The 72089-nt window shown below is 37.8% G+C and overlaps 1 protein-coding gene across 2 annotated transcripts; it reads right to left on the bottom strand.

Moving 5' to 3' along the window:
- Positions 1–49959: 49959 nt before the first annotated feature.
- Positions 49960–67206, bottom strand: lhx3 (LIM homeobox 3). 2 transcript variants are annotated; one of them, XM_061733638.1, is made up of 6 exons: positions 66831–67206; positions 59586–59757; positions 58443–58645; positions 54772–54923; positions 52254–52425; positions 49960–50609 (listed from the first exon to the last, which is right to left on the bottom strand). In XM_061733638.1, exons 1-6 carry the CDS (start codon positions 66898–66900, stop codon positions 50173–50175), a joined length of 1206 nt encoding a protein of 401 aa, XP_061589622.1. In that variant the 5' UTR covers positions 66901–67206; the 3' UTR covers positions 49960–50172. The 2 variants fall into 2 exon arrangements, with proteins under 2 accessions (XP_061589622.1, XP_061589623.1); XM_061733639.1 differs by having other exon boundaries at positions 58443–58642.
- Between the last annotated feature and the right edge of the window lie 4883 nt (positions 67207–72089).

The following is a 72089-nucleotide window of genomic DNA, read 5'->3' as shown; positions in this document are numbered from 1 at the left end:
ATGTTCCTGGCAGAGTTCTCCGCTCTCAGAGTGCAGGTTTACTCATAGTTCCTAGAGTATCTAAATGTAGATTTGGAGGGCGGGCGTTCTGCTATCAGGCGCCACTACTATGGAACCAACTTCCAATCTGGGTTAAGGAGGCTGACACCACCTCCACCTTTAAAACTAAACTTAAAACCTTTCTGTTTAGTAAAGCCTATAGTTAGTGTTTAGTAAACCTCTAGCTGGTGTTGGTAAATCTCTAGGTAGTGTAAACTCTAGTGTGTTAGAGTCAGTAGTCATAGTTGCAGCTATAGAACAAGACTATAATAGTTAGTCTCAAATATAGCTTTGCGGTAGATATGCTGCTATAGGCCTATGCTGCAGGGGGCACCGACATGATCCGCTGGGCGGTGCCTCTCACCCTTCTTCTCCTCTCCTTTTCCCTGCCTCTCTTCTCCATTACCATTTTTATTTATTATAAATATCTGATAGCTATAATTTTTGTCCATCGTTCCTGTAGTTTCTTGTGCCGGCCCTCCTTTTTTCTCTTTTGTGCATGTTTGCAGGCCAGAGCCTCGGGAGCTGCGTTCTGGCCTGTGTTCCCGGTCCCCCCCTCCATCCCCGGCAATCCCATTGCTGCTTCCACCTGCCTACGTGGATGTCTGCTGTGCTGCTGACGTTCCCCCCCCTGTTGCTGCTTCCACCTGCCTGCGTCCCCCCCTCTGGTCATCCCGTTGCTGCTTCCACCTGCCTGCTGTTTGCTGCTGACGTCCCCGACTCCCCCAGTCTGGCCTTTGGCAGGAGGGTCCCCCCTTATGAGCCTGGTCCTGCTCAAGGTTTCTTCCCTCCTAAAGGGAATAATTGCTCGGGGGTTTATGTTTATGTTCATGTTTATGTTTATGTTCATGTTCTGGATCTCTGGAAAGCGTCTAGAGACAACATCTGTTGTATTAGACGCTATACAAATAAAATTGAATTGAATTGAATTGAATTGAGCGCGCTCTTTTCCACACTGAGCGCAACTTTCATGATCAAATGTTTGCATATTTCACACTTCTTTCCGGATGTGATATGTTAAAGGGTTGCAAACCAATAATGTTCAGTTGTGTCTCTATAATGGTCATGATATAGTTTGATTGGTGGATTAAACACTTATCCCTCCCATGTGTCTGCCTTATCGATTTTTCCCGTCCCTCTCTTTCCCCCCCTGCTCTCCTCAGCCCCCCCTTCCTTAAAGGTGAGGTGGACGCATGGCCTGATAAATGGCAGAGGATTGATTCGTATTTAATTAACAATTTGCTGGAGACTCTCTCTCCCTCCCTCCCTGCTCTGCACCCCATCTTACCCCTCTCTTCTTCTCTCTATAAGGTCTCAGACGGCTTGTGAGACATGCAATGAGGAGAGGAGAGGTGATGCATGGATAATTTATAGTCTGATCGATAAGTCCTGGCCTAACATCAACACCGCTTGAATATTAGGGCTGGAAGGAGTGTCAGGGTCCACAAACGGGGGAAAAGGTGAACGCTTAAAATGAGTGACAAATATGGGAAGACTGATAGAGGCAGCGGGACAAGCAGAGCAAGTACAGAGCAGTAGGGACACTACGAAACTATAAAAGAGAGGAAGTATAGAAGATGTATGAGATGGCTGCACCAAATATGAACACAGGTGGATGGAGAAGATTAAAAACAAGACAGCGTTGCCCCATAAAGGTTTGTCTAATTAGAATGTCTCACTGTCTTCCCTATTCTTATTAGACTACTGATCTAATTAGGAAAAAAAAACAAACAAAACCAAAATTAATTAGTCAGCCTGAAAGATCTGCACATACATCAGGAAATTCTTCAATAAATCTTTGGACCTCTCAACACTTGATTTAAAACGACTGAAATGATCAAAGTGCCAGAGGGAAAAAGATTTAAAAAGTCAAGTAGAACAACAACTTTATTTTCAATCGGAGGTGGTGTCTAAAGGAAACAGCTTAAACTCGTATCATCCAACAATTGATTATAATTCAAATAAATGTGTCACAGTTTGGCTTAATTATTTGCTGAATTCATGTATTTTGCTTTAATGTTTGCTCAATTGGATAAAAATTGGAAATTAAAAGGCTGTACACTTACAAACTAACGTCAACAAAGAAACAAAAGCGCCCAATGCTTAAAAAAATGCAATAAAAGAAGAATTAAAGACCAGACACATAAAGATGTATGCATGTGTACAGATATAGTGACAAAAATTTGCAGTTAATAGAAAGTAGCATTGTGACCTGCTGGTTTATATGTACTGATATGACACTGATTGTTTTGGTCATTTTACGTTCCTATAATCAGTTTCAGTGACGCTTGTTTCTCACTCTTATTATTATTATTATTATTATGGTGACTGTGTTTCCTTCTGGTGGATTACTGCAAAAACAGCCCAGCTAGAAATAAAACTAATATTCCTAAATCTAGTCAGATTTGTCTTATTATGAGCAAAAATATCTCAGCCAATGGAGTAAGAAAGATTTTTTGACTAGAACTCTTAAAACCAGCAAAATAGTCTGAAATCAGTCTTATTTTTCTTGAAACAAGGCTTTTAACTTTCCAAGAAATTGGTTTGTGCAGTATGTCTTGATCATGTCATTTCTCACATTGCATTTTCTCAGCTGGGGATTTTATATCTTGCCGTTTTGTCCGTATTTGTTGTTATTTGTATGTAAATGGTCTTTTTTGTTTCCATTTAAATTGACTTACCTTTTTTGATGTTGTGATTTGATTTTCAAAATACATTTTCATAATCTTTCATGAGCATATATCATGCATTATTTCTGGGATAAGACGGCGGCCCCCCGACCTGCCCCTGGGTCAGGCTCTTGTAATCTATTCATTGTGCTTTAGACCAATCAAGTAATTACTTCTTAAAACAGAGACAAAAAAAAAAACAAAAAAACAAATGCAGATACAATCTTGGTTCGCCTCATCATTTGTGAAATTTCAAGATTCAAGATTCAAGATTCTTTATTGTCATTGTTCATATTTTATAATAACGAAATTACAGGTGCTTTATCGAAGGTGCTGGTTCTTATATAAAGTGCAAGATAAGTAAAGAAAATAAAAAAATATAAAGTGCAAAGATAAAAAAAGAATAATAAATAAATATAAAGTGCAAGATAAGTAAAGAAGAAAAAATAAATGAATATAAAGTGCAAGATAAGTAAAGAAAAAGAAAAAAGTATGTAATGCCCAGAAGATTTCCATGTGATGGTGGTCAAAACTGTTGAATCTATTTGATTATGTGATAAGAAAGTTGATACCTATATATTTTGGAGCGTAAACCTGATATAATCAATAAAAAAATCCACTTTAAGAAGGTAAATTGTGTTAAGTGGTTATTTTTCAGTATTTCTTCACCTAATTGTTGTAATCTCTTCCAGCTAAAGCTTTGAGTACTTTGACCCGAGAGCTGTTGTTGTTACTACAAATCCATCAGGGGGCAGTACTGAATTCAATTTTCTTTTTCAACGTTTCACTGCCAGGCCTTCAGGCACAGCAATGAAGAGAAAAACATGTGCAGGCCTGCTTGAAAAACCTGTCATAATAATAAACCCATCAATATGATCAAATGCCTGGGGGAGAAAACAAACAGACTCATAAAAGGTAATGATGCTCGGCTCCTCTTCAGGAGCAGGAATAATCCACGTACGCTCCCAGCGTCGTCGGTGTGGCTCCAGAGAAAGGAGGACATGATTTACCAAGGATCATCCGGTACCAAGGTGAGAACAAAGACGAGCGGTAGGAGCCGCTGCCCCCCTAACTCTGGACCCGGGAACACCAACCCCTCCCCAGTCGCAGACACAAACATGCATGGAGGCGAAATGGGCCACTGAGTGGGCACCATGTGCGATGAGACCACGACGTTAACAGTCATCCCCATAAAAGTGTTTTATCACATATCTTGTAATGCAGCACATTAAGGGTTGCTGTTGTTATTCCCCCGCAAGGTCATTTTCCTCTTTTCCGTGTCTCTGCAACCCTGCAGATTCCTGCACTTCTGCATCTCTGCAGCTTGTCATGTTAGTACGGTGGCCGAGACCCGCCATTGCTGAAAATAAAAGTAACGCTGCAAAGAGAATAAAACGCTGCTGCAAATAAAATAAACGCTGCAAACAAAAAGAAATGCCGCTGCAAATAAAATATAAATAAACGACGCAAATGAAAAAGGCACAACGGAAGTGAATTACCGGGGACTATTTTTGCTGATGCACCGGTGTTGCACATTAAAAATTACATGTAGCGACGTTGAACACTAACCTTTTCACTTATTTTCTCGTTCGTTGTTCTTCTTATTCCTTTTCACTTACGTCCTCTTCATCTTTTTCTTCTTCTCCTCTCATGTAAAAAACACCGGTGCATCGGCAAAAATAGTCCCCGGTAATTCACTTCCATTGTGGCTTTTTTATTTGCGTAGTTTTTTTTTTATTTGCAGCGGCGTTTCTTTATATTTGCAGCGTTTCTTTTATTTGCAGCAGCGTTTGTTTTTATTTTCAGCGTTTATTTTATTTGCAAAGCGTTTCTTTTATTTGCAGCGGCGTTTCTTTTTATTTGCAGCGTTTCTTTTATTTGCAGCAGCGTTTGTTTTTATTTTCAGCGTTTATTTTATTTGCAAAGTGTTTCTTTTATTTGCAGCAGCGTTTGTTTTTATTTTCAGCGTTTATTTTATTTGCAAAGCGTTTATTTTATTTGCAGCGGCGTTTCTTTTTATTTGCAGCGTTTCTTTAATTTTCCGCAATGGCGGGTCTCGGCCACCGTATGTTAGCCGTTGGTATTGCAAGTTGCTGTTGTCGTAAAAGCACGAGCCGTGGAGAAACATGCAAAACACGGCAAGACCCCCCCCCCCCACATTAACAGCCATGAGTGTGTTTTTTATTTGTATTTTAATGACTTTTTTCCTCTTTACTCCAGTGCACCAGTGCTTCTTTGTTGGAAGCCTTACAAGTTCTGTGCCCTGCGTATAATCAATTGTATTTGCTTTACCCTCTTCTGTGTCATCGTTGAACTGCTTTTGAGCTTATCTTGGGATTAATATCGTGTCAGACCTACTTTTTTTTCTCCTTTTTATCAGTATTTTCTACCCATCTTTAATTCAGGATTCTCATTCAGTCATCAACTTAATGAACACATCTATTTTTTCTTTTTTCTTTTTATTATTATTGTTATTATTATTCCTCCCTTCATATTTAAGTCCCAAGGCTTTTCTGATAATCCCATCAGTTCAGCCTTACCCCCCTAACCCCACAACTCGCTGTCAGCTCCAGCAGTAATAAAAGAAAAGCATAATCCAGTGTTTAGAAATATGCGATTTACTTGTTGGAATCTGGTGAGCTGTGCTGGATTAAGACTGGCCTGGCCCAGAAGCAGCGTCTCCGTGCCCCCTCTGCTGATCGCCGCTCCAGATGAGGCCATTGTGAAATGCACAGGTTCGGACACTGTAACAATTTCACAATCTTTTTTTAATTTTTTTTTTAATTTTACTTGTGATTAAATCGCGTTGGTTCAAAAATCCTTCCGTTCCTCAAAGAAACATGAGGAAATGACTAAACAGCTCAGTGATAGGTCTCGTTTCTTTTTGTTTGCAAGTGGATGTGTCGTCGTGTCTGTGTGTGGGTGGGCATGAGGACAAAAAAGTGGGTGTGTTTTCATGTTATTTATGGCTGCCAGGATTTGAGGTGATAGAACAGGAAATTGGGCCGCTTTTTCATTTTTCTCCCCTTCTTATTTTACTGCTTTTACCTCGCTCATTTATTTAATACCCTCGGAAATGTAAATCCGTATGCACACATGCATCCCGGACAATGCGATGTGAATTTTATGTAAAACGTGCCCATAACTCTAGTCTACGATATAACATATGACTCTGTGTAATTTCATTACTTAAAAGGATTTTTTGTTTGTTGGGAAGTGTGTGTGTGTGTGTGTGTGTGTGTGTGTGTGTGTGTGTGTGTGTGCATGCGATGCATATGCATCTTTCTGTGCGTTTTAATGCATATGTATCTGCATGGGCATGTGTTTGGAGGTTAAGATAGTTAAGGTTAGCCTTATGCTTGTTTGTGTGCAGCGTGCAGGTTGGCTGGGTGTCGACATCAAGAAAATACAAAGTGGAAAGAGGCATCAAATAAAGGGGAGGGATTTTTCACCGGCATGAGAAAAATCCAAGCAATATTTTGTTTGCAGACTTTACCTGCTGCCGGATCCATTTACATACAAGACGGCTCTGAAAGGTCAGATCCCAGTGATTTTTAATATTCTAAGTAAAATGAAATGTGCCATATGACCTCATATTCAATAAACCTAATGAACGTGAGTAAAGAGTACAAATGGGTTTTGTTTGTTGAGTATTTCTTTTGTTGCGGGATTTTCAAATAGCCCTCACAAATATCATGAATCCAATTATACATGCTATAACAGTGACCATTTTATTTTTAAGAGAAGAGCCTAATGTCTTTGTGGCTTTTTTTTTTCCAAAAAAATACTTGCAAATTGTAAAACAATTTAAAAAAATAGATAATTGTCCTAATTGGGCTCCGAAAAATGTCTCTTTCAAAATGGTAAAATGCAAAGATTTTGCAAAAAAAACTCTCTAATTGCACAAAAATACTTAAAATCCTACACAAGAGGAATATATATATATATATATATATATATATATATATATAGTTAGCAGGGTTGTGAATCGATTTCATCTTCTAATTGCGATGTAAATATTTTCTTAGATTCACAATTAATTGCAATTAATCACAACATATTTTTCTTAAATGCTCTGTTAACGTTAAAAATACATTTCTCTATATTGCAATAAAACCAGAGCAAACATGTATTCTTGTTTTAAGCAAATGGATGTTTTTGTATCATTCTATGTCAAAAACATAACCTGCCCAGGGGAAACTTTGGCCATCAACAGATGCAGATCCTTGTAATTCTAACGTGAAATAATGTCCAATTACAATGTCCACACAACAGGTGAACACATGTATGTATAATATTATAGCCTTTTTATTGACAGTCAGCACAGCCAATGGATGCCCATCATCACTTCCTCATCAGTCATCATCATGCGAGGCAAGGCAAGGTAATCCTAGTGCTTTACAGCTATATAAAATATATATATAAATAAAACTGAAACGCAGCTTCTCCTTGTCTGGTCTTGACGGTAATTTCTGATTTTGTCACCGAAACGACAAGTGAAGTGGGATTAAAGTCCGCCAGCAGCTCTGCAGCTCCCTACATGTCAAGCTACAGCAAACTTTGATTGACAGGAGGTTGGCATGTTCCCGTTGGCTTCCAGATCAATATCGCAAAGAATAAACAAAGAATAAACTATTTATTCTCTCCTTCTCAGGAAAACCTCTGTCTAATGTCACCGATGCTTTGTGCTTTGTATTTTACAGTCTGTGGTTACGGCTGCATCCCTTCTTGTTTTCTCCAAACTACAGGACGGGTCAAAGGTCATATTTACCGAAACCTGCATGCATGCATTAATCCAGGGTTAAAAGAATAGTGGCATCAAACAGAATTTGCATCAAAATGTTTTAAACTTTTTAACATCGATGGTTTAATGGTTAGGCTTAAAAAAAATAGATACATAAATACATAACAACAAAAAATGACAAATGAATAAAAATACATGATTTTATTGCACCAAAGCAAAATAACCCAAAAAAATGTTTAAAAAGAATCTCAACATCATTGCTGAAACGTGATTTTTGTTTAATTATAAAGTTCCATCTGTAAAGATCACTTACTCCGAACTTTATGACAAGGATTATTTCCAGCAGCTAGACCGGGGGTCAGCAACTCGCGGCTCTAGAGCCGCATCCGGCTCTTTAGCGCCGCCCTAGTGGCTCCTGGAGCTTTTAAAAAAATGTTGGACCTTTTTTTTCCTTTTTTTCTCTTTTTTTCTTTTTTCCTTCTTTTCTTTTTTCCTTGTTTTCTTTTTTCTTTTTTCCTTTCTCTTTTTTTATTTTTTCCTGTCCTTTTTAATCTTGACATTTCGACTTTTTTCTCGACATTTTGACTTTTTTCTCAACTTTTTTCTCAAGATTGTACTTCAACATTAATCTTGACATTTTGACTTTTTTCTCGAAATTTCGACTTTTTTCTCGACATTTCGACTTTTTTCTCAAGATTGTACTTCAACATTAATCTCGACATTTCGACTTTTTTCTCGACATTTCGACTTTTTTCTCGACATTTAAAGGAGCATGAGGCTCCTTTTAAGAAATGAGACTCTCTAGCGCCACCCTTCGCCACGACGGCCGTCGGGGGTACTGCAGCCAACAGTGAAGCCGGCACGGGAGAACGGGGATGTGTCATGTGACGTCACATCCGCAGGACAGCGCGGGAAATTCGGCCTCCGAATTGCAGCACATTTTGCAGCACACAGCCTGTTCAAAGCAAAGGAGAGATACACTAGAGGAAACATTCTTTTTGGTTTGGAACGCTTCATCGGACATTATTACTAGAAAACTTAAAACGTATACAAATTTTTTTCATAAATCCTGCCTCAATCCTGCCTCAAGCTCCTTTAAACTTTTTTCTTAAGATTGTACTTCAACATTAATCTCGACATTTCTACTTTTTTCTCGAAATTTCGACTTTTTTCTCAACATTTCGACTTTTTTCTCGAAGTGCATAATGAAAAATATTACCGACCTGCCGAGCTGCTGGAAATAATCCTTGTCATAAAGTTCGGAGTAAGTGATCTTTACAGATGGAACTTTATAATTGAACAAAAATCACGTTTCAGCAATGACGTTGAGATTCTTTTTAAACATAATAATATTATAACTAATATATAAACATCCAGCATGTGTTGCCTTCATTCTAAGGCTTATACAAGACTTTTCATTTTTTGCGGCTCCAGACATATTTGTTTTTTGTATTTTTGGTCCAATATGGCTCTTTCAACATTTTGGGTTGCCGACCCCTGCTCTAGACGTTGCACCGTCGTCATATCCTGAGCACATCGTTTCTGTTTATGAAGAACCTGCCAATCAATCACTAATCCTAATGATGAGATCAATCAGATCAATCAGGTGAGCGACGGCAGCGAGACCACATACCTGAATACTTGTGTGGCGCCTGTATTTCCATGCTTCCACATGCGTGTGTGTGTGTGTGTGTGTGCAGTCTGTGCTGGACACTTCAGTCTATTGGATTTAGATTCATTTGCTATTTACGGGTCAGGGTTCGGGCCACGTGTGCGTGGCATGCTTCACTGATCAATACCACCGCCACACATCCTGTCTGACCCTTGCATTTAGTCACCGTAAATCCCCCAAGCGCTTTTTTTCCTCCTGTTCGCCACCCCCCTCCTCTTCATCCTTCGTCTTCTTCTTTTCTTTTTTTCCCCCTCCTACTTCTTAAGTCATTTAAAGAAGCGACGGAGTCAAGGGGGAGCACTTTGTTGGACCTAAATACGTTTAATGCAGCCGAAGACGGTGGTTTGATGGCTCAGAGATTCAAGCGATGCTCTTGTCTCAGGAGAGACGTGGTCAGGTGAGCAGAGGACGAGATTCTCTGTCCTTCATCTGGTGGGGGTCCAGTTTGTTTGAATGGGGCTTTAACATTGGAATCAGAGGCATTTTTTAAAAACGTCTTTGCACAAAAAGAGCCTTTTCTGAATAATTTCAGAAAAAGTCTGCTTCCTGTAGACCTGAGGTCTGCTCAAACTGTCAGGTCCTTTAAATCAGGCCTAAAAACATTATTGTTTAATTAAATACTTACCTGCTTTACTCTACTGCCCTTACTTTTAACATTTTTAACGTTGTGCTTCTTATTATTTTACCTCTTTTCTTATCATTAGGGCCCGAGCACTGACAGTGCGAAGGCCTTATTGTATCTGTAGGAATTTTTTTTTCTCCTTTTTTTTCTTCTCCTTTTTATTTTATTTTTCCGACGAAAGGAGGGCCTTTTTGCCCTAAACGTGCCCCAAAAGTCACCAAAGCCAGGCCTGGCGGAAAATTTGATATTTCATGGTTTGCATTAAAGGAGCTTGAGGCAGGATTTATGAAAAAAATTCGTATATGTTTTAAGTTTTCTAGTAATAATGTCAGGTGAAGCGTTCCAAACCCAAAAGAATGATTCCTCTAGTGTATCTCTCCGTTGCCTTGAACAGGCTGTGTGCTGCAAAATGTGCTGCAATTCGGTCCCGAATTTCCCGCACTGTCCTGCAGATGTGACGTCACATGACGCTGCATGCGCGTTCTCCCCGTTCTCCCGTGCCGGCTTCACTGTTGGCTGCAGTACCCCCAACGGCCGTCGTGGTGAAGGGTGGCGCTAGAGAGTCTCATTTCTTAAAAGGAGCCTCATGCTCCTTTAATGGGCATGGCAAAATGGCTCAACAGCGCCCCCTAGAAAAACTTCGTGCCTCAAGCCCCACAATACGGTTTGACGTACATGCACGAAAATCGGTACACACCTGTATCATGTTGCAAGTCTCCGAACTGTAACGTGCACCCAGGTGTGTTATACATCAAAATGTGCGTCTCCATCCTGCGACGACGCGCATTACTTTTCTCAGTCAAAAGCGTTACCGTGGAGACGCTAGACGCCAAAGAGCGCACCCACTTAATCTGATTGGTCCATATTTGATAGTCCCTATTTCCTGCTATAACTTTTGAATGGTTTGACATAAAGACTCGTGGTTGGTGTCATCGCACTCGGTTTTGAGTCCTTGAACATAATTGCTGCAAATTAGCCCCGCCCCTTCTTCTGATTGGTAAATATCTGATAGTTCCTACTTTCTGACATAACTTTTGAATGGTTTGATATAGAGAGTCGTGGGTGGTTTCATCCGCTAAATGTCCAGGCCTGAAGAATCTACATTAAGTCCTACAAGCTTCCACTGCAGCCTGAACGTGCACAAGGGTGCGAGGGCCCGTTCATTGCTGCTTGCAGCTTTAATTGTATTTGTTATTCACTGTTTAATTATGTTTTGCTGCTTTTAATGTTAATGTAAAGGACTTTGAATCACCTTGTGTTGTATTTTGCTATACAAATAAACTTGCCTCGGTTGGATCGCGGCTGTAACGACCAAACATAACGTTCCTCAGTAAACAAACAAACACGCACACAGACGGGCGTCGGATCAAAACACGGGTTTATTAAACCACAAACAAACACTCACAGACCGGGGTCGGATCATTCAAACGGGTTTTATTCCCCACTTCTCCAGCTAAACGCAGTTGCTGGCCAGCTCTCTGCGGTGCGATTAATTTTGTTGAGGAAAAAATATTAACTATTTGATTTGTAGCTGCAGAGGAAAAAAATAATCTCACGAGGAAAACACAAATATTGCTCACGCCCCGGAGCCTCTTCAGCATAATATAGCAGTCAAAAAAAAAGATAAGAAAAGTAAGAGTAATACAAAACATGTACTGTATGTTGTACTATTATACTAATTTATTGAAACACATGGCGAGTAAAACATTTACCAAAGCAGCTGCCAAACACTCCTAAACAAGGTAGTAAGACGGTGGTTCTGCAGAACTGCGGCAGTAAATCCTTATAAAGAGTGGCGCTCCGACCAGGAGCCCCATTCTTTAGTAGGGATTTCATATGGATCCAGACCGTTAATAATCATTATTTTCTCCATATACCGCTCGCTGGCTTCCTTGTTTAAGGTATCCCGGTAAATTCCAGTTCCTTTCCAGCAGTTTAACATCTTTTTTTTTGCGTTCCGTCTGTTCACTTGGTGAAACAGAAAAGCGTCCTGTCTTCTCTCAAAACAAATGCAGCGACGGGACAGGAGTTTTCCGGCAGGGCGCGCTGGTGCTCATAGGAAACGTAGTGTTCTTTCTGGTAAAACACTACCGCTTTTGTCCAAAAGATGCCGCCAAACTCAGAAAAGCTGAAAGTTACGTTGTGCTGCTTTAAATTAAATACTTACCTACTGTACTCTACTGCCCTTACTTTTTAAAAACTTGTGCTTTTTATTATGTTACCTCTTTTATTCCATTTTTTTTCAAAGTTATAATTGGGAAGATTTTTTTTTCATTATGCACGTTGAGAAAAAAGTCGAAATGTCGAGAAAAAAGTCGAAATGTCGAGATTAATGTTGAAGTACAATCTCGAGAAAAAATTTGAAATGTCGAGAAAAAAGTCGAAATTTCGAGAAAAAAGTCGAAATGTCGAGGAAAAAGTAAAAATGTCGAGAAAAAAGTTGAAATGTCGAGATTAAAAAGGAAATGAAAAAGGAAGAAAAAAAGAGAAAAGAAGAAAAAAGAAGAAAAAAAGAAGAAAAAAAAGAAAAAAGGAAAAAAAAGAGAAAAAAGGAAAACGAAAAAATAAGAAAAAAAAGGAAAAAAGAAGAAAAAAAGGGAAAAAAAGGTCAAACATTTTTGTAAAAGCTCCAGGAGCCACTAGGGCGGCGCTAAAGAGCCGCATACGGCTCTAGAGCCGCGGGTTGCCGACCCCTGAACTAGGTGAACAACTGGACTGAAACTAATCGTCTAAGTTACCAAGAACTTGAGAGATGATCCAGATTTCAGTAGATTTAATTAAACAGTTGCATGTAAAAGGGTCAAAAACATCAGGCGTCTCGATGCAGAATGACAACGAAACAAAGGAAGTATAATGATGTTGAAGCGTAGAGGAAGATTCATTCTAAACATCGGCTAATGTTTGTTTGGGTGCTAGTCTGCACCTGTAGGTGCAAGGCTACATCCTGCTGCACGAATCGGCACAGATTACTTTTGTAATACTGTATTTGACCCGGTCTTTGTAGGTTTTGACCGTATAGAAACTGTATAGAAATTCTTGCCATTTTAAGAATGAGATGTACCTGCTGTACTGTACTGTCCTTACTTTTTAACAACTTGTGCTTTTTATTCAAATTTTATTTCATTTTATTTGTTATTTACTGTTTAATTGTGTCTTGCTGCTTTTAATGTTGATGTAAAGCACTTTGAATCACCTTGTGTTGAATTGTGATGTACAAATAAACTTGCCTTGCCTTATTTGAACCAAAACAACCAGCTTTTTAAATCAGCCATGAATACAATCTCATACCAAAAGCTATGTCGGTCAATACTAATAGTGCAACTCTTTACTTTTCATGTTTTTATCACGTAAAGCGCCTTGAATTATCTTGTTACAGAAATGTGCTGCACAAATAAACTTAATAATAATAACTTAAAAGAAAGCCTAATAATAACGTAACCAGATTATGTTAAGTGTCTTAAATTCCAGGTGTTTTAAATTCCAGATGCACAAATTCATGTCCGTTAGCACTTTCTTCGTGCCCTTCACGCGTCCTTCCTTCTATTATTCCACACTAAATGCAAAGAAGGTGACCCTTCACCTCCCTCTCTTTCTGCTCTACATACAGCACCTCTCTCTGTTCCTCTGTCTTTCCCTCCTTCCTTCCTTCCTTCCTTTCCTTTCCTCCTTCCCTCCTTTCATTCTGAGGCCCTGTGTGGTAGCTGTCACCAGACGCAGACATGTCTGCCTGCTCGCCGTGATATAGTAGCGTCAGGTCTGCCTGTTGACCAAGGTCAGGGACAAACAATTCATCCAGTCCACTCGTTATTATTAGGGGTATAAATAAATTTGGATGGAAGACTACACCTTGAACTTTGAACCTTTACCCTGAGCTGAAATTTATCTTTTTACCACTTTGGTGACAAAAGCTGTTTAGTCTTGGACGTCTTTATCTCCCCTGTCTCTGGCAGGCGTCACGTGTGCAACAAATCCATTTGCTGAATGATGTACGTGTTTCCACTATATACATATATATATATATATATATATATATACATATATATATATATATATATATATATATATATATATATATATATATATATATATATATATATATATATATATATATATATAATTTGAAATAATACATTTAAATTCTAAATATATATATATATAATATATATATATATATATATATATATATATATATATATATATATATATATTTAGAATTTAAATGTATATATACATATATACATATATATATATATATACATTTATATATATATATTTAGAATTTAAATATATTATTTCAAATTATATATATATATATATATATATATATATATATATATATATATATATATATATATATATATATATATATATATATATATATATATATAATTTGAAATAATACATTTAAATTCTAAATATATATATATAATATATATATATATATATATATATATATATACACGTCATGCCATCTGCCATTTAAGCCTGTATGTCTTTATTTTCCATTTTTCTACATCTAAAAGCTGTACCAGGGCTGTCTGACATACTACCTTTCTGTTGTGTTTGTTCCTCAACCAGAAGATCTTTACTTTCAAAGATGTTTATGTAGAAAAGAAAGCAGTTCAAGCTGAGCTGTTCATTGCCATAACTTGACTTTTAGCTAGCTTAGTTGTTAGCTGTTGCTGTTTCAACAGTACACACTCATTTTGTTATTAGTATATTAAAAGTGATTTTGTGTATATGTTGTTAGAATTATTATTCGACTAGTTTGTCAGTGTCAGATATTAGTTTCAGTTGCAGTTATTAGACTCTATTAGGGCTAATATAGGAATAATGCATGCTTATACATTTTTCCGGCATTTGCCCTGAACTGCAATAATATCTTAAACTAATTTAGTACAATTACTTATTTTTGTAATTTTATTTTTTAAGGGATTTAAACTCTTTCTATGGTGGTGGCTTTTTGATAGTTGCTCTAAGTTGACTTTTAATTATGTGTTGCTGCATGGGAATTCAAGGAAATACAACAGTCCCTCCTTTCCCTTTTTGAATTTCCCTCAGGATTAATAAAGTATTAGAGTAATAAAGTAAATGTATTGCTTTATATAAATATAAACGATGTGGTACAAATATAAATCAATAAACTGGTTCTTGAACCAGGTTGTCATTTTAACATAGAAGTTAATGAGGAGTGACTCACTTTGGACGGCCAATAAACAGTAACTACTGTTACTTCCAGGTTCAAAATGAAACTTTGTTTGATTGTTGGTGTTGATACTGACATTTAAAACATGGCAGATTGGAGCAACTTTCCCTCTGATAGCGTTATGACTTTTAAAGTGATGACATTTCAAACAGATTACAGCCTCCAACCACTGATATTTTCTTAATTTCATTTTGAAAATCATTTGTAATTATAGCTGCTTTCACTCTATTTTCATAATTTAATTTTTGAACCAGTTGTTGTGGAAAAACCTGCTAAACCTCTTTAGCATGTTCTTTCCAACTAGGTCAGGGGTCGGCAACCCAAAATGTTGAAATAGCCGTATTGGACTAAAAACACAAACAACAAATATGTCTGGAGACGCAAAAAATGAAGTCCTGTATAAGCCTTAGAATGAAGGCAACACATGCTGCATGTTTCTATATTAGTTATAACTGGGGGAAGATTTTTTTTTCATTATGCACGTTGAGAAAAAATTTGAAATGTCGAGAAAAAAGTCGAAATTTGGAGGAAAAAGTAAAAATGTCAAGAAAAAAGTCGAAATGTCGAGATTAAAAAGGAAATGAAAAAGGAAGAAAAAAAGAGAAAAGAAGAAAAAATAAGAAAAAAAGAAGAAAAAAAAAAAAGAAAAAAGGAAAAAAGAAGAAAAAAAGGGAAAAAAAGGTCAAACATTTTTGTAAAAGCTCCAGGAGCCACTAGGGCGGCGCTAAAGAGCCGCATGCGGCTCTAGAGCCGCGGGTTGCCGACCCCTGAACTAGGTGAACAACTGGACTGAAACTAAGCGTCTAAATTACCAAGAACTTGAGAGATGATCCAGATTTCAGTAGATTTAATTAAACAGTTGCATGTAAAAGGTTCAAAAACATCAGGCGTCTCGATGCAGAATGACAATGAAACAAAGGAAGTATAATGATATTGAAGCGTAGAGGAAGATTCATTCTAAACATCGGCTAATCTTTGTTTGGGTGCTAGTCTGCACCTATAGGTGCAAGGCTACATCCTGCTGCACGAATCGGCACAGATTACTTTTGTAATACTGTATTTGACCCGGTCTTTGTACGTTTTGACCGTATAGAAAAGTAATTCTTGTCAGTTGTGTGAAATAAGACCTGGAAACAGGCATTGTGGCATAGAATTGTCAAATTGGTTTAATTCATGGTATGAATTGTTACAGATTACTTTTGTAATACTGTATTTGACCCGGTCTTTGTACGTTTTGACCGTATAGAAACGTAATTCTTGCCATTTTAAGAATGAGATGTACCTGCTGTACTTTCTACTGCCCTTACTTTTTAACAACTTGTGCTTTTTATTATTTTACCTCTTTTATTATTATTTATTATTATGAGATTTTATTTCATTTTATTTGTTATTTACTGTTTAATGTGTCTTGCTGATTTTAATGTTGATGTAAAGCCATTTGAATTACCTTGTGTTGAATTGTGCTATATAAATAAACTAGCCTTGCCTTGCTGCTCTCTGTAGTTTGTATAGGAAACACTTTTTTCGCATCACACCAGTTTTATGCAATAAAAAAAAAAAAAAATCAAGCCGAATCTTAAAAATCCCTCCTCAGATTGAAGATAATGTGACACGAGGCCGGTTTGTTGGTTGCAGAGTGAGTGTGAAGCGGATTAATGTAACACCACAAACACTGAGCAGAAGGTGAAAACCAACAGCGCTGTCTGACACCTGTAAGGTTTGGTTACAACATGCTGTCATTTAAATAGAGTTCACGGGAGACTTGTTTCAGTGATGAAACATGTATGATGGGATGGTTTCTTCAAAGATGACCGCAGAGAGAGAGATGGACATGTCAGAGAGACGCTAGTTCAGGGGTCGGCGACCCGCGGCTCTAGAGCCGCATGTGGCTCTTTAGCGCCGCCCTAGTGGCTCCTGGAGCTTATTCAAAAATGTTTGACCTCTTTTTTCTTTTTTTCTTCTTTTTTTCTTTTTTCTTTTTTTTCTTTTTTTTTCGTTTTCCTTTTTTCTCTTTTTTTTCCTTTTTTCTTTTTTTTTCTTCTTTTTTTCTTCTTTTTTCTTCTTTTCTCTTTTTTCTTCCTTTTTCATTTCCTTTTTAATCTCGACATTTCAACTTTTTTCTCGACATTTTTACTTTTTCCTCGACATTTCGACTGTTTTCTCGACAATTTCAAATTTTTTTCTTCTTTTTTTCTTCTTTTTTCTTCTTTTCTCTTTTTTTTCTTCCTTTTTTTCTCTTTTTTTTCTTTTTTTCTTTTTTCCTTTTTTTCTTTTTTCCTTGTTTTCTTTTTTCTTTTTTCCTTTCTCTTTTTTTCTTTTTTCTTGTCCTTTTTAATCTTGACATTTCGACTTTTTTCACAAAATTTTGACTTTTTTCTCGAAATTTTGACTTTTTTATCGACATTTCGATTTTTTTCTCAACTTTTTTTCTTTTTTCTTCCATTTTTTCTCTTTTTTTTCTCTTTTTTCTTCTTTTTCTCTCTTTTTTCTCTTTTTTTCTTCTTTTTTTCTCTTTCTTTTTTCCTTTTTTCTTCTTTTTTATTTTTTTTTCCTTTTTTTCTCCTTGTTTTTTTTCTTCTTTTTCCTTTTTTCCCCTTTTTTTCTTCTTTTCCTTTCCTTTTTAATCTCGACATTTCGACTTTTTTCTCTGCACTTCGACTTTTTTCTCGACATTTCGACTTTTTTATCGACATTTTGACTTTTTTTTCAACATTTCGACTTTTTTCTCGACATTTCAACTTTTTTCTCGAAGTATATAATGAAATAATGTAATAATGAAAAAAAAATCTTCCCCCAGTTACAAGTAATATAGAAACATGCAGCATGTGTTGCCTTCATTCTAAGGCTTATACAAGACTTTTCATTTTTTTCGGCTCCAGACATATTTGTTTTTTGTGTTTTTGGTCCAATACGGCTCTAAAACACTTTGGGTTGCCGACCCCTGCGCTAGCTGAATATTCTGCTCCCGTGTGAACAATAGTTCAGCGTCTCCCGCTAGTCTTTGTCCCTGATCTCTCCCCGCCCTCCCTGCCACCAGAAACCAAATTATAAAATCATCGAGAGCATGATGAGATTGCTGCTCGGTTATTAATCTTCAATAAATACATCTTGACCCAGGGATTAAGTGTATGCCCTCTCCACCCCCTTGTCCTCTCCGCCCGCCGTCACCCTCCCACCCCGACACACACCGCTCACCCTCCCACCCCGACACACACCGCTCACCCTCCCACCCCGACACACACCGCGCACCCTCCCACCCCGACACACACCGCGCACCCACGCTCTCCAGAGATACGCTGACATGAATTATGAAAGAAGGGGGGGAAAGAAAACAACAGCCAGGAGCTGGAGGAGAGGGATAGGGAGAGATGGAGAGGGAGAGATGGAGAGGGAGAGATGGAGAGGGAGAGACGGAGAGGGAGAGAGGGTGGAACAAATGTTCCAACCTGGATTGAGTTCTGGCGACTGCTGGCGATGACCTTGGAGGAGCCATTAGCCCCGAGAGGGATTTATACTGTCTGCTGGAAAGACAAATCAATCACTCTATCTATCTATCTATCTATCTATCTATCTATCTATCTATCTATCTATCTATCTATCTATCTATCTATCTATCTATCTATCTATCTATCTATCTATCTATCTATCTATCTATCTATCTATCTATCTATCTATCTATCTATCTATCTATATACTATCAAATACTAGGGCTGGGCGATATATTGAGATTTTAATATATATCGATATATTTTGTAACGCAATATGGTACGAGACAATATCGTTTATATCGATTTAAAAATAAAAAAATAAAAAATAAATATATATTTCTTTATGATTTTGATATAGTTTATTTTGTGACAAATTGACTTGAATGTTTTATTTGAGATTTGCACAAATGTTTTGTTATTTGCACAACTGTCAACCTCAGTGGAAAAGTCTGCCTGTTACTGTCTACATTGTATTAATTGCAGTGTATTTTAATTTAATTGTTATGCAGGAAAGAGATATTTGTTTTATTTTATTCAAGAAGCATTTTTATTCTATATATGCAGGCAGTTTATTTTTATTTCATTTGTTTTATACATTTTGATATTGTGCAGACCTCTGTTAATAAAGGAACCTGTGTGACATTTGGCACGAGGTATTGTATTAAAACTGACTGTTTTTTTAAGGGTTTGCCTCAGAAAAAATGAAGCTAACAGAGATGCTAACAGAGAAGCTAACAGAGATGCTATGCTATAATGCTTTGGGGGAAACCCCAATTATGGCACAGAAAAAATATCGATATATATCGAGTATCGCCATTCAGCTAGAAAATATCCAGATATGACTTTTGGTCCATATCGCCCAGCCCTATCAAATACTTTTCCTTTGATTGCCCACCGATCTTTTCTTTTAAGCAAAGTTGTTGGAACAAACCAGTTACAGTTTCAGACAAAAATATTAACATGTGACTTCAGACATCCAAATATGTGCCGTCGGTCACAGACAAGGTAGTTTTGTTGTTCTTTAAAGGGATAGATAGATAGATAGATAGATATTCACTCCCTTAAAAAAAACAATAGATTGTCTCTAAATGATAATTGCTAATCTTTATTTCTGCAGCTCATAAAGATAAAATACTCCACAAGGAATGAAAGGAGGAAAAACACTTTCTTTCGATCAGTTAATGTTAATTAATACCCGATTTGATCATAGATGTTGATCACTTATGACAGGGGTCGGCAAGCCAAAATGTTTTAGAGCCGTATTGGACCAAAAACACAAAAAACAAATATGTCCGGAGCCGCAAAAAATGAAAAGTCTTGTATAAGCCTTAGAATGAAGGCAACACATGCTGCATGTTTCTATATTAGTTAGAACTGGGGGAAGATTTTTTTTTTTCATTATGCACTTCGAGAAAAAAGTCGAAATGGTGGGAAAAAATTCTAAATGTCGACAAAAAAGTCAAAATTTCGAGAAAAAAGTTGAAATGTCAACATTAATGTTGAAGTACAATCTTGAGAAAAAAGTCGAAATGTTGAGAAAAAAGTAAAAATGTCAAGAAAAAAGTCGAAATGTCGAGAAAAAAGTAAAAATGTTGTGAAAAAAGTCGAAATGTTGAGAAAAAAGTCGAAATGTCGAGAAAAAAGTAAAAATGTCAAGAAAAAAGTCGAAATGTCGAGAAAAAAGTAAAAATGTTGTGAAAAAAGTCGAAATGTTGAGAAAAAAGTCGAAATGTCGAGAAAAGCCAAAATTTTGAGAAAAAAGTTGAAATGTCGAGATTAAAAAGGAAAGGAAAAAGGAAGAAAAAAAAGAGAAGAAAAAAGAAGAAAAAAGAAAAACAAAGGGAAAAAAAAGTCAAACATTTTTGAAAAAGCTCCAGGAGCCACTAGGGCGGCGCTAAAGAGCCGCATGGGGCTCTGGAGCCGCGGGTTGCTGACCCCTGACTTATGACAAATATTTGATCGTTCACACATACTGTATATGCATCGTAACTCTAGGTGAGATTTAAATATTTTAGAAGCTTAATTATGCGTGAAGGATGTCTGGAAATGTGAGTTTCAGGTTGTTTTTTGTTTGTTTGATTTTTTTTTGGAGGGGTTAAAGATGACAAAATTTCCCAGTGTTTACTTTTTGTCCACATATCTTTCCTCAAAGTTTAGCTTCCTCCCATTTCTTCTAAGGATTAAATGTCATGCTCTTTGATGTTTGGCTTTTCAGGATGAACATTCAAATTTGAGAGTCTTTCTGTCCATTCGCAGTGCTTTTTAGCACCAAACTAGTTCAAACTGGCCCAAAATATGTTTGAAAAACTGTTGACAGGTTTTAAAAACAAACACACACACACGCAGAAAAAAATAGGAAATTACACAACATATATAACTTATTTTTCTGACTTCATCATATAATGCATCTGAGTCCTGAGTTGCGGCATCTAATAGCAAATTAAATAACTGTTTTTATCTAAAATTTATTAAGTTTTTAAGTTTTTAAATTAAGTTATTTTGACTTGGAGGTGAGTAAATTTCATGACAAATGTCACATGTCTTGGAAAAATGTAATAAATCCTAAAGTAATTTTTTTAATTAATTTGTCAAACTGCACGTTTTCTGACAGGGTATAGTTTAGGGCTGGGCGATATGGACCAAAAGTCATATCTCGATATTTTCTAGCTAAATGGCGATACTCGATATATATCGATATTTTTTCTGTGCCATAATTGGGCACAAAGCATTATAGCATAGCATCTCTGTTAGCATCTCTGTTAGCATCTCTGTTAGCTTCATTTTTTCTGAGGCAAAGCCTTAAAAAAACAGTCAGTTTTAATACAAAGCCTCGTGCCAAATGTCACACAGGTTCCTTTATTAACAGAGGTCTGCACAATATCAAAATGTATAAAACAAATGAAATAAAAATAAACTGCCTGCATATATAGAATAAAAATGCTTCTTGAATAAAATAAAACAAATATCCCTTTCCTGCATAACAATTAAATTAAAATACACTGTGTAATTAATACAATGTAGACAGTAACAGGCAGACTTTTCCACTGAGGTTGACAGTTGTGCAAATAACAAAACATTTATGCAAATCTCAAATAAAACATTCAAGTCAATTTGTCACAAAATAAGCTATATCAAAAAAAAATAATTTAAAAAATAATTTATAATCGATATAAACGATATTGTCTCGTACCATATCGCGTTTTAAAATATATCGATATATATTAAAATCTCGATATATCGCCCAGCCCTAGTATAGTTATGCTCTTATTTGAATCCAGAGACCGTGTGATAATTGTCTTTGTCTTTTATGAATGACTATGTTCACCATGTTGTATATTTACTATCTGACATCATCGTAGCTCAAAGGTTAATTCTGGATTATTCTAACACCACCAGAAATCTGAAAAGGCCATCTGCAGAACAATCAAGTCTTTAATTGAGATTTTCAGAAGTGAAGAAAGAAATGGATGAAAATCAGCTTCATGATCTTTACCCAGGGTGCAATCTTCACTGTCATCCATAAAAATGCATGTATATGTGAAAAAATAAGTAAATAAAAAATCTTACCCGTCTGTCAGAAAGAGAAACAGAAAGTTATTTTCTGCTTTTGGTTTTTATGCACATGAAAGATAACAGACTGCATGTTTGTAATAAAATATAATATCCTATCATTTTTTTCAGTTTCTCCTTTGATGGAGCAATATTCAAATGAAAACACACTGACAAGCCTCCATTTAGGACTTGTCCCTGCTCCCCTCCCTCCATTTTATGCATGCAACAAAAGCCTTTAAGCTGTGTATGCGCCAGCTACCATCTCCTTTCTTCGCCACTTCAAATGTCGGCTTTAAAAGCAACAATTATACTAAGTGATTTATTGCCTTCTCCAGTCAGACATCAGAGCAGATTCAGAAACCAGGACCCTTTTGATGGTCACAGCGGACACGCTTCGGCTGATCTGCTGCAGCATTATCGACTCTCTTAGGCCACGTTTACACATATAGCGTTTTTACAAAATGGATATTTCCCCCTTTACGTTTTGAGAAATACCATCATTTCCACAAACCCGCATAAATACACTGTTAAGGTGCTATGAGCAGCCAAACCTACAGGGGGCAGTGTAACGAGAATATAAAGTCATGCTATCCAATCGGAATCCTGGAAAAAAACATCAACAAATGACACCAGTAACTTCCAGTTACTTCCAAGATGAACGAGAGTCTTTATTTTGGAGTGACAGAGAAGTGGAGTTACTTCTCAACATTTTGACTTTTTTCTCGACATTTTGACTTTTTTCTCAACATTTCGTCTTTTTTCTCAACATTTCTCAAAAACTGATATTTCCCCCTCTATGTTTTTAAAAATACCATCATTTACACAAACCTGCATAAATATCTGTTACGGTGCTATGAGCAGCCAAACCTACAGGGGGCAGTGTAACGAGAAGATAAAGTCATGCTAGCCAATCAGAATCCTGGAAAAAAAACATCAACAAATGACAGCAGTAACTTCCAGTTACTTCCAAGATGAAGAGTGAAGAGTCTTTCGTTTGGAGTGACAGAAGTGGAGTTACTTCTCAACATTTCTTCTTGACATTTCGACTTTTTTCTCGACATTTCGTCTTTTTTATCGACTTTTTTCTCGACATTTCGACTTTTTTCTCAAGATTTCAACTTTTACTGAAAAATTCAACTTTTTTCTCGACTTTTCGACTTTTTTCTCTACTTTTTTCTCAACATTTCGACTTTTTTCTCAAAATTTTGACTTTTTTCTCAAAATTTTGACTTTTTCCTCAAAATTTCTCAAAATTTCTCAAAAACGGATATTTCCCCCTCTACGTTTTGAAAAAAAACATAATTTACACGAACCTGCATAAATATGCTGTTAAAGTGCTATGAGCCAAACCTACCGGGGGGCAGTGTAACGAGAAGATAAAGTCATGCTAGCCAATCGGAATCCTGGAAAAAAAACATCAACAAATGACACAAGTAACTACAGTAGCCAAACAAATTGTAAACACAGGTCGCACACATGGCGCTGGTGACGTTTCTGTCGCATAATGTGACATTCTGAAGCCTAAATGTCCGTTTCTCTCCGTTTACAAGCAAACGTGAAGATGGAGTTTTTGCAAATCTCCACTTTGTTGCTGAGGTTTCAGAAATGATCAGTTTTGGTGACTTTGGGCTTAGTTTTTGTGTAAACGAAGGGCCAAAACTATGGTGGCCGAGACCCGCCATTGCGGAAAATTAAAGAAACTAGCAAATAAAAAGAAACGCCGCTGCAAATGAAATAAACGCTTTGCAAATAAAATAAACGCTTAAAATAAAAACAAACGCCGCCGCAAATAAAAGAAACGCTGCAAATATAAAGAAACGCCGCTGCAAATTTTAAAAAAAAACGACGCAAATAAAAAAGCCACAACGGAAGTGAATTACCGGGGACTATTTTTGCTGATGCACCAGTGTTTTTTACGTGAGAAGAGAAGAAGATGACGAAGACGTAAGTGAAAAGGAAGAAATAAGAAGAACCACGAACGAGAAAATAAGTGAAAAGGTTAGTGTTCAACGTCGCTACGTGTAATTTTTAATGTGCAACACCGGTGCATCGGCAAAAATAGTCCCCGGTAATTCACTTCCATTGTGTCTTTTTTATTTTATTTGCAGCGTTTCTTTTATTTGCAGCAGCGTTTATTTTTGTTTGCAGCGTTTATTTTATTTGCTAAGCGTTTATTTTATTTGCAGCGGCGTTTGTTTTTGTTTGCAGCGTTACTTTTATTTTCAGCAATGGCGGGTCTCGGCCACCGTACCAAACGCATGAAAACACCACTGTTTTTGCTACGTGTAAACGGGACCTTAATCGGTGGTGTTCTTTAGGTCTCCCGAGTTCTGGATGCAGGAATTCTCCATCTCCCGTCCTTTTCTTACTACGCTATTTGCCACGTCACAGCAGCCTGACAGCTGAGCAATGGCCTTCCCCGGGCATTGTGATAATTGAAAATTGTGATAGCTGGCTGCCGGTGAAGAGACCATCTGTGAGTCTGAGTGCTTTGGTGAGTGTTGCTTTGTGGGCGGGGAGGTCGAGGGTTACATGAGAGCCAGACAGCCTCCCCCGGGGAGCTGTTAACACCTCGTAGATGCCGAAAGGCCCAGAGTTGGCCCTTTGCAGAGCCAAGGCTCCTGATGAGAAAGAGGATGATTATCCCACTGTGAGGCAAATATGAGCATGTGTTTCCGTGGAGCCAGTAATGAGGGTGTTAAATGCCAGAGAAATATGCTGAAAAATATATAATTTACAAACAGGTTTTTTTTTACAACTGCTGTGATCATTTAAGGCAATTACAGATCAAAAATGCATAACTCATATGAAACATTTAGTGGTGATATGATTACTCAGCTGCACAGCTGAACCACTGATAATTAATTACTGTAAATCCGCATAAATGAATAAAGGTTAAAAATCAAGACGCTTCCATTTCTTTTCTCTTTCTGTAGAGTGCATGCTTTATGAAATGATGTTAAAATAAGCAAACAATTTCTTCAAAAACAGAAAAAAGGCACATTTTTGCTTTTTTTATTCAATTTCTAAAAATGCAGATTTGCATCAAAAATAACTAAAATTAAAGCTGCAAGCAGCGTTGATCAGGTCTCGCACTCATGACCACCGCCCTCCCTCCAGGTCCCCCCAAAAAGAGAATATTCAAAATACGATAAATGTAAAAAAAAAACTTAAATAACTGGCTGCAAAAGGGGCTTAACGTTGTTTGGTAGAACATTGTTAAACAAAATTTAATCATTATCCAGGATAATCTATCCAGCATACTCTCTTGCAATCCCACCAAGGATTATAAAATAAATTAATAGAATACATTTTAATTTCATATGGAAAAATAAACATCACTATTAGGGATGCACCGATCCGATATTTGGTATCTGTATCGGCATCGATATTGAAAAAAACTCTAGATATCGGTAACAATGGGCCGATCCATAGGAACAGATCTATTCAATTCTAATTCTATGTGTGCTCTGTGAGTGCCGTCATCCGCTAGTCACGTAATGTCAGCACGCCGTGCGGAAGTCCACACTTTTCAAAATGGAGCGAGCTAAAGGATCTGGATGGAATCTTTTCACATTACCTCAGCCAGCACATGCGACTGCAACTTGCAATATTTGCAAAGTCAGTGTTTCAAGAGGAGGTAGTAAAACGTTTTTACTTTTAAAGTTTAACAGCACACTGGATGGATGAAAGCTTCGTGCCACAGAGTGCAATTCTAAACACAACCTTTATCTTATTTCTAAAGATAAAGGAAGCTCTAAAAACCATAACAAACCATGGTTTACTATAGAACTTAGGAATTCCGCTTTAAAGAAAAACAAGCTATTTAAAAAGTATTTACAAACACCTAGTCCTTTAAATTGTGCTACATACAAAAATTATAGGAATAAATACAACCACCTTATTAGAAATAAATAAATAAATGATCTATGGAAAATATTGAAAGAATTACTCAACAAGAAAAAAAATCATTACTCCATCCCAGTCTACATTTCAGGATGGTGCATTAACGATAACAGAGCATACACAAATGGCTAATAAATGCAATGATTTCTTTATAAATGTGGGTCCACGTCTTGCAAAACATATTGAAAATGTTCATGGTTCTCCTTCTAACTCTATAAATGAAGGTTATCCCTCTTTAAATAATTTTGAACCAATAAAGCAATGGTCAATTCTCGCCAAATACAGTAAATTCCAATTGTCCCTGAATGCACCAGGAGAAATAATCGGCAATTTCAGAATTCCGACGGTCCCTAAATGCACCTCCACACAGCGAAACAATAACAGCAACCCTCAGCGCGCGTGTGATTTGCGGCTGAATTTGGGACGTCCCTTCTATTTCTCAAAAGTTCAGTCCTTGTTGGTTCTCGGAAGGTGTTGTGCCAAAAAGTGATTGCCTGCCAGAATCTGATTTCTTCTGATTTCTGGCCGCGGGAGCGCGCACAGCAGCCCGTTGAACGATAGCGCTAAAACGCCAGAATTTCAGATTATGAAGCTCAAGAATGAGATCAAATCATATTTAGGTAGAAACAACTTTTCATTAATTGTATTTGGCCTTCAATCAATTTTTGGCAAGTAAAAAGACCCATTTTCAGGGGAGAAATCAGATTCTTGCAGGCAATCACTTTTTAGCACGACACCGGCTCTCGGCGCGGCGCGTGGCCGCGGCGCTGCGCGCTCCCGACCGGATCGCGGATGAAAGCCCAATAATTATAAATATAATAAAATAATTGCAAAGCTGCTGTGAAATATGGTGTAATAGATGTATACTGTAATTATTTTCTGTATAAAAATTGAATTTAAAAAAAGGGGTTTGTCTCAAAATCAGTGTTGTTTTATTTTACCCGGCCCCTCGGCCCTTACAGACATGCGCCGACCGGTGCAGCAGTCAAGCTCGTTAAATACAGTCCAAAAACAGCGAAAAACATCGGTGAGAATAACTCACTTATCCTCCTGAGACCCTGCGTTCTCATATGAGGACATTACATTTCTGCTTTTCTGCGCTATGATACTTCATTTGTACGAACATTGACCCATTGTCCTCATCCGGGACCCCCGCCTGCACCCTCTAGTGGTCTCATAATGAAATTACACTAATTTGGGAAAAAACAAGATAGCTGGGATCACAATGAAAGTCTTCTATGGCAGCTCCCGACAGAAATATGGACAAGATAAAAATCCTAACCTAATTTTATGATTGAAACTAGTATATTTATGCACAATAACGTCTGCATCTTCACATGGCATGCTTTTTTGATATATTTGAGTAATATTAGCAAGCTACAACGTCTGTAAACATGAAGTACTCGTTTGAGGACATTCAGGTCTATCTTCACTGCAAACACGTACATTCTTTCCAAAAACATTTGTCTTTATTTCTTGCCCAAATGTCCAATTTCTAGTCAAAATACGTCTCATTACACATAAGATACTTGTTTTTAGATTTCCATTTGTTTAAAGCACATTTTCACTAGAAATAAGTAGAATAATCTGCCAGTGGAGCAAGTTTTTATTTCCTTGTAATAGGAAAGAAAACAATTGAAAATGATATATAAAAATAAATGATATAGAGATATAACCTAATACCCGTGTTTTTACTCTGTAGCACTTTATTTCATTCAAAATGCTGAGTATATTGCAAATAAAATGTATCATATTTTTATTATTAGAACCTGACCAGGATGTGCAAGGATGCAGGGCAGGACCAAGAAAGGGAAATAGAGAGAAAATAAACCCATTGTCCTCATGTGAGGACATTGGATTTGACATAGTTCAACAGCAGATAGAAAGCAAAAATTTAATTTCAACAAAAATTAGGTCCTACTGATCCCAAATAGTAAGGAGACATAAAAAAATCCACATCAAACAAAAGCCCGGGTCTCAGGAGGGTTAAAAAGGTATTTACAAAGACCTAGTCCTTTAAATTATGCTACATACAAAAATTATAGGAATAAATACAACCACCTTATAAGAAATAAATAAATAAATGATCTATGGAAAATATTGAAAGAATTACTCAACAAGAAAAAAATCATTACTCCATCCTAGTCTACATTTCAGGATGGCGCATTAACGATAACAGAGCCTACACAAATTGCTAATAAATGCAATGATTTCTTTATAAATGTGGGTCCCCGTCTTGGAAAACATATTGAAAATGTTCATGGTTCTCCTTCTAACTCTATAAATGAAGGTTATCCCTCTTTAAATAATTTTGAACCAATAAAGCAATGGTCAATTCTCGCCAAATCCAGTAAATTCCAATTGTCCCTGAATGCACCAGGAGAAATAATCAGCAATTTCAGAATTCCGACGGTCCCTAAATGCACCTCCACACAGCGAAACAATAACAACAACCCTCAGCACACGTGTGATTTGCGGAAGGTGTTGTGCCAAAAAGTGATTGCCTGCCATAATCTGATTTCTTCTGATTTCTGGCCGCGTGCACAGCAGCCCGTTGAACGATAGCGCTAAAACGTCAGATTTTCAGATTATGAAGCTCAAGAATGAGATCAAGTCATATTTAGGTAGAAACAACTTTTCATTACTTGTATTTGGCCTTCAATCAATTTTTGGCAGGTAAAAAGACCCATTTTCAGGGGAGAAATCAGATTCTTGCAGGCAATCACTTTTTGGCACGACACCGGCTCTCGGCGCGGCGCGTGGCCGGGGCGCTGCGCGCTCCCGACCGGATCGCGGATGAAAGCCCAATAATAATAAATATAATAAAATAATTGCAAAGCTGCTGTGAAATATGGTGTAATAGATGTATACTGTAATTATTTTCTGTATAAAAATTGAATTTAAAAAAAGGGGTTTGTCTCAAAATCAGGGTTGTTTTATTTTACCCGGCCCCTCTGCCCTTACAGACATGCGCTTACCGGTGCAGCAGTCAAGCTCGTTAAATACAGTCCAAAAACAGAGAAAAACATCGGTGAGAATAACTCACTTATAGACAGTACTTACACAGCGGCCATGGCGCCAAGAGACTTTTGTTTAAGTTGCGTCATGATACAGGTGTGTAACGATTTTCGTGCATGTACGTCAAACCGTATTGTGGGGCTTGAGGCACAAAGTTTTCCGGGGGGCGCAGTTGAGCCATTAGGCCACGCCCATTAATGCAAACCATTAAATATAAAAATTTTCGCCAGGCCTGGCTTGTGTGCAAAATTTGGTGACTTTTGGGGCACGTTTAGGGGGGCAAAAACGCCCTCATTTCGTCGGAAGGAAAATAAAAATAACATCTCCTACAGATACAATAGGGGCTTCGCAATGTAAGTTAGGGGTGGGCAAAAATATCGATACGGCAATATATCGCAATACATAGTCTCCTGATACGATATCGATATTCAATGTATGTATCGCGATATATTGCCGTATCAATATTTTTGCCCACCCCTAGCTGTAATGTATTTTTGTGATTTCAATTTCAGTGTGGGTGAGACACTGCATTTTATTTTGAGTATTTTGTATCTAAGAATAATGCAAACTGCACTTTTCATTGTGTTTCAGTGTGTTTTTTCATGCAAATATGTTGCATAATTAAAATGGAAAGTTTGAATTACATTGTTTTGACTCAGTCTGTCCAATGCATTATCACTATCATCTGATGTACATATATACAACTTGGATTTTAATATGTGTAATGCATTTTTAAATTTTTCGGTGAACTATGTAGAATATCGCGATATATCGGGATGTATCGCATAATCGGGATATCGCAATTTGTATCGTATCGTGGCTCAAGTATCTTGATGCGTATCGTATCGTGAGGTCCTTCCCAATACCCACCCCTACTGTAAGTGCTGGGGCCCTAATAATAACAAACACTACAGATACAATAGGGCCCTCGCACCCTCAGTGCTCTGGCCCTAAATAGAAGTAACGTTCAGTGAACATCTCTAAAGCTGCTGATACAAACGTGGGATAAGAAACCTGTTGTGTCCCTGGTTAATGCCGGCATGAAGTGCTTCAACGATTTCATTAAAATGACAAACATGCAACCTACCGGTCCGGCGGTGAGAGGAAGAGCCGAGTGATGCATTAGCCCACACATCTGAATGTCCCTGAATGCATTTCAGTCAAGCATTGCAGACAGATTACTAGATATTGCATTCCTGTCTAAGAATTAAATGAAGAAATAATTATGCAGCGAGCGGCGGGAAGGTGGAGCCGTGATGGATTTGATTAAAGTTGTCAGTCAAAACACACGCTAATGAGTGTGCTGATTAGTTAGATTGCTATAATGTTGCTACAGCTGCCATTAATCTGCAGCATAAACCAAAGCCTCAGTTTGTTTGCCTTTGTGTGTGTGTGTGTGTGTGTGTGTGTGTGTGTGTGTGTGTGTGTGTGTGTGTGTGTGTGTGTGTGTGTGTGTGTGTGTGTGTGTGTGTGTGTGTCTTTCATGCGGTCACTTCGTTCTGTATTTTCTTTTCTTATGTAATCCAGTGATAAACTTCTCAAAATAAGTTTGATCATTTACTAATCTCTTACGTCACCTTCTGCATTTCCATTTCTGCCACCGCAAGCCTCACCCACCATAGGATGTTATTCAATTAACACATTGTCCTAATTGATTGATCTCCGTAGCGCAGATAATCCACGGCGCTCCTCCCTCTCCTCCTCTCTTTCCCCTCATGCCCTCGTCTTTCCCCTCCTTTGTTGGGGCCCAAAATGGAAAAGAGCACGCCGCTTCTTCCATGCATACATTTGCACATGCAGACGCACACAAACATACACACACGTGCTCTCTCTCTCTCTCTCACACACACACACACACACACACACACGCCCAGCAGCCTCCCCTCAGTTGCTGCTCCATTAGGTCTGAATTGTAGCTGTGATATGTGGGACCCGAGGGAGGTGTTATTGTCAGAGCTGATTTACTCACCGCCATCTGACATAACGCTGGAGGGCGTGTGTGTGTGTGTGTGTGTGTGTGTGTGTGTGTGTGTGTGTGTGTGTGTGTGTGTGTGTGTGTGTGTGTGTGTGTGTGTGTGTGTGTGTGTGTGTGTGTGTGTGTGTGTGTGTGTGTGTGTGTGTGTGAGAGAGCTTTACATACGAGGGACAACAGGCGTCCTGCCAGCCTTAGAGTCCTTTACAGAGAGACGGTTAAAAGCAACAGTTTAACAGTAGCTGCCACACACACAACATCCTAGCAGTCGGTGGGATTTCATTCTCTGCACCATGTAATTTGTAAATTACAAGTATTTTTAATATATATTTACAAATCCATTTACAAGAATATATTTCTATTTTAATTTAAAAACAGTAGAATCACCAGAAAGGATTAGAGTTAAAATAAGCATGTAAAAGTTTTTCTTTTCAAACGTATGTAAAATTAGCTTATCTTCCAGCAGAGGTGTCAAGTAACGAAGTACAAATACTTCGTTACCTTACTTAAGTAGAAATTTTGGTTATCTATACTTCACTGGAGTAATTATTTTTCAGACGACTTTTTACTTTTACTCCTTACATTTTCACACAATTATCTGTACTTTTTACTCCTTACATTTTAAAAACAGCCTCGTTACTCTATTTCATTTTAGTCCAGTCAATCTGTGGTTCGACCCAGGGAAAATTGCAATAGTAATCATTCAAGGTTTTATGTGATCCTTAGTGATATCCGAATATTATATTAAAAGTATACCATTATATACTTAGTGGATCAAGGTCAATTCAGGGGTTGAAATTTGGGCCCTTCATGCCATAGCGTCATACAAAAAAAATTATGCATCTCTACTTATGAATATGCTATTTTCAAATAATTTATGTCTACAGATCGGTTTTCTATGGTGGTTTTTCACATACAACCATCAAAAATTACCTGTTCTGAATGTATAAGTGCACTTTGGGGGTACCCTTAAGCTAAAATTACCTTTTTTGAATCCAAATAAAGTCAATCAAATTAGGTCATAAACGATTTATTATCATTGAATCTTTTGCACCATCCAAATTTGTCTCAGTAATATATTTCTCCATAAAAACTATGATACATATCAGCACAGACTGAAACCAAATGAGACCAAGCTTGACTGTAGGCCTACATGTAATATTTACTCCATGTCCTCATCCAAATGTTGTGCTGACATATTCGCACACACACCTCTGCACTCTGAACAGGCTAGGGAGCAATCAAGTCCTTGACGACGGCATTTGCAATGCATAGTGCCACAACCTGACTTGCAATTACAGCGCACAAGCTCCAACAACGATTGAGGAGCAGGATTCTGGTCTGAATGGACAGGAATGAGGAATGAATCTTGGATCTTCCAGCCCCATTCCTCCGGTGGTAGTGAGTTTCCCATCCATTCCTGGACTTGATGGTACACTCTGAAGCTGTGAAACCTGGCAGAGGAAGATGTTGGTGGCAAGTTGCGAGGGTGGACAGCTGTTTTGCTGTCAGTCACGTTAGCGTAGAAACGTTTCAGCCTGAGGTCATTAAGAGAATCTGTCTCTCCACCTTTGTATATTAGCATCATTGCCCTTTCCCCTGCATCAGCAATTTCATCTTTGGTAGCAAATTGTTTTTGAAAAATGCTGGCCTGTACTCTGAATGAGTCGTTTTCTTGACTCAGACGCAAAGATACCTCTTTCCCAACTCCAAACACTCTGGATGTTGTATCACAGCCAAGCATGGCATGTGCAAATAAGATGTTGTTGCTAACATCCTCACCCAACACATCTCTTGCATGCCCAATGTTCAAAATCCTGCATCTTGGCGAAGGCAACTTCCTGGGTTCAGACATGAAGTACAGCTCTCCTTGCTGATAGAAGTGTAGCAGAAGAATGAGGAGGTCAGTGTCATCTCCCACAAGGACAGTTCTTTGTTTCAATGCTGCTGTCACTGCTGTTTGAACTATAAGCACATCTGCATCTCCATGAGCATTGTGAACATCAAACCCTGCAAGTTTTAGTCCTTCCCCCAACAGGTTTATGAAACATTGTTTGTTGTCATTGTTTGACAGAAATTCCTCCTTTTTCAAACTCAGTGACATGGTTGATGTGAATGAAACCTTCCGGCCAGTCTTTGGATTCCTCCTTCTGTGAGCACCATCTTTCGTAGATGGCTGGCTGCTGTACCCATCAAACACGATCACCACTGATTGTCCATAATGTTTTTGAATGTAAACGATGTAAGTTTCTACTATTGCCCCGTATGTCTTTCCTATCTCCCAGGGTATTCGGTGGAGGAGGGCCCCTCCATCTAAGACATACAGGATGTCTCTTTCTGGTACATCATCATGCAGCACTGTTTTTGTCTCAAAGAGGGCAGGTGGATACCCGCAGAGCTCATACTTGAAGGCTTCAGCTAAATTGTCTGCCTGTGTCCCAGCAATCACTAGTCTCTGAAACGAAAGCTGTGGATCAATATGGACAACTTCTTCATTGTTCAGTTTGACTGTGGATTTGGAGTCCATGGTGACTGCATGTGCTTTCCTCTTGAATGTATATTCTGTCACCTTTTTACCTACCATGTCTTTTAAGACCCCTTTTCCGACTTCTTTTGAATGGTCCACATTCACTGCATCATGGGCTGTCACACCAGTGATTAAATGTTGAAGGTGTTCATACCCAGCAAATGGACTTTTTGACTCTAACAACTTTAGAATTTCGATTGTGTCTGCAGTGTCTCTTGCCTGACTTGATGCAGTGAGGTCCTTGTGCTGTTCACTAGTTTTATAATTTACCCCTGTCCGTTCTTGCATAGCATTGTTGATTTTAGATGTTGCAGGGTTGGTAAGAACCCACACCAATCGTTGTGTTTCGGACATACCCCTTCCACGTGTCAGTCCTCCACTCACTTTCATACTTCGCATGAGGGCTTGTTCTATTACAAGGTCCGGGGAGAGTCCAGCCCAGTATTCATCTGACCTACGAACAACTTGCAGGCCATCTTCTTGAAATCTTTTTTGAACTTGGGGATGAGTGTATTCTAGTTGGCGCATTTTTTTGAGGTATATGCTAAGGGATTTGACATACAAGTTATGTCTGGAGGCAGCCATGAATGGCATCATGTCTGTAGGGGTTTCAAGATGCTGATCCCAATTTCCAGTTCTCTCTGATCTGATGAATGCACGGACAATATTGATCATTTCCATGTACTGTAGCCAGAGTGCTGCTGTTCGGTCATCTACCATTGTTGCCTTCTCTGCCTCCAAACGCCGGGCTATGTTTTTAAGTAGTTCACTTGCATTTGTCATAGTTGTGGTGGCAGCCATAACACTGTCATAGAGATCTGAGGCTTCTGCTAGTTCCCCTTCTAAATCTTTAGAATGGCCTGTGGATCCTACATCAGACTGATCAGAAACTGGTTCATCTGGAGTTGTCACATTTTGTGTTTTTTCACTTTCATCAGCAATAGTACCATCTTCAGTCAACTCTGACACATCCTTCAAGCCAACAGCGTAGCTTGCCAGGGCGGGCAGGTTTACTTGAAAGGTTTTGACTGCCAGAAGGGTGATCAGTGCCCCATCAACCAGGAAATGACCTCTTATGGCCCTGGCAATTGATTTTCCTTCAAGCATTTTGGGCACTGTATTTGGTGCATACACTAATTCAAGGATTTCTTCCAATCCAGAGCCTGACATCAAATGACCAATTGTGCCAAGGAAACTCATGAGCACATGGAATCCACCAAGTCGGAGAACAATAGATTTCAGTGGACTGCCAGGTGCTTCACTTTCAATAATTGTCATCGCTTTCCACCACAGTGGTTGATCAAAAGTTAGAATTGGAGTGACCTGGTAACGAGTTGCGTCGAGTTGCTAGCTAACTGCTAGCTGACCGCTAGCTAACATAAAGAGTAACCTAAGCTGGAAAAATGAAAACTGGTGATGATTATAAATATGTTTTATAGTACTGAGTGGTAGAAGTAAAGAAATGTCTGACTTACAGGAGGTCAGCCCCAAAGGACAGTCTCTGCCAGATTCACACACACGCACCCTGCCCGCGCGTCATGTGCCACTGATGGGGGTCAGTGGGGGGTCATGTCATGGTAGACACTAAACATATCTCTCAGGAACAATCTTAGATGCAGATACACCTATTTTAGATGCAGATACAACCATTGGAGCAGTCTAGCACAAACTTTGAGTGTAAATTTTGTAAAAAAAAAAATTAGGTGTTGGGCTAGTAATACCCAAAAGGGTATATGAGGTATATGATATTAGAACAGGGTCTGAAAATTATTATATTGGTATTAGTATTATTGGAGAGATAGACCCCAAAAACTTAGGAAAATACACTACACATGTCAAATAGGTGTACAAAAACCCTTCTATATTAACAGAATTTTACCCAAACCAGGTCACTTTAACAAGTTGAAACGTTGCTTTTGACATTGAAAAAAAAGTATGTTCCACTAAATCTGTGAAGGTATACTTTTAATATATGATGCAGGAGGGTATTTGGACCAATAAAAACTATGAAACATTACTATTGCAATTTCTCCTGGGTTGGGCCCTTTTTCGAGTTAGATTGACTGGACTATTTCTGCCTTTAATAAAAACTACCAGTCAAATTGCTCCATCCGGATAGAGTGAATTTGGTTGTGGTTGTTTCAGATGTTCTTGTCCAGTTTTGTTCTTACATCCGTTCCCTCAGATTCCTGCAACTAAACTTGGATGTACATTCCAATAAAGGTTAGGATAAATGATAACATGCCTCTGAAGTTTGACTTTTTGCACCATTACAATACTTATAGGCAACTAGTCATCATATCTCCTGCTCTCTGAAACACACGTTAATGCTCAATAGTACACATATATGGTTCTTTAATATATTTGCATTATACTAAGATACATTCATTTACAATGGCTTTTGTACTTAATGGCTTTTTTTTCCCCTTACATTACTTTTACTTTTATACTTTTAGTTAGTTAGTTAGTTAGTGGTTTATTCCGAACATGCAAATGATATATATAGTAAATATGAACAAGTAAAACAGAAATAATAATACAAAATGGCCGATCAAGACAATTTTACAAAACAAAACAAAATAAAACAAAAAAACAGCACAGTAATTTCACTTGCATGTCCGAAAAGTAGTATAGTAGTAGTATAAGTAGTTTTGAAACCAGTACTTTTATACTTTTATTTAAGTAAAAAACTTGAGTTGATACTTCAACTTCTACAGGAGTATTTTTAAACTCTAGTATCTATACTTCTACCTGAGTAATGAATGTGAATAATGAAGACACCTCTGGTAATTTGTAAATTACAAGTATTTTTAATATATATTTACGAGTCCATTTACAAGAATATATTTATATTTTAATTTAAAAACAGTAGAATCACCAGAAAGGATTAGAGTTAAAATAAGCATGTAAAAGTTTTTATTTTCAAACGTAGGTAAAATTAGCTTATCTTCCAGTCAAAACCTGGATAGACAGATTAAATATAGAATTAAATATTAACCTCAAACCACATATTTTGAGTTTAAGTTTTGGTGAAACACACAATTGTTTTATACAGTAAAAGAAACACACTGAAGTTATCTGATGAATCTGATGAGTTTTTCTTGCCACTGTTTGGCTTAAGGTTTTTCTCCCACTAGGGGAGTTTTTACCTGCCATTGTTTATGTAATAATTGCTCGGGGGTTCATGTTCTGGGTCTCTGGAAAGCGTCTAGAGACAACTTTTGTTGTATTAGACGCTATATGAATAAAATTGAATTGAATTGAATTAATTAAAGCCGCAAGCAGCTGAACGGTCCTCCACCCTTGTGCACGTTCAGGCTGCAGTGGAAGCTTGTATGACTTGATGTAGATTCTTCAGGCCTGGACATTTAGCGGATGACACCACCCACGACTCTTTATGTCAAACCATTCAAAAGTTATGGCGTTTTTTGGCGCCTAGGGTCGCCACGGTAACGCTTTTGACTGAGAAAAGTAATGTGAATCGTCGCAGGATCGAGACGCACATTTTGATGTATAACACACCTGGGTCGGGGTACGGTGGTGCAGCAGGTAGTGCAGCCGTCTCACAGCAAGAAGGTCCTGGGTTCGATTCCTGCCGGGGACGCTGAAGGTAGTTCCCCCATGACTTCAGCACCCACACCCTGGGTGGGGTTGGTGAAAGGATCTTTCTGTGTGGAGTTTGCATGTTCTCCCTGTGTTCCCCAGGGTAGCTAATGGGAGCTACCCTCACAAAAACATGCAGCAGTCCTGGCTCTACTGCCCCCTCTGGCCAACCGGGGAACAGATGGGGTGGGGAGGATCCGGCCGGAATAACGTGATCCTTCCACGCGCTACGTCCGGTCAGAGAATCCTCACCCTGTCTGGTGAAAAGAAGCGGCCTGCTCACTCCTCAGGTTAGGAGGAGACCTGAGCTCAGTGCAGGAACTCCCGGGGTTGGTAGAGGATGGCAATGCACAGGACTGTTAGGTAGGAGCACTGGGTGGTAAAATGGGGGGGAAAAAAACGGGATAAAAAGAAATTAAAAAAAAAAAAATAGATAACACACCTGGGTGCACGTTACGGTTCGGGCTAAGAAGCAGCCGAAGAAATGGCATAAATTGCACGAAAATTCCACGATTAATTCAAAATGGCCGACTTCCTGTTCGGTTTGGGCCATGTCGCCAAGAGACTTTTCTTTAAGCTGCGACATGATACAGATGTGTACCGATTTTCGTGCATGTACGTCAAACCGTATCGTGGGCTTGAGAAACAAAGTTTTCTAGGGGGCGCTGTTGAGCCATTAGGCCACGCCCATTAATGCAAAGCATTAAATAACACATTTTGGTGACTTTTGGGGCACCTTAAGGCGGGCAAAAAGGCCCTCATTTCGTCGGAACAAAAAAAAAAGAGAAAAAAAAAAGATTCCTACAGATACAATAGGGCCTTCGCACTGTAGTGCTCGGGCCCTAATAATAGTCATTGTCATCATCATTATTATACAATATATGAAAAAAAAATACATTATGTTATTTATTTTTTTTTTTTAAATGACACAAATGAGAAGGCAATACCAATAGAGGCAACTACAAGGTTTATTGAGATTGGAAAACAGTGAGTTTTTAAAGAGATGTAATGACTTGAGTTCTCTTATATTGATGGGTAGGTTGTTCCAATCTGATGGGACTTTGAACTTAAAAGCACGTCTGCCAATTTCTTTAAATGTCAAAGGAACGGAAAAGAAGGGTATCTCAGAGTTTCTAAGAGAATATGAGTATGTATATGGAATCAAATATTGCTTTAAAGCAGCACAACGTAACTTTCAGCTTTTCTGAGTTTGGCGGCATCTTTTGGACAAAAGCGGTAGTGTTTTACCAGAAAGAACACTACGTTTCCCATGAGCACCAGCGCGTACTGCCGGAAAACTCCTGTCCCGTCGCTGCATTTGTTTTGATGAGAGGAGACCGTTTTATAATAGATCCATGGAGGAGACGGGACACTTTTCTGTTTCACCAAGTGAACAGACAGAACGCAAAAAAAAAAGATGTTAAACTGCTGGAAAGGAACTGGAATTTACCGGGATACCTTAAACAAGGAAGCCAGGGAGCGGTATATGGAGAAAATAATGATTATTAATTATTATTAATTATAATAATAATTAATTAATTATATTAATTATATTATTAATTATAATAATAATTAATCCCTACTGAAGAGCCATGTGTTTCAATAAATTTGTATAATAGTACAACATACAGTACATGTTTTGTATCCCTCTTACTTCTCTTTTCTTTTTTTTTGACTGCTATATTATGGTGAAGAGGCTCCGAGGTGTGAGCAATATTTTTGTTTTCCTGGTGAGATTATTTTTTTCCTCTGCAGCTACAAATAAGAGTTAATATTTTTTCCTCAACAAACTAGTTTTATCTGAAGATTGGGGTTAATTGCACCGCAGAGAGCTGGCCAGCAACTGCGTTTAGCTGGCGAAGTGGGGAATAAAACCCGTGTTTTGATCCGACCCGTCTGTGTGAGTGTACCCTCCGCCGTAGGTCTACGTCGATTTAACGCAGAACCATAATTCAGGCTTTACTGTGTGGAAGCCGGTGTTTGGTCGTTACAGCCGCGATCCAAAGCGAGCCGACGACTCTTTCACTCTTTTACTTTGTTATGTCAGATACTTGGTCTCCGTGGTTCTGCCTCCGAGCAGGAAACCGTTGAAAAGTTAAACCATTAGGATCTTTTCCCCACGTCTGTTGTGTGGAGCTGCTGCAGCTACAACACAGCAACGGGTTACCAGCTTCTGCGGAGCTGTGCTCCAAGCCCCGCCCATTTTCGTCTCGACTGCGAATCGGGAAGGAGGGGGAAGTGACGTATGCCGTAAAGCAGTCAAAGTCGTAACGATTTGTAGTTTTTTAGTGTGGCAGGGTTCCTACCATGCTCCTCAAAGTTACATAGTGCCAGTGAAGGTGATACAGACCCCTCAGACCATGACAGACGTTCATTAAACCTGTTGGAAGTTGATGTACCATCACAATTGTTATGACCACCTGGCTCACGGTAGATCACAACAAGTAGGGAGACCACACAGGTAAACCATTTCATGTATTTATTAAAAATAAGGCCCTAAGGTACAAGGTAACTAAAGATAATAATGTGCAAAGTATCAAGAAACAACTAAGGGAAAAATGGTTGGCCGTTGTTGTCACCGGCAGGGAGGGAGAGAGAGACTGGCGACCCTGGAACCCTCTCCTTAAATACCCTCCCAGGCAATCAGACCCAATCCTGTGCACCTGGATTGGACCCGACCTGAAAGGCAAAAATGAGGAAAGCACCAAGGAAACAGCGCCTCCCCCACCACACAGGAGGAGGACAGCTATTCCCAATACAGAGATACATAACACAATGACTCTGGAAATATGATATTAAGGTGGAAAAGTTACATAGTGCCACTTTAAGTAAGATGGATAACTAAAGTGGATACATTTGAATATGAGTTGGAGCCAGTGGTTTTGTCTTCTTGAGCTGATTAAACCAGTTTAATGATCGATACATGGAGCAGTGGTGAGTTTGATATGGGCACCTTAAGACACATCTACAGAGACTGTTGTAAAGGACATTGAGGGGTTGAAGATGTGATTCATAACTGTTCTGGTAGACAACATCAGCAGAATCTCAAATGGGTAATAACAGTTGTGTGACAATTATTTTCCTTTTAATTCTCCTTTTAACCAGTATCGTCTTGTTTATATTGTATTTTTACTTTTATTGTATTGTTTTATTCTTTGTGAAGCACATTGTGACCTCCCATACTCTGTGAAAGGTGCTACAAATAAATGAACGTTACTTACTTACTACTCCACTGAGCACCATTTTGGATCTATTTTGTTGTTGCTCCGTCTACTTCACGTGTGCTTTGCTACTTGGACCAGTTGTATGTCGACACAGAGGCCCTATAGCAGGGGTCGGCAACCTGCGGCTCTTTAGCGCTGCCCTAGTGGCTCCTGGAGCTTTTTCAAAAATGTTTGACATTTTTTTTTCCTTTTTTTTCTCTTTTTTTCCTTTTTTTTTCTTTTTTTTTTCTTTTTTTCTCTATTTTTCTTCCTTTTTCCTTTCCGTTTTAATCTCGACATTTCGACTTTTTTTTCTCAACATTTTGACTTTTTTCTCGAAATTGAACTTCAACAATAATCTTGACATTTTGACTTTTGTCTCAAAATTTTGACTTTTTTCTCAACATTTTGACTTTTTTCTCGACATTTTGACTTTTTTCTCGAAATTGAAATTCAACAATTATCTTGACATTTTGCCTTTTTTCTCGAAATTTTGACTTTTTTCTCGAAATTGAACTTCAACAATAATCTCGACATTTCGACTTTTTTCTCAAAATTTTGACTTTTTTCTCAACATTTTGACTTTTTTCTCCACATTTCGACTTTTTTCTCAACATTTCGACTTTTTTCTCGACATTTCGACTTTTTTTCTCAACATTTCGACTTTTTTCTCGACATTTCGCCTTTCGCCATTTGCCTTCATTCTAAGGCTTATACATACAAGACTTCTAATTATTTGCGGCTCCAGACATATTTTTTTTTTCCTTTTTTTCTCTTTTTTCCTTTTTTGCTTTGTTTTGCTTTTTTTTCTCTATTTTTCTTCGTTTTTCCTTTCCTTTTTAATCTCGACATTTCAACTTTTTTCTCGACATTTCGACTTTTTTCTCAACATTTCGACTTTTTTCTCGACATTTCGACTTTTTTCTCGAAATTGAAATTCAACAATAATCTTGACATTTTGACTTTTCTTGACATTTCGACTTTTTTCTCAAGATTGTACTTCAACATTAATCTCGACATTTCGACTTTTTTCTCGACATTTCGACTTTTTTCTCGAAATTGAAATTCAACAATAATCTTGACATTTTGACTTTTCTTGACATTTCGACTTTTTTCTCAAGATTGTACTTCAACATTAATCTCGACATTTCAACTTTTTTCTCAACATTTCGACAATTTTCTCAACATTTCGCCTTTGCCATTTGCCTTCATTCTGAGGCTTATACATACAAGACTTCTAGTTTTTTGCAGCTCCAGACATATTTGTTTTTTGTGTTTTTGGTCCAATATGGCTCTTTCAACATTTTGGGTTGCCGAGCCCTGCCCTATAGAGTTTCCTCTGTGTCTGTTGCTCCAACCTTTCACGTCAACAGTTAAGATGTAGTTATGGTGCTTTAAGCTGAATGCAAAGCTCCATTCGTTTTTCTAAAAGAGGAGATTTCTATGTCAACCTTTACCTTTTGACGTCGAATAGTGAAGGGACTGTCTGTGTAAACGTCATTATATTACTTTACATTTCCCTTTGTGTCATTCCTTTTTCTCACATCATTTTCCCACAACTTGTTTCCGCCAGTTGTGTTCAACCCATCTGTCAAATTGCATACCCAACCTAATGTCATTCTTTTCTCAGAAAATGGTGGATTTCCAACTCAATCTGAAAGAGTGGGGTGAGATAATCCCACTTATTTACTTAGAATGGTTTCTCCCACAGCCTCGCCACGCCTTACAAAGGATAAGTCAGGGTGGAGGAAATTGTAGTTGATGGCGAAATGATTCAACCACAACTACCATTTAGTCGACAAATTTGATGAGATTGATGATTTGAAGGGTTCTACAAGGGCATGACGATACGTCATTGTTCTACTGACTTAAATGCAGCTGCTCTACAGCAAATATTCATTTCTAACCCCGACACAAGCTCCATATACTGACCAGGGGGCTTTTATGGGAGATTAAGACAGCCCTTAAGTGACCTAAGTGACTTTCACACTATTCTCACCCCATCACTGTCTTTTCCAACGCTCTTTTGGTCATGTTACACACTTATTGCTTTTACAAGGTAACAGTGATACCTGCCACTCAGCTTTTATCTTTGTGGGAACCTGAGGAGCTTAGCAGGCAGCCTTTAAAGAAAGGAAGTGGGAGGTCAGACTCGAAAAGAAAAGATATGAGGACAGGTAACTGTGGCCATTAGGGATGGGCGGTATGGACTAAAAACAATATCACGATAATTTCTGGCATTTATCCCGATAACGATAAAAATGACGATAAAAAACATACCAATTCAACTCCACCTTTGTAACTATAAATCTATCACCACATTCAGTCTTTGGAGCCAAAACACTGCTCTAAAAGATACTAAATGCTACTAAACTACACCAATTAAATTGAATTAATAAAAACCAATTAAATTAGTACACCTGTACTGCAAAACTGTAATGACTCAAATGAAACAAGTTTGAAATGTAAAAACAGATTCCACATTTATTCAAACTGTATGGCTTAAACAGTGGGATAACAGTGCAAACAGCAAAAGTACCTTGTCGTTCAAGTTCTCTTAGCTTATAAAATCACAAAGTAGAAAAAAATACAACCTGATAAATAAAGAAACAGGACAAATAAATAAAAGTTCACTGAAAATAAAATCCTATCAGTGATGACCTCTTCTAATATAAATAAAATGTGCAAATTAACCTGTGTTTGGAAAATGCCACAAATTAGATACTATTGCAGTTTTTTTTCGTAAAAGTTAAACGTTATATCAAAATGTAACAACCATTTCCTTCTGTTTTTGCAGACTCTGCACATAATAAATGATGTTTGCTCCTCATCACTCTTTTTAAAGCCAAACCAGTTCCAGAGCTGGAGCCTCGTTTAACAACGAGCTCCTCGCTCTCAGATCCGCCTTCCGCCATGTTTGTTACACAAAAACGTCATCAACGGGAATTTATCGTTTTTACCGCGAATTTACAAATTCTTACCGTAGGGAATTTTTTTGACGGTTTATCGTGAACGGTAAAATATCACCCATTCCTACTGCCCATCATGTGTGTCATATTTTAAGGGGAAAAAGACCCCTAAACTTGTATATAATTTTTTGTCTTAAATCCCACACATTACGGTTCACAAAGCATAATTAATTTTGTTTACAACATTCTGAGGTCATTGCATGAATGTAGTGCCAGTTTACATGGTGCATACTGCTTAAAGGTGATACAAAAGTAAAACAAGTTGACTATTAAATATCTACATTTTTAAAGTGGTATAGTGGGATATGAACCTTCAGCAGCCCAACTTTCCCCAGACACTCATAGTCCTGGACTCAAGCAAATGGGGACATTTATCACAGAAGTATTCAACATACAGTAGAAATCTGCAATAAATCATTATTTTAACTGCAAGATTTCAGCTAAAATACATGATACGCAAAGTTAAAAGTGTTTAAAAGTACATTTTGATGTACAGTCCTGGGTAAAATTATTGCCTCATGTGAATTGTAAGTGCAGAAATTTAGAAAAAAACTCAAATAAATTAAAATGGTAAAGCAGGAGAAACACCATGACAAACAAATATTCTATAATAGTTTCAACAGTATCTTATCAATACGTGTCATTGTCAGAGCACAGTTAGGGTGATGTTCGGCTGCAAAGAAGTCAAGAGAGAGAGGAGTCTGTGAAGATTCCTGCAGACTGTTAAGGTTCCTGCAGACTGTGAGGGTTCATGCAAATTGTGAAGGTTCCTGCAAACTGTGAAAGTTTCTGCAGACTGTAAAGGTTCCTGCAGACTGTGGAGGTTTCTACTGACTGTTAAGGTTCCTGCAGACTGTGAGGGTTCATGCAAATTGTGAAGGTTCCTGCAAACTGTGAAAGTTTCTGCAGACTGTTAATGTTCGTGCAAACTGTGGAGGTTCCTGAAGATTGTGGAGGTCCCTGCATATTGTAAAGGTTCCTGCAGACTGTGAGGGTTCCTGCAGACTGTGGAGGTTCCTGTAGACTGTTAAGATTCCTGCAGACTGTGGAAGTTCCTGCGGTCTGTGAAAGTTCCTGCAAACTGTGAAGTTTCTTGCAAACTTTTACCTGTTCCTGTAGAATGTGAAGGTAACTTGCAAACTGTGAAGGTTCCTGAAGATTTGTGAGGGTTCTGCAGACTCTAAAGGTTCCTGCAGACTGTGGATTTTCATGCACAGTGTGGAGGTTCCTGTAGAAAGTGAAGGTTACTTGCAAACTGTGAAGGTTCCTGCACAGTGTGGTGGTTCCTGTAGAATGTGAAGGTTCATGTAGAATGTGTAGGTTCCTCCATGTTGTGAAGGTTTTTGCGGTCTGTGGAAGTTACTGCAAACTGTTAAGGTTCCTGCAAACTTTTACCTGTTCCTGTAGAATGTGAAGGTTACTTGGAGACTGTGACGGTTCCTAAAGATTTGTGAGGGTTTTGCAGACTCTAAGGGTTCCTGCAGACTGTGAAGTTTCCTGCTGACTGTGAAGGTTCATGCTGAGTATGGAGGAAAAACCAAAGAAAACACTGTGTCTGAAGAGCTGCCACATGCTGCACTTAGAATAAAGAAAGGCACTTTGGGACACGGTCAAAAAGTACATCCCTGTTAAAAGAAAGAAAGAAAAAATCCACAAATATCTATTGCAAAGATGTTTACCAACAAGCCACAAACCTTTTGGGATATATTTCTACTGGTCACTAGAGACTTAGAAGAGCTCTTTGGAGATGAATTACTTGAATTTACTCACAGGCAAAAAATAAAATAAAATGAAAAATCCCTGTTAAAGCATCAGAGTCCCAAAAATAAAAAAATATATATTTATTGAGTGGCTTTACAAACTCAGAGCAAAAGGATTATTAGAGACTTCACCCATAAATAAAAAGGCAGCTCTAAAGCCACCTAAACAGACTTGTCAGAAAAATACCGACACATACAAAAGCGTGCACGTACGCGCACGCTGACTGTTTAATCAATTTAATTGAACCTAACTTGGAATAACTAAACAAATGAGGAAATTCACGAGGGGGCACCCGATCCTCTCTTGGATAATGGATTGAAGATTCCTTTCCCGTAGGGGCATTTGGGCAAACAAGACCCAGTAATCTCTGAATTGATGAGTTGACTGCATCAAATTTCTCCACTAAAGAGCTGTTGAACCCCTGATAGAGTGTTGGTCGTTGGCCAGATACTCAATTTGCAGACACCAGGCAGAGCTGCATGCTCGCTCCGGTTTCACCGTCAGACATCTACAGCACATCACCAGTCTGAGACAAACATGTAAAATACCTTCTGAATTTAAGATTTCAGATTAATGGAGACTAAAAGAACGTATTTTTTTTTCTTTAAAGGAGCTTGAGGCAGGATTGAGGCAGGATTTATGACAAAAAATGCGTATGTTTTAAGTTTTCTAGTAATAATGTCAGATGAAGCGTTCCAAACCAAAAAGAATGATCCTCTAGTGTTTCTCTCCGTTGCCTTGAACAGGCTGTGTGCTGCAAAATGTGCTGCAATTCGGTCCCGAATTTCCCGCGCTGTCCTGCGGATGTGACGTCACATGACGCTGCATGCACGTTCTCCCCGTTCTCCCGTGCCGGCTTCGCTGTTGGCTGCAGTACCCCCAACGGCCGTAGTGGTGAAGGGTGGCGCCAGAGAGTCTCATTTCTTAAAAGAAGCCTCATGCTCCTTTAAATTACTTAAATTTGGGTATTTACAAAATATCCTTAGCTTTTCTGCCATTTTTTAAAATTTCTAATATATTTCTTGAATTTCGTAGCTCTTGAGGACTTGCACGACTCATTTATGCTATATATGAAATTACGACAAACTATACAATTACTGCAAACACCTCTGTGACATCACTGGTTCTCTCCTTTTGAAGCCTCTTTTGACTCGTAAGATGGGTGAAAGGAAAAGGCCTGGGAAGCCGGCTGGACCACGTTCACCTGATTCACAGTCACAGTTAGCCATCATAGCTTATGGTTGACTTAGCTTATACTACCATATGAAGCTAACTAATATTGCTTTACATCCATCCTCCTCAAATCTGTTAAGACATCCTCATCTCAGGTGTGGCTACCGGGCTGCAGATCCACCATGGTGACCGGCAGTACTCGAGTTGTAAAAAAAAATCAGGGGGATGGTGGATTTTATCATATGGGGACAGATAGTTTGTGCTGATTACAAATAATATAATATATTACAAATAATAGCAGTGACCAAAACACCTGCAGAAATACTGCAGGAATGACATAGCAGCAGTTAAATGCAGCCTTCTGTAAGCTTTAAATATCCACTGGGCTTACATCAAATACATCAAAACACAACAATAAAAAACACTTTTCTGAACTTATCAATATGACTCTGTCCTTCACAGGATAAGTAACATGGATCACTGCAAAAACTCACAATCTTAACAAGAATATTTGTCTTATTTCTAGTTAAAATGTCTCATTTTAGTAAAGAAATCTTATTACACTTAAAACAAGACTCATCACTGGAAAAAACAACAATTTTCACCTGTTTCAAGTAGATTTTCACTTGAAATAAGTAGAAAAATCTGCCAGTGGAACAAGATTTTTTTGCTTGTAATGAGAAGATAAATCTTGTCCCACTGGCAGATTTTTCTACTTATTTCAGTGAAAATTTACTTGAAACAGGTGAAAATTGTCAAATAAGTTATTTTTCTGGTGATGACTCTAAATGTTGAAATAGCAGTAAAACCACATTCATTGATGAAACGACATAAGGGATGGAAAGGGGGGATGGCAGTTTTACAGGGGGATGATTTGGACCGTTTTTATTTCAGGGGGGGATGCCATCCTGAAATCTGCAGAGCTGCCAAAACAGATGTTGTTTCGGTTGCAAAATCAGAAGTGACCAAGATGATACTCAGTTAGCACAAGCTGTCTTTTCTGAGCTAAGGTTCATGCTGGAACCCTTAAAGACGAACCCACAGCAGTCGGTAACTAAACTTGAATACAGAACAGAAATGTTATCTTTAACATTTTAAATATTAAAGGAGCTTGAGGCTCCTTTTAAGAAATGAGACTCTCTAGCGCCACCCTTCACCACGACGGCCGTCGGGGGTACTGCAGCCAACAGTGAAGCCGGCACGGGAGAACGGGGAGAACGTGCATGCAGCGTCATGTGACGTCACATCCGCAGGACAGCGCGGGAAATTCCGGTCACAATTGCAGCACATTTTGCAGCAACAGCCTGTTCAAGGCAACGGAGAGATACGCTAGAGGACTCATTGTTTTTGGTTTGGAACGCTTCATCTGACATCATTACTACAAAACTTAAAACATATACGAATTTTTTTCATAAATCCTGCCTCAATCCTGCCTCATGCTCCTTTAATGCTCTATTAAGTAATTTGAAGCTATGCTCTGACATCAAAAGTGAGCAAAAAGTGACCGTTAGGTTTTCACTGTGCTGGCCATCAATCCAAAGTTCAAACTATATCTACCTATCTATGGTTTTATATTATTGCAATTAATGTGATTCAAACCCCATCACCATAGAGACCAAAACTGTTCTTTCTAACAGGCCTTAAAAATGTTAATTCATGCTACAAAATTGGACAATTTAACATGGAGGTCAAGGGGGATTGACTCAAGCTCGGAGCCGGCCCCCCAGTGGTCAGCCAATGAACTGCAACTTTATTTACAAGCTTGAATGTTGGAAAGGACTGAACTCAATCTTGATCTTGAATTAGCAGTAACGAGATTAAATTCACCAGTAACGCAGTAATGTAACGCGTTACAGTTGTAATTTGGGTAATCCCGTTATAGTTACTCTAAGACAAAAAAAATACGTTACTTTAGTTACTTTAAGCTTTTCAGCTACATGTAGAACGGGAGAACAGAAAAGAAAATCAAACTTGCCTTTCATGCGTCTTCACGTGTTGTGCAACACTTGTCTGATTTAAGGCTGATTTATGGTTCCGCGTTAAATCGACGCAGAGCCTACGGCGTAGGGTGCGCGTCGTTGCGTACCCTACGCCGTAAGTTCTGCGTTGGTGTAACGCAGAACCATAAATCCGCCTTTAACGTGATCTTACGGGATTTTGCAGGATTTTATGGGACTTCTGGTGGTGATCTGGGCACTGCAGTAATAAAGTTCCAACTACAGGACTGTCTCAGAAAATTAGAATATTGTGATAAAGTTCTTTATTTTCTGTAATGCAATTAAAAGAAACAAAAATGTCATACATTTTGGATTCATTACAAATCAACTGAAATATTGCAAGCCTTTTATTATTCTAATATTGCTGATTATGGTTTACATTTTAAGATTAAGATTCCCAGAATATTCAAATTTTTTGAGATAGGATATTTGAGTTTTCTTAAGCTGTAAACCATGATCAGCAATATTAAAATAATAAAAGGCTTGCAATATTTCAGTTAATTTGTAATGAATCCAGAATGTATGACATTTTTGTTTTTGTAATTGCATTACAGAAAATCACAATATTCTAATTTTCTGAGACAGTCCTGTATATGTTGTTCATTGGCAATCGAGTTATGGTGCAGCTCAGGTGATATTGTGGAGTAATCCAAAAGTAATATAACTAGTAATGTAACTAGTTACTTTCAGCAACCAGTAACTAAGTAGTGTAAGGGATTACTTTTTTTGAGTAACTACCCCAACACTGTGAATTAGTCACAAATTTATTAAAGTCCTGCCATTTAATTATGAACCATCATCAATAACAGAGGGAATAAATAACACATAAAACATTTTCCACATGAACAAACATGTACATCAGACCCCGAGGTGCTACAGGTCTTCCTGGGGGTTGTTTCCAGTAGAACGAAACGAACAAGATACATCCGAGAAAACAAATGCATAGAAGTCATTGTATCCCTCGGCACCATTTAAGACAACACCGACATCCCTGTCCAAGAATGTACAAAGTTCACATGCCCAGGTTCTTCTTCGTGTTCAAGAAGGGGTTTGTATAAAAATAAAGTCTCCACAACGATTATATAATTATATAGACATTTGGCAACAAGCAGACATTTAAAGATGCTGAATGTTGAACTGGACTCTTCACCTTAACACATTGAAGTTAAAGATTAGTGGGATGAGATGTGAATAAAGAGGTCTGTTGTTCTTTAAGAGCTTATAGTGGTATTTGAATATCGAATACTTTTGAAAGGTTGCTTCATTTGCTTAAAGTCTTACAATTGAAAGATAATGGTTAGGCCAAGTGCTTTGAATGAGGGACATTTTCTTCCTTGCCTTCATCAACATCACAAATATTGAATGAATAATGTCACTACCTTATTTGGGTCCCTACCCTATTTGAGTCACACATGCGCAGTCGCGTCCAACATCGTCGGCCATCTTGGATAGCAAAATACGGCAACACCACTTGGACAAACTATATACATAAAAATAAATGGAAAAAAAGGCAAACCCTCCATAGTATGTTTTAAAAACGAAATAAAAAATTATATAACATCTATAAAGGTACTATCAAAAGAAAATCAGTCTAAGTTACAATCTTGCTACGCTTAAACACTTTTGTTGAAATGTCAACCCCTGTGATTATTTTATTTTGTGATTGTTTTTCTTTATTTTTTATTTTTTATTTAATCTTAAAAGATTATCTTAGAAAAAATGTATAGATGTTATATAATTTTTTATTTCGTTTTTATAACATTATGGATGGTTTGCCTTTTTTTCCATTTATTTTTATGTATATAGTTTGTCCAAGTGGTGTTGCCGTATTTTGCTTTTCAAGATGGCCGACGATGTTGGACGCGACTGCGCATGTGTGACTCAAATAGGGTAGGGACTCAAATCAGGTAGCGACAAATCTTTCAGCTATTTTCACAAATCCAACTGACTGCAGTCTACATCTTTACATAGTCACTGTCCTGTGCGACCATTTCCCACTTTTTAATTCCAGCAGAAGACACAAAAAAGCAAATTTGTCGTTTGTTCGCCAATCAAAACTGCCCATGGTCCACTTCGTCTAACCAGGATGCAGGACTGGCCGGGAAGTCTGGGTATCCGCCGCTGCTGCCGGTGGAGAGGTCCGAGCTGGGGCCGTTGGCCGGTCCCATGGACACCCTGACGGCGGCGGGGTTGATCCCCGGCCCGCCGCCCTGGGTCATGATGGAGAGGCCGGTGTCGGGGTAGACGAGGCCGGAGATGATGGGCTGGTGTCTGGGAAGGGCCTGCAGCGACCCCGGCGACTGAGGGAGTCCGTAGGGGCTGCTGGAGCGCATGTCGTGGAACTGGTCCTGAGACGGGAGGCCCCCGTGCTCCAGGGGGAAGGAGCTGTGGTTGGTGCCCCCTTGGCGGCCGCCCATGGCGGGAGAAGACTCACTCAGGCTGCTGTAGATGCCGTTGGCATTGCCGAGCTCCGACATGGGAGGTTCATCTGTGCAAAGAGAATAAAGGGTTAATGTATCCGTTTGGCTGGACGGACGGAGTTCATTTACTAAAAGAAATAAATGTTCAAAACAGGGAATCAATTATTTTCAATAGAGCAGAGGTGGCTTTTTCAAAAATGTTTGACCTTTTTTTTCCTTTTTTCTTTTTTTTCTTCTTTTTTTCCCTTTTCTTCCTTTTTTTCCTTTTTTTCTTCCTTTTTAATCTCAACATTTCGACTTTTTTAACGAAACTTTGACTATTTCCTCGACATTTCAACTTTTTCTCAACATTTCGACTTTTTTCTCGACATTTCGACTTTTTTCTCAAGATTGTACTTCAACATTAATCTTGACATTTCGACTTTTTTCTCGACATTTCGACTTTTTTCTCGAAGTGCATAATGACAAAAAAAAATCTTCCCCCAGTTATAACTAATATAGAAACATGCAGCATGTGTTGCCTTCATTCTAAGAATTATAAAAGACTTCATTTGCGGCTCCAGACATATTTGTTTTTTGCGTTTTTGGTCCAATATGGCTCTTTCAACATTTTGGGTTGCCAACCCCTGGTCTAGCAAATATCACATAGTTTGATTAATTATCTTATATCATTTTAAACAAAAAGTATAAACATAAGAAATACTAATATTTTGTATTGGCAATCCTTGGAACTTATTAAACCCTTCGTGATTATGAGCTACTGAAAATATAGTTACTATTCAATATACTGGAAGGGGGCAATACATGACTGCTCCTTTTGAAAAACTATTATCTTTATTTGTCCAACCTATTAGTACAATTGGTTTTTGATTAACACATTTTAGTTGTGGTTACTTACTAATTTAATATTTAAACTCTAGAATGGCATGGATCCGTCCTTTTCCTGTCATGAAAGTCACTCCTTACTTTGCTGATGTTTAAGTTAGGCCTGTGTTGAAAAAATCGATTCTCCGATTTTAAATCGATTCTCATATTAATTCCTAAAAATCGATTCATATGTTTAAAGATCGATTTAAAAAAAAAAAAAATAATAATAATTTTTTTTTTCATCATTACATTACAACTTTTGGTACTTTTTTGTTTATGCCCAAAAAAGCAATATTTTGTTGGACACGAGAATAACTGGTGCCATGTTTTTGCCTTTAAATATGTTTAAAGGTATGAAAACATTAAAGTGTTAGGTTATAATTGCATAAATTGTCTATATTTCTTTGCTTTATATACAGTCCTGGGGTTACATTTGCATAAATGTTAAAAACCAAATTCTCATAAATGGGGAAAAAATAAAAGCGATTTCTTTCGTCCTCTGTTTCCTCCCTGGATCTGTTTGGTAATTCTGACCCACGATGTTTCTGTTTCAGTTCTATCAGCATTCTGGGAGCTGATTGGTCCTTACAGCATCATTAGCTGCAATACTTGCTGTTTAATCTCAATATAATACTAGTATTAATATGTTGCAGAACTACAGTCATATAATTCATGCAACAGCTGAAAAAACAGTTTTATTAACAGTAACCCAAATCAATATCAGATCGAATCGAATCGGATCGAATCGGATCTTGATAATCGATTCTGAATCTTAAGAATCGGAATCAAATCGATTCTTGACATTTGAATCGATCCCCAGCTCTAGTTTAAGTGTGTGACTTTACCTGTGAAGGACACCTCGGCATCGCTGTCCATGCCCTCCTCCTGGATGCTGTCTTTGTCTGACTTGGAGCCGCCCCGCGACCTCTTCATGTTGCGAAAGTATTGCCCCCAGCGCTGCCGGCCGGCGTCTTTCTTCAGCCTTTTCTCTTTAGCTCTCCGGTTCTGAAACCAAACCTAGAGGGTAAAACAAGCAAGATGTCAAAAGTATTCACATTCATTACTCAGGTAGAAGTATAGATACTAGAGTTTAAAAATACTCCTGTAGAAGTTGAAGTATCAACTCAAGTTTTTACTCAAATAAAAGTATAAAAGTACTGGTTTCAAAACTACTTAAAGTATAAAAGTAAAAGTAATGTAAGGGGGAAAAAAGCCATTAAGGACAAAAGCCATTGAAAATGAATGTATCTTAGTATAATGCAAATATATTAAAGAACCATATATGTGTACTATTGAGCATTAACATGTGTTTCAGAGAGCAGCAGATATGATGACTAGTTACCTATAAGTATTGTAATGGTGCAAAAAGTCAAACTTCATGTTCATGTTATCATTTATCCTAACCTTTATTGGAATGTACATCCAAGTTTAGTTGCAGGAATCTGAGGGAACGGATGTAAGAACAAAACTGGACAAGAACATCTGAAACAACCACAACCAAATTCACTCTATCCGGATGGAGCAATTTAACTGGATAGTTTTTTATTAAAGGCCGAAATGAAATAGAGTAACGAGGCTGTTTTTAAAATGTAAGGAGTAAAAAGTACAGATAATTGCGTGAAAATGTGTAAAAGTAAAAAGTCGTCTGAAAAATAATTACTCCAGTGAAGTATAGATAACCAAAATTTCTACCTAAGTAAGGTAACAAAGTATTTGTACTTTGCTACTTGACACCTCTGTTAACTATGTAGTTAAATTCCCATCACTATAGATCAGAAGAGAAAAAAAAAAATTATGAGAATCTGTTATAAATAAGACTTGATACATAGCTCGTAATTCACTCGAAAATTCATTCAAAAGCCAATCAAAACATACGAACAATGAATTGATTTGCTGAATTTATGTCTCGGTCTGGATGACCAAATAGCCAAAAGAGATTTATTCATCCTGCCTCACACACAACCACGAATGTCAATGTCATGACAGTCATTCACAGGGTCGGCTTCAGAGAACCATCAAACAGATTATTTATTTCGGCAGCTTTGTTAAAAATAGTGGATATAGTTGAACTTCAAACTTTAAAAATAATGTTTAAAGCCAAAAATAGATCGTTACCAGAACAGTTAAAACATTTGTTCAGATTGGAGGATGAGGACAACAGACTTAAACTTGATTTCAAACATACTTTTGCAAGGCTAAATATAAAACAAATGTGTATTTCTGTTACAGGTGTAAAAATATGGCATGGACAAAGCAAGGAACTGAAAAGTTGCACAAGTTTGTATCAGCTTAAGAAAATTTTTAAAAAAGAAAAGATAAGTGCCTACAAAAAAGAAGAAGGAGAAAGAGAAAAAAAATAGATAGAAAAGTGTTTTCTTGTTATAAATATGTGTATAGATAGATTGGTGTTCAGTAAGTCAATGTAATGGTATTAACAGAGAGGGGCACGTATCATAAGTTTTCTTCTTCCTGCTCCTTTTCTTTCATGGTGATAATGTGTACTTCATGGAATTTTGTACAACATTATTAAGAATATATACCATGAATGGAATAAATTAAATGAACTGAAATGAAATGAAATGTCAAAGTGTCCTTTTTTGATACACATTGTTAGGTTTTATAATTTTAAAACAAAATTAACGTTCAACAACTGGAGGATTCCTCTTCATGCCTTTTGAAAGACAGGAGCGGTGACACTGCGTAAGTCCTGGGACCGGTTTCCCCTGAACCTGATTTATCACACATTTCATTAACCTCAGCTACAAGTTCCCCTCGCCACTGGGGAGCAGGCAGCCACCAATAACTTGAATTATTCAAAATTGTCTACACTAACATTCAACTTCAACCAATGTTTGCTGCTGCAAAAACTAGAGTTTGTGATTCGATATAAAAAATGTCTTCAATTTGATCATAAAATGCAGACAAAACTAATACATTTCAGTCACACGCATGCAAAAACATGCAGCTTTACAATTCTTCTTTATGATTTTCCGTCCTCAGTGCACCCTCTTTGCCCTTTCCCTTTCACTGGTAACGAGGAGCCTTTTAGCGGCTTCTCGCCTTACTTTTGTCCTTGCAAATAAAACAATATATATGACCAAGACCTAGCAACCGGAGTGAGGTTCTGCAGCAGCAGACAATATGCAAGGGCCCCTCTTAGCATTGTTAACAAGCCAGCACTTAAACCACGCTGACTTTCATGTGGACTTCATTTTACTCCATCTAGCCGTAAATCCCCCTCAACACACACACACACACACTTGTTCATACAGTACACTAGTGCCAGATCAGCGACAACTGTGCCTGGATAATGAAGTCGGGACACTAATGGAATAGCTCTTAATGGATAATAATATACTTTACCTGTACGACCCGCATATCCAGGCCTGTCTCTGACGATAGCTGCTCTCGGACGTGGCGGGCTGGTTTGGGAGAGTTATTGTAGGCGTTCTTTAGTGTTTCCAGTTGTTTAGCAGTGATGGTCGTCCGTGGCCTTTTTGCAGTCGAGTCAGCCTCTGCAAGATTTACAAAACATGTCAGACACCTTTCAGCTTATATCACATTTGAAAGTTTGAAATATTTTACAGGGTTGGCTGTGAATATAATTCACAGCAATTTCCGAGAAATTGTCTGTTTATATCCATCTTTTTTGAATGCTGTTTTTTTTTGTTGTTTGTTTTTTTTTTTTTCTTGCTATTAGTTCAATACAATCTATTTTTCCTGGTGAGAACTTTGAATAAGCCCATTTAGGGCTTCCTTTCTCACCTGCACATATTTTCATGTTTTTTTATGTTTATTTAAACTTTTGTACCGTTTTTTTTATGTTGTGCAAATAAACAAATCAAAATCAAATCAATTATAATTGTGAAAAAGACAAATTAAAGATGTAAAATAATAAAAATAAAAGATATAGATATAAAGTCAAAAGCACAACGTTTTTTCTCAGTATATGAGTCAAAATATAATTTGCGTTTTGTTTGTAAATTTGTAATACAAAAAGCTAGAAAAGAGACTAAAAAGGAGATGTATATCTGTTGTGGGAGTTAAATTATGGAATGACGCTAATATAGATTTACAAATGTGCAGCTCATTTTCAGTTTATAAAAAAAGATCTTTCTTTCAAAGCTACAAAGGTTAATATTTGTTTTTGTTTGTTTTGTGTGTATATGTATGTATATATGTATGTATGTATTGTGTATGTGTATATATGTATATATTTTTTATATATTTTGTATATTTTTATGTGTATATAAATGTATATATATATGAAAGAATATAAAAGGATATGTATGAAGGATATATATATATATATATATATATATATATATATATATATATATATATATATATATATATATATATATATATATATATATATATATATATATATATATATATATAAGTATTTAATATTATATATGTAAACCTTATTGGTCCTCCTTTTCTGTTTTTTCTGGATTAGTTTTGCTATTGTTTGTTTGTTTGTATGTAGGACAGGCATTAAAATAAGCACTATGCTTCTGCCTGTGCCTTTTCAGTCACTATTTTTTTTGATAATGTTTGTGTTCAATGTTTGTTGAGTGAAGTGACTGAATACAAAATTTCAATCAAAAATATCAATCAAATAAAGGAATTTTCATTTTGCATCCTCTCTGTCTTTACAAATATTACTTTCAAATAACACTCATTGCGAGCCATTTTGATCAGCAGCATGAAAATATTCTATATAAATAGATATCAATCATCAGTTAAAAGCAGAGAAGCTGTATACCCAACACCACTTTCCAATTTAACATAAATGGATAAATTCCCCTCTGCCTATAAACCCTAATCTGGCACTGTGTGCATAATTGCATCATGTCCGAACATCTGCTCACCCTGCCTGCAAAATACAAAACCATCATCCAAATGGATGCTGCCCATAATTGCACACCGTCATTAGCAAAATAAACTTGTGTGTTTTCTGTTGTTTTTTTCTTTGCAGAAACTTGCGTTAGCTCGGGGCATAGGTCAGCGCGGTAAATTCCCAACAAACAGATGGGGAGATAAAAATCGGCCGTGACCAATCTGCCCTACCAGGAATGAGCCTGCTGGGACTTTCAATAATGTGAGCCGGACCGCTGGTATTAAAACAGGATGTCCAGTGGATGAGTTATGGGCTATTGGCCTATTCCATTACGCGTCATAACAAAGAAGCCGTGCGAGTAAAGTAAGCAATGTATTTCAAAGCACTGGAACTGAAATGGTAACACCACATTTGATATTACAACATGGGCCATATGTGATTTGTAACTATTTTGTGGAGTACCCCATACTCTTCACAAATTCACACATATGGATTCTTAAAAATAAAAATAATATTTTACTTTATTTAATATGTGATTTTATTTACTTGAATATTTCTCTCTTAAATTGATTTTTTTTATTAACATACAGTGCAAACAACGACAAAAGACAACATCAGTATGTATGTGTGTGCGTGTGTGTGAGTGTAAATAAGATGATGGAAATAGATACATAAATTGAGAATATTATTTGTATAAGTTTCATAAATAAATCATACAAAAAAAATAAATTGAGAATATTATTTGTATAAGTTTCATAAATAAATCATACAAAAAAATAAATTGAGAATATTAATTCGAGAGTAAACAAATAAATAATTATCATATAGAGTGGTGTAGCATGATATCATATAAATATAGCATAATAATATAGTAATATCCTAATATAACATAATTTTTATAAAATATTATAACATATAACCAAATTATATCACCATACTATTATATATAACAATATAATAATACTATAGTTTAAATTCCGATGAGATTTCATAACTTAATATAATAATATGAAACAATATATCATGATAATGCCAGGAATAATTATTAGAGTTAGAATTGGTCATTTATGTTTTGCAATGGGGGGTGAGGTCAGACCGGGGCGTCAAATTGATTTTGTTAAAAAAAAAAACTTTTGTATCAAAAATTGTATTTTTTGAGTTATGATTGTGTGACTAGTAATAAATAAAATATAAAAACAAACTTTAAGAAAAAAAGATCATTCACTGACAAAGGTTAGCCATCTATACTTATAAGAAGATTATTTTCTATTTTTAACACATAGCCTACTGTAGTCCCTACAAACACAAAGGTATAGTTTACACATGCGCATCCACCAGCCCGTGTGTCTCCACTACAGCTAATAAGAGTTATTGAAAGCTGATCCCCCTCAAGTGCAGAGTGCAAGTGTAAGCGTCCCGGCCTCCTCTTCTCGCAGTTTAGTATCGATTGGGTTGCAGGCAATGATGCAATTAGCACGGGTAGGTCAGAGTTTATGGATGACCTCACTGTCACGTCAAAACACGCCATTCCGGGCCCGTATAACCTCATGTGTGACGTAATTATTTGAAGACCATTTCGGAAGGGGATGATGAGACCCGCTCACCAGTGGTGCCACCAGGGGGTGGCCAAGGGTGGCCACGGCCCCCCCTACAAATTTGCTGGCCTCCCCACTGGCCACCCCTACGGAAGAGTATTAGGGCCAGGCAGGAGAAAAATAAAAATAATATTTTAGAGGAGGAAGATTTTTTTTTCATTATGCACTTCGAGAAAAAAGTGGAAATGTCAAGAAAAAAGTCGAAATGTCAAGGAAAAAGTCAAAATGTTGAGAAAAAAGTCGAAATGTCGAGGAAAAACTCGAAATGTAGATATTAATGTTGAAGTACAATTTCGAGAAAAAAGTCGAAATGTATTTCAACTTTATTCACGAAATTTCGACTTTTTTCTCGACATTTTGACTTTTTTCTCGACATTTCGACTTTTTTCTCGAAGTGCACAATAACAAAAATCTTCCCCTCTCAAATATGTTTTCTCTTGGCCCTGGTGTTTTTTAAGTATTTCTGAGCCCTTCAACAGTATAATACAATCCTGTAATGATGGCTTTTAGTTTTGGTGTCCAACCCAAGAATTTAAGTGGCCCCATCTGCCCCCCCCCTATGAAACATTTTTGGAGGCGCCCCTGCCGCTCACCTCTCTGTTTGGCCGTCTCATAGTCGGCCTTGCAGACCAGTCTGCTGTCCTCCATCAGATAGTACTCGTCACCTGTGGCCAGCTGCCTCTTGCACACAATGCAGGCAAAACAGTGCAGGTGGTAGACGAAGTCCTGCGCTCTCCTCACCACCTGTGTGGGCGGGATCCCCTGCTGACAGGCTGCGCATTTGGTCCCGAATCTCCTTTTGGGGGGGTATTATAGACAGGGTCAATTTTCACAAAATCAGAACCCCGAAGAAGGCATTTTGCGAATATTTATAACTGACAACATTTCTAGGGGTATTAAGGGGTGCTGGATCCAAATCTGCTGTATATGAAGCTCAAAAATGTCCCAAAATTCCTCAAAATTGAGAAATCCAACATGGTCGCCACTGCCAGGCTGAAATCTATTTGTCAGTATATCTTTTTGACTAAACAAGGTACAAACATGAATTAAATGTACTTTTGTAAGTTTTCCCACATGGGCAATTCGATATTCAGAATTGAGATGTAATGTGAAGAAACTGCTTAGATATTGCAAAAAAAGTTGTTTTTAACTATGAATAATTACTCAGTTATTATTATTGTTATTAGGCTACTTTTACTTACTTTGTATTTTGTTTTGAGGTAAAATGTACAAACAAATGTACAAAAAGTTACGAACTTGAATTAAATGTTCACAGGTTTTCACACATGGGAATTTAACATCCTGTCCTGATTTAGATCAAGTGTCAATAATCAGCACAAGTATAGAGAAAAAGGTGGTCATTGGTGATAAAGAAAACTTACAAAAGTACATTTAATTCATGTTTGTACCTTGTTTAGTCAAAAAGATATACTGAAAAATAGATTTCAGCCTGGCGGCCATGTTGGATTTCTCAATTTTGAGGCATTTTGGGACATTTTTGAGCTTCATATACAGCAGATTTGGATTCAGCGCCCCTTAATACCCCTAGAAATGTTGTATATTGTAAATATTCACAAAATGCCTTCAGCACTTTAAATAAGCACATTTTCAGAAATCCTGCCTAGACTATTACATGGTTTCCCATCAGTACATGATGACTTTATTTGCATAATGATTGAACGGATGATTATAGTAATCATGAAATGACGGCAAAGTAGACTCTGGGGGCCACTCACTTGAAGAAATCGTCTTTGCAGAAGACGCTGTCCCCCCGACTAAAGCACTTGTCCGCCAGCTGCGCCTGACACTCGCTGCATTTGAGGCACTTGCTGTGCCAGTGGCGATCCAGCACTTTGAGGATGAAGCGGTCTACGATGTGCTGACTGCAGCCTGCACATACTGGAATTTCTGAGCGAGGGTGAGAAAAAAGAAAAAAATAGGTTTGAGTTCTCAATTTCACAAAAATAGAAAAAAATATTTCCTTCATTCAAGATATAAACGACTCAAAAGAGTTCGGTCATTCTAAAATCAACATTAATTTAGTCTCAGAGAGTTTTCACGGTGGATTTTTGACAAAAGAGAAATAGGAAACACACAATTTTATTGGCTTCATGAAAATGTGTCAAAGAAACACAAGGGATTCTATGTAAGGGGTCCTGATTTAAAACGAAAAACTATTAGTGCAAACAGGTCTTGAAATATGAGATTAAAATGTTAATTCCCCATATAACTGCACCGGTTTTACAAAATAAAGATGAAATAAACGCCACGCATCGTGAGAACACGTAACCAAAGCGTTGCATTTCTCTCTCTTTGCATCTCTGCTTTTTTCATGTGTTTTGAGTTGTTCATTTTTTTTTACGTTTATAATTTTTTGACCATCAGTTGCCTGATCACATCGGTGTCTCCACGGGTTCGGTGCGGGGACAATGATATATAGCCTAAATAAAGATCTTGTCAGTCCCATTATCGTTAAAACAGTTTAAACAATCGCGTGATTTTTTGTGGTTCACAAGAAACATCCACTGTTGACTGTAAACTCAGCCATCTGATCTTCTAAAGCCTCAAACGGGAATTGGGATTTTCTAAAAAAAATAAAGCATTTGTATTTATGTACACATTTGTATGTACAAAAGGGGTTTTGCTTGTTTTTTGTTTTTTTTTTTCATTTCCACCCTTAAATCAAAACACCATTGGAATTAAATACAGAGCATGTCATAAATAATATAATAGGATTATGTGATAATACACAGGCTAAATGATGATTAATACGTGCGTTATGGAAAACGGGTTTCCACATTTATTCTGGCTGCATATTACACTTAAAATCAAGTAAGAATATATGCATATAAATATAAAAATGAAATTCTGTGCGTGACTACTGGTGCGATCAAAAAAATATTATTCGAGATAATGCATTTTATTATATATTATTAGGTGCATCCCAAAACGGAAGAAGACGGAATTCACATTAAATTAGTCCAACATAGCCTACATAAAAGCCCCACGTAGTTTAACATAAAACCTTTTTTGAAATATTTTAACAAACAATAATAGTTGGGGTAAAATGAGAACATCTAAATTTCCAGGTGAACCGCTTTTATGCTTTTCTTTTCTTTTTTTTTTTTTTTTGTTAATCCCAGAAACGTCCGCTCTCCGACTGTTGTGCTGTGGATAATTCATAAAACTTTAACGAGTGTTTTCATCTTGCAGCAGCAGCAGCAGCAGGAAGACCCGCACAAGTGCGGCGGCCACGCGTCCACAGCTCCTCCTCATCATTAATTCAGGGAGCTCGGTAAAACTAGAAAGCTGCGGCCTGCAGCCTCGTCACGAAGACCACACGCTTCCCAGGCAATTCGCTTATCTGCCAGGGTCCACTCGTGATATTTACATTAGAAAATATGCTACTTTCAGCTTCCAGACAATTAAAGTAAAGTTAAATCCGTCAATTAATTGCAGTAACATGCGTCCTAACATCGATTACATTGCATGACTTTACGTCAGATGACAACCGGTGGAAAAGCTGTACTCAAATTTCACGTGGAAAAAATTAATACAAGATGATTTGCCAGCAAGAACAGCAAGAAAAACGAAATTTGAACAATCATTCACTGAGATCAAAAAGGTTAAAGCCGGATCCGCAGATATCAGAGAAAAATAACACATTTCCCCTTGTCTCATCAGCTGTAAAACAGGGGGAATTTACATCCTCCCAAAATGAAAGCCATGCAACTGAGCGGATATTAAGCATTAGAGATACTAGTTTGATTTCCTCCTATAACACATGTGCAGCAATTTGTTCCCCTAGTAATACTTAAAGGCCTCTTGGACGACAACACGAGGTCCTTCCTCCCTGCAGCTGTGAGACTACACAACCAGCACTGCTCCCAGTAGACCACATACAACCTGACAATAAATGTACATAAGGGAAATAATGTGCAATATCTTTCACTCACTGCAACGTGCAATTATGTAAATATCCATCTGTTATCTTTTTATATACTAGTATTTCTTATTATGTATCTTTCTTATTATTATTATTATTATTGTATACCAGTTTTCTGTTTATAGTGTGTTATTATTATTGCTGTGTTATTATTTTTCTATTGATGCCTCTTGTTTTTGCACTATCCCCTTTGCTGCTGTAAACTGCAAATTTCCCCTCTGTGGGACTATTAAAGGTTTATCTTATCTTATCTTATCTTATATGAAATTCAGAAAAACTTGTGCAGCACAAACGGCAGGCTATACTTCGAGGAATAAGCGGAAGATATTTAATTTTACCTCTCCGTAACTCTTCATTGCGCGACAGAAGAGCAAAGAGCATCTTCTCCGCGCTGTGCGCCGCACCTTTTGGAGAGTTGCGCTCGCCGCGTCCGTCCATCGCTCATGATTTAGGTTTACATTAACGCCAGTCTGTCTTGCTTTATTCTAGCCACATGCAGGTGGGGGTTGTGGGGGTGGGGGGATGCCGAGGTGCAGCTCGTATTCGCTTTTATGCTTCGCCGTGTTGAAGTCTGTGCGGGATTAAGCTCCGCCGTTTCCTAGGCGACAGGAAGACAGATCCACATCACCTGGCTTTATCTGCGAGTATAGTACCTTACCCGGAAGAGGAATATTCTGGAGGAGATAGTCTAGGTAGAATTTCTGAAAATGTGCTTATTTAAAGTGCTGAAGGCATTTTGTGAATATTTACAATATACAACATTTCTAGGGGTATTAAGGGGTGCTGAATCCAAATCTGCTGTATATGAAGCTTAAAAATGTCCCAAAATGCCTCAAAATTGAGAAATCCAACATGGCCGCCGGGCTGAAATCTATTTTTCAGTATATCTTTTTGACTAAACAAGGTACAAACATGAATTAAATGTACTTTTGTAAGTTTTCCTACATGAGAACCTCTTTATCACTAATGACCACCTTTTTCTCTATACTTGTGCTGATTATTGACACTTGATCTAAATCAGGACAGGATGTTAAATTCCCATGTGTGAAAACCTGTGAACATTTAATTCAAGTTTGTAACTTTTTGTACATTTGTTTGTACATTTGACCTCAAAACAAAATACAAAGTAAGTAAAAGTAGCCTAATAACAATAATAATAACTGAGTAATTATTCATAGTTAAAAACAACTTTTTTTGCAATATCTAAGCAGTTTCTTCACATTACATCTCGATTCTGAATATGGCATCGAATTACCCATGTAGGAAAACTTACAAAAGTAAATTTAATTCATGTTTGTACCTTGTTTAGTCAAAAAGATATACTGAAAAATAGATTTTAGCCTGGCAGTGGCGACCATGTTGGATTTCTCAATTTTGAGGAATTTTGGGACATTTTTGAGCTTCATATACAGCAGATTTGGATCCAGCACCCCTTAATACCCCTAGAAATGTTGTCAGTTATAAATATTCGCAAAATGCCTTCGGGGTTCTGATTTTGTGAAAATTGACCCTGCCTAAGAGGAGTGGGGATGAAACCAATGGAGTTTCACTGACCGGAGACGCGTTACTACGACGTTACCCGTTACTTTTTAAGAGTAAACCACTTTTAATTTGATTACCAGACGGAAGCAAGTGCATGGAAAAGAAATACACGTTTACAGCGTGTCTCTCTAAATATTACAGCCGTGAGAAACGAATAGCCTGACAAGAAGTTTATGGCTATATGAAAAAAAAAGGGAAAAGAAAAGGGTAACATTGTGTGCAATAACTGACCCTGGCCATATAAAACTCATATTGGTCGACTTCTATAATGTGCACAAAAATGAAACACCACAAAACGGCTAGACAAGAAAAGTCCGTACAGACATTTCCTTCAACACAGATTTAATTATTTTTAAAGAAACTGTCTTATAGTCCTAAAATGTTTGCAATGATATTAATTACACGGTATTGTATTTAAAAACAGACTTCTTAAAAAGACGTAAAATTAAAAATGGAGACCATCAAAACAGCAAGATTATGTCTAAGACTTCTGCACAGGCGGACATTTCCTGCTTGTGATGAAAAATAAAAATAGTATGCTGTAGCAGTTTATTTCCTGAGTATTTCCCACTTGTTATATTTCCAACTGTACATTGGGAGGACTGATAATAGGCATGTGAAAAATTAATTTGGCAAAGAGGTGTTACACTAAATACTGCAGCAGAATAAAAATAGTTTGGGAGTTTAATTATAATGCAAATTAGAAATGAATCAGGTTATGTTATGCTAAAAGGGGTATAGTCAACCAACACTCTAAAAAATTGTTGCAAATTATTTAAAAAAAAAAAAAAACCCTGCGACCTCGATGATCAAACTCCGTAACATGTTTCTATCGTGATATATCACGATGATCTTGAAGTGATTTTTAAATATTTAACAAATACTGCGCATACACACACACACACACACACACACACACACACACACACACACACACACACACACACACACACACACACACACACACACACACACACACACACACACACACACACACATTTTCAGACACACACAGTTTCATGTGCGCTGAGTGCTCAAAGACAAGTGTTTATTTAGGGGAGAGATTGGCTGTTCAATAACATGTTGATCGGGGCAGCACCCCAATGAATTTTATTGACACTGATCCTTGGCACAAAAGAGCGCCTGGGGAAATCACGGGTAGTGCCACGACCGGGCTGATGAATCCAAAATCAATGCCCCATTTGCCTGCATTTCAGGAGTATATGAAAGGCGTTTTGGGGATAAGGTGTGGGGTTCATGGGTGCGCCCCTTACTTTTTAGCTTTGTAATATTTTTTATGTGATATTGATCGCTCGCTTTTGAGAAGGTGAGACGACAGTAATGCGACAACAAAGCCATAAAATTGCCATCAGCGTAAATGGTCAGTGAGTTAGGGAAAAATCACAACGATGATCAAAAGAAACCAGGTTTATTTGACCATTTTTGGCCAGTCCTTTAAGAATGTACTTCTCCTTTCGTCCTTAATATAAGATGTGCAATATCTGCCAATCTGCCAGTCTACCTCACAACACCTCACCTGCTTTTTCCGCACCGTTTCTTCTTTCAACCAACTATATACTGTTCATATTCTGTGATTATACATATTTTATATGTATTTTTTGTATTTTTTATATATTTTTATTCTGACTTTTCAGTCTTTTTACAACCTCCCCTTCATGTGTGTGCTAAGTGTACTGCTGACAACAAAATAAGTGTCCCCACTGAGGGAGAAAATAAAGGATATCTTATCTTATCTTATCTTATCTTATCTTAAAATATTTTGACTATTACAGATCAAAATGAAGCATCGCATGATGATCCTTTTTTTTTTTTTTTTTTTTAAACCTGAACAACAATAATTTAGTTCCTTCTTTATACGGCCTCTGTTCCACATCACCACCACCTTCACCGCAGACCTCAGGTGTTCCACCTGTCGGGGCAGAAATGAGACACCTGTGGAGTGAGCAGCTCCACTCGTTTGGATGGGAGCGGGTTTTTGAGCCCATGCTTCCAGTCTGTCGCCCATCCTCTGCGGAGAGGCTGCAGCGGCCTCAGCGCAGTGTCGTCAATTCAGTGGAAGCTAAGGTATGGCAAGTCACAGAATTTAACTAGAGTATCAACCAACACGTCCAGCAAATACTCATCACAGAAGTCTATGTAGCTGATCTGTGTGGTCAAGAAAATTGGAACTTTTTCAAATGCAGTCCCGCTCACTGCAAAAAACTCAAAATCTTACCAGGAATATTTGTCTTATTTCTAGTTTGTCTCATTTTTAGTCAAAAAATCTCATTACACTTAAAACAAGAGTCATTACCAGAAAAATAACTTGTTATTTGACCATTTTCACCTGTTTCAAGTACATTTTCACTTGAAATAAGTAGAAAAATCTGCCAGTGGGACAAGATTTATCTTCTCATCACAAGCAAAAAAATCTTGTTCCACTGGCAGATTTTTCTACTTATTTTAAGTGAAAATCTACTTGAAACAGGTGAAAACGGTTGTTTTTGAGTCTTGTCTTAAATGTAATGAGATTTTTTTTGACTAAAAATTAGACATTTTAACTAGAAATAAGACAAATATTCTTGTTAAGATGAGTTTTTGCAGTGTATAATAACTAGTGAAATCGATCATGTTGTTCCTATTTGCATTTGTAGTTATTCTATATGTATTAAGTAATAGAATAATCAATACAAAGAGACAGAGTAATTCCATAAATGTATTGAAAAAACAAACATTTACATTTAACCCTTAATTGAAGCAAAGGTGTGGCGGCTGCCGTACCTTGGCATACCCAATTGACGCCCCTGCCTCGGCGGACGCGGTGCTGCGTGGGTTCGGATCCCCGCGTGTCTCGCTGAGCTCCCGTGACAAGTGCAGCACGCGCATAACATCTGTTCATGTGCTGGTCCAACAATGAACACTCATTACGGATTCATAACGTCTCCGGCAACGGAGGCGCCCATAAAAACTGGTTATATTTTTATCTGCCTTGGCTCATTTATGCATTTATAGGTACATTAATGGACTAAAATTACTTTAAAATACTTTTTAAATCTGTTTTTTTTTATATAAGATAAGATAAGATAAGATAAGATAAGATAAGATAAGATAAGATAAGATAAGATAAGATAAGATATCCTTTATTTTCTCCCTCAGTGGGGAAACTTATTTTTGTTGTCAGCAATACACTTAGCACACAGATGCAGGGGAGGGGTAAAAAAACTGAAAAGTCAGAAATAAAAAATATATAAAAAATACAAAAAATATATATAAAATATGTATAATCACAGAATATGAACAATATATATAATTAAATATTTTACTGCGGCACTTTCTTTCAAAATCTTGATCCCTGCTTTTCTGACATCCTGCATTATGCACCAGTTCACACCTGCTCGTTCACATGCCCCAAACTACAAAAAATAAACCCAGCCCATCTTGTATTTACTATTTCCCAATATAAAATCAACAATGACAAAAGTCTCAGTCTTACCTTGGCCTGAGCTGTACCGAGAAAAATTTCCGGTGTTTTGACAGCTTGATCCCGGGTGCTCAAGCAGCATTTTGAAGACGCTCCAGCCAGGAGAAGATAGCGACACAGAAAAAAGTCTGCAATCTAAAATTAATAAAATTCAAACCCACGCTTTGATGGCGTTTATCCTCTTGAGAGTATAGTTTCAGGTCTGTGGCGCCTTAATTTCGGATAAATGTCAATAAAGAACTTCCGACAGTTCTCCCTCTCTGAATATGCATCGAGAAGCTCCTTGGCTTGATCCCGGCGGGTTAGAAATAAGGAGCGGAACCAGAGCGTGAGCCCGAGGTCTGAACCTGCCTCTGTCCAGGGTGCTGAAGGGGGAGTTTCTCCCAGCAGGCATTAGGGGTGTGTGCTACTCCAACATCTCCCGAGGCTATCTTTAAGCAAGCTTCCACACACACACACACACACACACACACACACACACACACACACACACACACACACACACACACACACACACACACACACACACACACACACACACACACACACACACACACACACACACACACACACACACACGCCCCGCACTTGCCCTCCCCTCTCTCTCCTTATCTATGTTGTGTTGCACGTGTCTGCCTTTCAAGGCGCACAATGGGGCAATTGGACATTCTAGTAATGCGTTTTCCATCGTCGCTCCTCTCTTTTGTTTCGTAACAGAGTACACCTGCATCACTTTACTGATAGAGAGTGGAGCGAAATATACTGTTGTCTCTTTGGCAGAGGTGTCAAGTAACGAAGTACAAATACTTCGTTACCTTACTTAAGTAGACATTTTGGTTATCTATACTTCACTGGAGTAATTATTTTTCAGACGACTTTTTACTTTTACTCCTTACATTTTCACGCAATTATCTGTACTTTTTACTCCTTACATTTTAAAAACAGCCTCGTTACTCTATTTCATTTCGGCCTTTAAAAAAAACTATCCAGTTAAATTGCTCCATCCGGATAGAGTGAATTTGGTTGTGGTTGTTTCAGATGTTCTTGTCCAGTTTTGTTCTTACATCCGTTCCCTCAGATTCCTGCAACTAAACTTGGATGTACATTCCAATAAAGGTTAGGATAAATGATAACATGCCTCTGAAGTTTGACTTTTTGCACCATTACAATAATTATAGACAACTAGTCATCATATCTGCTGCTCTCTGAAACACATGTTAATGCTCAATAGTACACATATATGCTTCTTTAATATATTTGCATTATACTAAGATACATTCATTTTCAATGGCTTTTGTCCTTAATGGCTTTTTCCCCCTTACATTAGTTTTACTTTTATACTTTAAGTAGTTTTGAAACCAGCACTTTTATACTTTTACTTGAGTAAAAAACTTGAGTTGATACTTCAACTTTTACAGGTGTATTTTTAAACTCTGGTATCTATACTTCTACCTGAGTAATGAATGTGAATACTGAAGACACCTCTGCTGATAGGACAGAGTGGAGCGAAATATACTGTTGTGTCTTTGGGAATAAATACACCAAAGTTCACGGTAAACTAACCATAGTTTTGATTTTTTTTTTCTTTCAACATCTCGTTTTCAGTCGCCTGATAGAAAAGCGTCAGACGCATAACTATCACTTGTACCATTTATTTTTCTTTTTCTTTTTTTGGCCTAGTGCCACGTATCCCAGAGACGATGTCAATTAGCACCATAACGCAAATCCGGACGAAGTAGTGCAGCTTTGATTCAATTTTACTCGCCCAGCACGCCAGCCCACAAGTGGTGAAAGCCAATTAGAGTTGCTCTACTGCTCATTACTCCTCCAAGGGCAATTACTGTCAAGCTATTGTAAAGAAAAGAAACTTTGATCAACTTGTATCATACCTCAGCTGCTCACACACACGTTCTCTTTATAACTCGGTGTTTCCTTCTGACTGCGTTTTCATGGTTAACATAGTACACCGCGGTTGAATTGGTTTGATATTGGATATTGGACATTCGACATTCAAAGACATCCATTTAACTTGTGATACATACCACCAATTTTGGTCATATTGCTTGTGATGCGTTCATGGTCATCTAGACTATATATCACAAAACAGTAATTATTAAAAAATCATATATATGGGCTGATTTAATGTGGTTTAATGAATTCAACACCCATAAAACTTGTGATACATAACACCAATTGTTTTCAAACCACTTGTGATGCGTTCATGGTCATCTACACTATATATCACAAGAGAGTAATTATTATAAAATCATATTATGGGCTGATTTCATGTGGTTTTATGAATTCAACACCCATAAAACTTGTGATACATACCACTGATTTTGGTCAAACCACTTGTGATGTGTTCATGGTATACATCAGCCCATAGTATGATTTTATAATAATTACAGTCTTGTGATATATAGTCTAGATGACCATGAACACATCACGAGCAATATGACCAAAATCAGTGGTATGTATCACAAGTTTTATGGGTGTTGAATTCATTAAACCACATTAAATCAGCCCATATATATGATTTTTTAATAATTACTGTTTTGTGATATATACTGTAGTCTAGATGACCATGAACATGACTGCTCTCATTGGAAATTACTTAGGTGAGCATTTCTCTAATGCTGCTTCACCGGAGTTACCAACGTAATCTGACTTATTGCTGATTGACTTCAAAACTTTCTTTCTTTCTTTTCTTCCTTCCTTCCTTCCTTCCTTCCTTCCTTCCTTCCTTCCTTCCTTCCTTCCTTCCTTCCTTCCTTCCTTCCTTCCTTCCTTCCTTCCTTCCTTCCTTCCTTCCTTCCTTCCTTCCTTCCTTCCTTCCTCTTTTCTCCCTTCCTTCCTCCTTTCCTTGTTTTCTCCCTTCCTTCCTTCCTTCCTTCCTTCCTTCCTTCCTTCCTTCTTCTTCCTCTTGCCTTCCTTCCTTCCTTCCTTCCTTCCTTCCTATTTTCTTCCTTCCTTCCTTCCTTCCTTCCTTCCTTCCTTCCTTCCTTCCTTCCTATTTTCTTCCTTCCTTCCTTCCTTCCTTCCTTCCTTCCTTCCTTCCTTCCTTCCTTCCTCTTTTCTTCCTTCCTTCCTTCCTTCCTTCCTTCCTTCCTTCCTTCCTTCCTTCCTCTTTTCTCCCTTCCTTCCTCCTTTCCTTGTTTTCTCCCTTCCTTCCTCCTTTCCTTGTTTTCTCCCTTCCTTCCTCCTTTCCTTGTTTTCTCCCTTCCTTCCTTCCTTCCTTCCTTCCTTCCTTCCTTCCTTCCTTCCTTCCTTCCTTCTTTCCTTCTTCTTTCCTTCCTTCCTTCCTTCCATCCTTCCTTCCTTCATTCCTTCCTTCCTTCCTTCCTTCCTTCTTTCCTTCCTTCCTTCCTTCCTTCCTTCCTTCCTTCCTTCCTTCCTTCCTTCCTCTTTTCTTCCTTCCTTCCTTCCTTCCTTCCTTCCTTCCTTCCTTCCTTCCTTCCTTCCTTCCTCTTTTCTCCCTTCCTTCCTCCTTTCCTTGTTTTCTCCCTTCCTTCCTCCTTTCCTTGTTTTCTCCCTTCCTTCCTCCTTTCCTTGTTTTCTTCCTTCCTTCCTTCCTTCCTTCCTTCCTTCCTTCCTTCCTTCCTTCCTTCCTTCCTTCCTTCCTCTTTTCTCCCTTCCTTCCTCCTTTCCTTGTTTTCTCCCTTCCTTCCTCCTTTCCTTGTTTTCTCCCTTCCTTCCTCCTTTCCTTGTTTTCTCCCTTCCTTTCTCCTTTCCTTGTTTTCTCCCTTCCTTCCTTCCTTCCTTCCTTCCTTCCTTCCTTCCTTCCTTCCTTCCTTCCTTCCTTCCTTCCTTCCTTCCTTCCTTCCTTCCTTCCTTCCTTCCTTCCTTCCTTCCTTCCTATTTTCTTCCTTCCTTCCTTCCTTCCTTCCTTCTCCCCTTCCTTCCTCTTTTCTTCCTTCCTTCCTTCCTTCCTTCCTTCCTTCCTTCCTTCCTTCCTTCCTTCCTTCCTTCCTTCCTTCCTTCCTTCCTTCCTTCCTATTTTCTTCCTTCCTTCCTTCCTTCCTTCCTTCTCCCCTTCCTTCCTCTTTTCTTCCTTCCTTCCTTCCTTCCTTCCTTCCTTCCTTCCTTCCTTCCTTCCTTCCTTCCTTCCTTCCTTCCTTCCTTCCTTTAACACAGAACCATAAATCAGTTTTACACAAAAACGTCATCAACGGGAATTTATTGTTTTTACCGCGAGATACAAATTCTTACCATGGGGAATTTTTTTGACGGTTTATCGTGAACGGTAAAATATCGCCCATTCCTAATTCAATACGATAGGAACTTCAATCAATTACTGTTGTTGATTTTGCAGTAAAAACTTGTTGATCCAAGGTGCTCTTAGTTATTCTACAGCCATCTTTGTTGTGGCTCTTGGGGCCCGATCAGTCATCACATGAAGCCCATCTGGGTTGGTTCAGTACATTTTGTACCGGTGGAAATGGCTGTTGAAATGGGAGCGGTACCAACTAGGGATGGGCGGTATGGACTAAAAAATGTATCACGATAATTTCTGGCATTTATCCTGATAACGATAAAAATGACAATAAAAAAAAACATCAATCTATCTCGCTCTCAGATCCGCCATGTTTGTTAGACAAAAACGTCATCAACGGGAATTTATCCTTCTTTCTTTCTTCTTCTTTCTTTCTTTCTTTCTTTCTTTCTTTCTTTCTTTCTTTCTTTCTTTCTTTCTTTCTTTCTTTCTTTCTTTCTTTCTTTCTTTCTTTCTTTCTTTCTTTCTTTCTTTCTTTCAGGCAGGCTCATTTCCTTCCTTCTTCCCTTCCTCTTTTCTCCCTTCCTTCCTCCTTTCCTTGTTTTCTCCTTCCTTCCTTCCTTCCTTCCTTCCTTCCTTCCTTCCTTCCTTCCTTCCTTCCTTCCTTCCTTCCTTCCTTCCTTCCTTCCTTCCTTCCTTCCTTCCTTCCTTCCTTTACGTACGTTGTGCGTCGATTTAACGCAGAACCATAAATCAGATTTACACAAAAACGTCATCAACAGGAATTTATCGTTTTTACCGTGAGATACAAATTCTTATTGTGAGGAATTTCTTTGACGGTTTATCGTGAACGGTAAAATATCACCCATTCCTAGTACCAACCCCATTTCACAAGAGAATTTTATGATGTAAATGGATATATTGTGAGGAATTGTGATTTATTATCTGAACAGGCTTTCAAATATTATCAAATTCAAATTTTATTTCAATATTGCATATTTACTTTTCCTGAATTTACTATATGATTTTATTGAGGAAAGATCATATATTCAGCATAA

The sequence above is a fragment of the Cololabis saira genome, chromosome 11 (assembly GCF_033807715.1).
Source record: "Cololabis saira isolate AMF1-May2022 chromosome 11, fColSai1.1, whole genome shotgun sequence".
Classification (NCBI taxonomy): Eukaryota; Metazoa; Chordata; class Actinopteri; order Beloniformes; family Belonidae; genus Cololabis; species Cololabis saira.
This window is presented reverse-complemented; position numbering and strand designations above follow the sequence as displayed.

What these genes read in the sequence shown, in the direction of transcription:
- lhx3 (XM_061733638.1), bottom strand. Translation starts at nt 66,900, where the DNA reads ATGCTGCTTGAGCACCCGGGATCAAGCTGTCAAAACACCGGAAATTTT. An exon ending in TGCAAAGACGATTTCTTCAA is followed by an intron (nt 58,646 to 59,585) that starts GTGAGTGGCCCC and finishes CCCCCCCAAAAG; the next exon opens with GAGATTCGGGACCAAATGCG. An exon ending in TGGATATGCGGGTCGTACAG is followed by an intron (nt 52,426 to 54,771) that starts GTAAAGTATATT and finishes TTTACCCTCTAG; the next exon opens with GTTTGGTTTCAGAACCGGAG.